This window comes from Equus przewalskii, chromosome 2 (assembly GCF_037783145.1).
Source record: "Equus przewalskii isolate Varuska chromosome 2, EquPr2, whole genome shotgun sequence".
Taxonomy (NCBI): Eukaryota; Metazoa; Chordata; class Mammalia; order Perissodactyla; family Equidae; genus Equus; species Equus przewalskii.
Genome location: NC_091832.1, coordinates 101,341,310 through 101,413,398, shown reverse-complemented (window position 1 = coordinate 101,413,398; position 72,089 = coordinate 101,341,310). Strand labels below are relative to the sequence as shown.

At 37.6% G+C, this 72,089-nt stretch overlaps 1 long non-coding RNA gene across 1 annotated transcript; it reads right to left on the bottom strand.

The window, feature by feature from the left end:
* Positions 1–12,898: 12,898 nt before the first annotated feature.
* LOC139078881 (uncharacterized) lies at positions 12,899–70,640 on the bottom strand. Its single transcript, XR_011532056.1, has 4 exons — positions 70,235–70,640; positions 58,106–58,278; positions 37,447–37,543; positions 12,899–16,107 (listed from the first exon to the last, which is right to left on the bottom strand). It is a non-coding gene; the product is annotated as an uncharacterized lncRNA (long non-coding RNA).
* Between the last annotated feature and the right edge of the window lie 1,449 nt (positions 70,641–72,089).

Below are 72,089 nucleotides of genomic sequence, written 5' to 3'. Positions count from 1 at the left end.
TTGCTAAGAGTTCAACATTTTGGAGCAAGCTTGGTGGCCAAGTTTGGCGACATGACATTAGCATCATAAAATTGTAGAGTACTTGGAAAGCAGTATGTTACACGGCAGATCACTGCATTGGTTTGGCACACTTGAATACTTTTATTAGGAAAGATTTCCATTGCAACAGCAAATAGGATATTAAAGAGATCAGATCCAATTTTTAGGATGTTTATGATTAATATGTTGCATGACATTTCCTGTGACATGGAATTGTGAAGCAAGTCTCTGTGTGCAATGTGTATACATGGATATGTGAGATAAAGCACATAAAGTGTATTTCTGCTAGCCAAGTGCCCATCTGTAGATGTGCAGAACAGCAGGATGGAAGGACAAAGCCAAAAGCTCATTAAGCCTAACAGTGGTGATGATCACATCAATTCCTCTTATTTACTCACTAAAGTTCTTCCAGAAGGATGGATGAAAGAAAAAGAGAGAGAGGGAGGGAGGGGAGTGGGGAAAGGAGGAGGGAGAGGGAGAGGGAAAGGAGGGGAGGAGGCAATGAAATACTGAGGATGCTATGTAATCAATCTATTTTTTTCCGGTCACATTTATATATACATATACACACATAAAATACATGAGCGTGTGTGTATAAAGAGAGAGACAGAGGCTAAGAGAAAATGCACAAAAGAGATCCATCCCAACAACCGTATGTGAAACATGAATATTCATGTACACACGTCTTAGGTCATGGCAAATTAGGGAGAATGAGAGACGTGCAGCATGCATTTGGAGGTCACCACTAAGTATGCTAGGTGATACATCATGTGGAATAAAAATTATTAAATCTAATTCATAACAAGTAAAAGTTCTCATATTGTTTGATTTATCTGATATTAGTCATTATAAGAGAAACTTTGTATATCACAAAGGTTTATCAAGGAGTAAACTAGGTATTTAAAATGTCTATTTGAGGCCTCTATATCTATCATGTTAGCCTTCCTAGTTTTAGAGATTACCACGTGGGTTTATGCTTAAACAGAGGCTTAGCTTCTCAGCACATACACCTTTCCTGCTTTGGTAAAGAAACGGAGCCAGTCAGGCAAATCTGTGATTCTGAATTCACTTCCATGGCAATAGAACACGTTCCCTTCAATACAGGATAGTGAGGTAATACTATGACGAGGCAAAAACAGCATAGCAAGGAAGCAAGTTAAACCTGGATACAAATCTTTCAATAAGACAACTAACATAAAGGAAAAAAAAAGGACTGAAGCAGAAAATTGTTTCTTGTTCTTTTTGTTTTCCTGGAACTATCTTTATGGTACCTTGACAGAAAAAAACTGGTTCCAATTTCTGCTAACTAATGAAATAACCAAGAGTGGCACCAGAAAATATAAATGATCCAAATCATTCTACAAAACACAAAGAAAATGAAAGGTCTTTTATCAGGAAACATAAATATGCTGAATTTTTCACAATCACAATGTACAGTTTCTCTCTTTAAAAAGATAGTCATTCGGTGACAGCCCAGTGGCGCAGCGGTTAAGTTCGCATGTTCCACTTCAGTGGCCCAGGGTTTGCTGTTTCGGATCCCCAGAGCAGACATGGCGCCGCTTGGCAAGTCATGCTATAGCAGGTGTCCCACATATAAAGTAGAGGAAGATGGGCACAGATGTTAGCTCAGGGCCAGTCTTCCTCAGTAAAAAGAGAAGGATTGGCAGCAGATGTTAGCTCAGGGCTAATCTTCCTCAAAAAAAAAAAAATTTTAAATAAATAAATAAATAAAACGATAGTCATTCTATGTAACCACTTGTCACTTTTGAATGTAATGGAAGGTGTTATAGACCAAAGGCGCTCCCCTCTCCAGAAACAACACGGTAATCTGAACAGTATGGCAGGTCACTTGGACATCTGTGAGTCTATGCATCCTTACAGGGGAAAGAATCCATCAGAGCCAGTCAAAATGTTTTGTCTTGTTAACTCAGACTTGAACTGAGTACACTGAATCAATGCATACATTTTACGATATCTTGAATTTTGGAAATTATGCTTTGGTTACTTAAAGAGGCAAATGAATTTTTCCCACTTGGGTAAGGATGTATTTACTTTGCCTGACTTAGATCAGAGCTTATTGGCATCATAATTATAAACATCAGTAAATAGCATTCATACTTATAGTGCATTTTTACTAGAATTTCCTCAAATAATTGTGTTTATGGAATTTGGCAGATTGACATATTTCCCTTTCCAACCCTCTTCTACCTCTAGCACGCTGAAAAGATCTGAAATATAAAAACCTAGTACTTCAAGCACACAGTTCCATTAATTCAGTGTTTGTACTGTATACAAAGCTGGAAAATATTTTTCCTTCATGCAACTAAATATCTGTCATTGAGCACATCAGTCCCAATTTAGGATTAGCATATGGAGGTGACTTTCCTTCATATTTCTTCAGTTCTAGTACAGACTCTGATGGTCAACCTTCTAAACTAAAAAAAATCTACATCTTAGTCAAAAGCAGCCTCAGATGAAGCAGAGCCACACTGCTCAATACAGAACACTCTGAAACTCCCACGGGAGGTCGGGGAGAATATGGAGAGAGGGTAATATTTGCTCTACCACCATCTCTAACTCTCTCAATGACTTTTTTTTTTTAGGTAAATATTACACACAATGAAATGCCCAGATCTCAAGTACACAATTAAATAAATTTTGGAAAATGCATAGACCCACGCAACCAACACCACAATTAAAATATAGAACATGTCCCTCAACCCCAAACAGTTCCCGAGGAACCATTCCAGTCAATCCCTATGCCCCCATAGGCAACCACTGTTCTGATTTCTAACATCATATATTAATCCTGTCCATTCATGAACACTTTCCTATGTCTGGCTTCTTCTGTTCAGAACAATGTTTTTGAGATTCATCCATACAGTTTCATGTAATCATAGTTTGTTCTCTTTTTGTGAAGCTTGGTGGACATTCCACATGTACTTGGTATTCTGCAGTTGTTGAATGGAAAGAAAACACCCAGGGAGAAGTGAAAGAAAGAGAAAGAGAGAGGGAGAGGAGAAGAGGAGGAGAAGGAGAGGAGAAGAAACTGGCAGAAGGAGAGAGAGGAAGAAAGAGAGAGGGAGAAGAGGAAGAGAAGAGGAGAAACTGGCATACTAATATTAAAGTGGTAGACAGGAGGATAAGATTTATAAAGAAAATATGGCAGCATTTGGAAAGGGAGAGAAGAATCTAAAGTAGGAAAGAATTTTAAAGAATGATCAATGTTGTAATATGCTATAAATAGATAAGGAAGGTAAGGACTGAAAAGTATCCATTACATTTGGCAGTTCAGCAGGTACTAGAAACCTTGGTGTGAGTAATTTCAATGGTCAGATGAAGGCGAAAGCGAAACAATCAGTGAGTCATGAAGTAGTAAATGGGACATGATAAAGTTTAGATAACCTTTTTGATAAGCTAGGATATGAAGAAGAGAGAATTGGAGCAATGGGTAAATGGAAAACCAGGGTAGAGAGAGAAGTTTCTAATACGAAACCGTGGGTGTATAGTTGAGGGGTGGAACCCTAAGCTCTAGGGTTGATGGTACAAGATCCCAGAAGAGAGGAATCTCAGCTGGAAAGAGGTAAGGTGTAAGGAATGAAGCTGATATCTGTTGATTGTCTGCTGGATTCCAAGCACTCAGTTATGTATATAAATGTATTATCTTATTTAATCATTCCCATCAAATTGGCATTATCCTCAATTTAATTGGTATTATCCTCAATTTGAACATGAGGATACTTTTTAGACTAGAAATAATTCACACACAGTTGCTCAGCTAGGAAGTTGCAGGGCCTTGTTTCAAATTTTGTCTGCATGGTGCAAAAACATATGGTCCACCCTGCACTGCCCTTTCCTCTAAAACAGGAGAAAAGCATCAAGACAGATGCATGTGGAAGAGTGATTATAGGCAGAAAAGAGGAGGGGTGAACATGGGGATATGAAACTCTGAGAAAATTACTGACAGGGGTTGGAGTGGTGATGGAATGGGACCTTCAGGGTAATAATGAAAGCTAGGATACTGCCTCTAGTTTTCTGAGTTCAGACCAGAATCTTGGCAGTTTGGAATGGAGCTAAGGAGAACAACAGGAAATCTGAAGTGATTCCAAATCTTATCATTTTAAGATATTTTCCCCTTGCATTAAGAAACTAAAACGTAGGGGTGGAAAATGTAGAATATTATATACCAAAAATCTCAATAAAACTCGGAAATAAGTCAGCTATCAGAAAAAAGAAATAATGTTTGAAAGGAGACTGCTGTAGGCAAAGCAAGGGCTAGCGACCCACTCATGAAATATTATTTGAACAACAGTCAATAGGTAAATCGGGGACGTGGCTAGATAATTCAGGGGCATCTGAAAGAGCCCCAGTGCTACCTGAGAGTGAACAGCCCAATGAGGAATAGAGGTTAACGTGTGTGAGACACTCCCAGTGGTTCCCCTCTTTTACCAGCAGAGGAAGGAACTTGGATGTGGCCAGGGGAGCTAAGTAACTGATCTATTAGAGTTTGGCCTCCTGACTTATATTGTTAGGCTGCTACAGACTGAGGGAAATACCTCACAGGGTCATACTACTTCAAGGATGAGGGATCTCATAGTGTACCTGGGGAAGTATAAATAAGTAAGGGATAAAAAGAGGAAGCAGTGCTGACAATTCACAGGAATTAGAAAAGAGAGAATACATACCATAAGGGTGTGAAAGAGCTGAAAAAGTTTACAGGTGTAGTTCTATATCAAGGCTCCCAAACTTTCCTAAAGGCTTTCTGACGTTCTTAACATCCTATCCCTACTCTTTCAGAGTTCCCAGCCTCCCAGGGTCTTCAGATCCTCAATATTAAAAGAGCACCCTAGTTTTCCCTTGTATGCCCAACTTCTTAAAATTACTTAAGACAAAAGTCTAACAGATATGACAGCAGTCAAGAGGAATGAAATGGAAAAGAGGAGTATCCCCAGGAGTAGAGAGCACGGCCTTTGATAGGAGAGAATGGAAGAAAGATATTGGGAGGACTATGAGGAGATGAAAGTGAATGTGTGTCCATATTATACAACAAATTTAAGTTGATGAACATGTGTCCCAGGGCCTACATTAAAAATAGAATAAAGAAGACATCATTACAGCTATATACAAAGGGGTTATAAGAGATGGGATGCCTACACAAACTAAGGGAATAGGAATTAAAGGGACAAGATTAAATATATATACTCAGTAATCTCTGCATCTTGCAGCTTTGTGCGTGAATACAGTTCTACTTTCATCAAATTACAAACTATGGAAAATACTATAATAAGTGCATTAGACTCTAACAAGCTTGGTACTGAAATTGTGGACTCTCTCAGCATGTCAGAGTGGCTATAAAGCAGGAAGTCTTGCTTTAAAAGGGAAGGCTAATAACCAATTTGTGCCGCAAGCAAGACACAGGGAGAAAATGCTCTGTAATCACAATCAATTCAGTGCTCGCCCATAATGACAAATTGGAATAAAGGGGCCAGATCCCACATGGATAAATGCAGATGCCAAAACCCAACAAGCTGCAAAGTCTGAGCTATGTTAATTTGAGCTACGTTAATACAGACAGGCAAGTTACTGGACTAGAATAGTGGCAGCCCTAAGATTTTTATATACAAAGGGCTTAAAAGATTGAATCTGGAATCTTGAAGTAGAGTTTATATAACAAGCACATTGGACTTAGAGGATATGTTTATGTGGCGTGGTTTCTTTGGCTAATTGGAATTGAGTTGAAACCTCTTTCTAATCCACCTTTTTATTTTTTTTGCAAGAAAGATTGGCCCTGAGCTAACACCTGTTTCCAATCTTCCTCTTTTTGCCTGAGGAAGATTGTTGCTGTGCTAGCATCTGTGCCAATCTTCCTCTATTTCACGTGGGATGCTGCCACAGCGTGGCTTGACAAGCAGTGCTAGGTCCGTGCCCAGGATCCGAACCTGTGAGCCCTGGGCTGCTGAAGCAGAGCATGTGAACTTAACCACTATGCCACCAGGCTGGCCCCTCTAAACCACCTTTACATATAACTACAGAACTGGAAATAGTATCAGCAAAATACTATTATTTAGTAAATACAATGAGCGTCAACTTTTAATCATCCACATCCACTTTCCCCACTCAACAAAAGAAAGGTTTCAGGCCTCAAGTTCCAAATACTTACTGGCTTCATCACTTTTCTGAGATAGGATCTAGACTATGCTTACATATTAAGCATTAAATGGTCCATTGCATGATATGCTTGAAACTAACATTAGAGCCCTATGATAATGTCTCAGCAACACTGTCAGAAAGAGCAATTATTTGTAATCCCTATGTTTAACAGAAAAATTTTTTTTTCTGTGATGTTGTCTAAAACCTATTAACTGTCAGTGATACCACTAGGATTTATTCGTCAGTAGCACTGAATTAAGAAACATTTGTAACCACTGTTTAGCTAACATCTTGCTGTAACTCCGTATGATTCAAGGAAGAGTAACAGTAACAGAAACCTGTATAACATGTGAAATTCAAAGGCCCACATCATCAATGGTGGTTGCCAAGGCCCAAGTGAGTTAATGCTCCAGGGAGTAGCATCAAATCACAGATGCTTAGCATCCCTGAAAATTGCTGTGGTAGCCAGCCCACAAGGTAGACCAAATGATCCTCAACTCCTGGTATTCACACTGTGTATGGTCCCCTTCCACACCATGTCATGGCAGGCCTGTAACACCAACAGAATACTAAAGAAGTGCAGGTGCGTTACTTCCAAGGCTAGATCATAAAAGACATTAGAGTTTCTGCCTTGGTCTCTCTTGGATAACTCACTCTGGAAGAAGTCAGCCTCCAAGACCTGGAAATGCTCAAGCAAGCCTGTGGTAAGGCCTCCATAGGAAAGAACTGAGGTCTCCCACCAGCAAACAGTTTAGACTTATAAGCCACGTTAGTGAACCACCTTGAAAGCAGATTCTCCAGCTCCAGTAAAGTCTTTAAATGACAGCAGCCTAGGCTGGCATCTCAAATACTACCTCATGAGAGACACCTGAGTTAGAACTGCCTGGCTAAACGCTCCCAAATTCGTGACCCAGAGAAACTGAGAGAGGGGGAAAAAAACACGTTGTTTTAAGCCATTTGTTTTATGGCAATTTGTTACACAATAATCAATAACTAATACAAGTGGGTTTTATCCTTTCCAACCTGACAATCCTACAGTCTGAGTTAAGTGATCCTCCTCTGTATTTCCCCAGTATCCCATGTTTATATCTGTTGTGTCATTTACCAACTTCTGTTGTAAATGTTTACTTATATGCCCCCTCTCTAAATTGTAGGCACCTTGAAGGTAGGCACTGGATTGCCCCAGAGCAAAGAATTTCAGGTGCACAATAAATGCTTGATGAATGTATTTGTTGCCTACAAGAAGATTACTCTGTTGGATGAAGTATGGAAAAATAATGAACAATACTTGGTACCAAGTCAGGTACTGAATGCCAGGGAAGACATAAATGTTGACAAAGCAGCAAGAACAAGTAAAATTAATACTTGAGGCTGGTCGCAGTTTCAGGAATGGTCTCACTATAGCAATAAGCTTCAAAGAGCAGCTACAGATGCTAATTCAAGGACAAATTCATTTTGAACTCAGTCGGAAAGTGCCTAGCACTTAAAAATGGACTCAAAATAAAGGTTAACTGAATGAACACTTATTGAACAAATGAAATAAGTTGATCTCAAAAGGTTTTTCGGCCCACCTCAGACTGCAGTATTTGTTGAAGCATAGCATGCTAAAATGAAGGACGACATATAGAACATTTACATTTCACATGAAATGCATTTATTAAAAACAACAACAATTGCTCAGAAGGGCAGGTGCCTATTATAGCAGCACTATCATTAAGCATCTGTCTGCTGAACCACCATATCCCCAAAACCAGGCATCGTGCCTGGCGCAGAGTAGGTGCACAAAAAGATTTGTGGAATGACTCAAAGAACATGGAAATGTTTTCAATTTCTTTCACTTGGCTTCTTCCATGTGATTGGAAGGAAATTACATCCAGGCTTCCAGAATACCAGGCTAATTCCATAAGCACTATAGTGTCAGGCTTGGGCCTCAGGATTATCATTTACACATCTCTGATCACAGTCCTATCTGAATGTCCAATCTAATGTCAACCTAATATCATCCTGTCTATGATCACATCTTGCTTTGAGAATCTAAGATACATGACTTACAACAGGGAAAACAGATTTTATACCTCTCAGAAATGACTGTCTTTCCAAAGGGCTACATGAAACCCTCAGGCACCTCTGCATGTGACTCCAGGCATCCAGGCCAGATGTGTCTGGCATTGTGAAGCCGAATGCCTCCTCAGTGCCATCCTCTGGCATTTCTCCCAGAATCAGACATGTCCAAAACAGGATGACCATGAAAGGAGACACTTTAAATGACAGTTTCATTTATTTTACTATCTCTGAATCCCTCACTGGGGATACAAGCTGATAAATCAACACATAAGTGATTCTTTTTTACTTTAATTGCCAGACTCCTAAGAAGACTTGTTCATTTCTCTCTATGGCACCTAGTCTCTCCAGCACTCAAAAAAACCTGTACAAAAATGAATATTTTTCCATCACTCATAGCTGTTGCAATATTGAGAACCATAAATACTAACATGCTCACTTAGTTCCCAAATTCATAATACTATTGTACCAAATTATCATTCTATGTAATGCTCTCAAAACTTCCCCTGTGTATTACATAAAATAAGAATCTAGTCTGATATCCTGTTTTTAAACATGGGGACTTTTGTCTAAAGATTTCAAAGCATGTTACAATGGAGGTTAAGTGATTTCTTGAAGGCTACCCAACAAGTCAGCAGATTAGCTCCAAATTACCTAACTCTAAATTCTACTTTTTTTCAAAGCACAATTCTGGGATTTGTTATAATAGCACTAGAGGAACTGTATGATATACTCATTAGTCAATGATTCATTCTTATCCATTCTTATTAAAAAAATGACCACACACAATCTCACCTCCTCCACCAAAAACAGAAAGTTATTTCTTTTCAGCAAAAAGGCAAAAGAATTAGTCTAAACCCACTAGAGAGCAAGTATCATCTGGCCTCATACAAAAAAGAATGTGTTACATTAGAAAAATAAAGTCTTGAACAAAAAGCCAAATCTAAGTGGACTTGCTTCCTTCTAGGCTGAGAGAGTTCCTATGTTTGAGTCCAGTATACTCATAAGTATGGCTGTTTGGTCCTCTCAGTTGCCTTGATACATAACTAAAGGATTTAATTTGAAATTACTATCAGTAAAACTTGGAGCCATAGACACATGAAATTATGTTTTCTTATTTCTAATTTCTGAGAAGAATTCTCTACTTTACTCATTCCATATAATTTTCCCCAAAATAATAACTTTTAGCATGAATTATACTATTATACTTGGTCTTTTTTTTTTTTTTTTGAGGAAGATTAGCCCTGAGCTAACTACTGCCAATCCTCCTCTGTTTGCTGAGGAAGACTGGCCTTGAGCTAACATCCATGCCCATCTTCCTCTACTTTATACGTGGGACGCCTACCACAGCATGGCTTTTGCCAAGCAGTGCCATGTCCACACCCGGGATCCGAACCGGCAAACCCCAGACCACCAAGAAGCGAAACGTGCACACTTAACCACTGCGCCACCGGGCCAGCCCCTATACTTGGTCTTGGAAAATACAAAGTTGTTACCAATCTGGATGAGTAACTCTTCCAGATTTTAAATGACAATTTTGAAACTTATTCTCTAACAAAGAATATGATAGAGCCAGCTGATTACAAAGATCTGGATTACCTGGTAAAACTGCATTCAAAAGACAGATTGCAACTCTGAACATCTTAGACCAAAAAAAGTCCTTCTGGCCATCCCTGAAATTTGAGCTTTCAAATCAACCTATTCAAAAGGAACCCAGTTCATGTACTTGATCAAAATGTCAAGATAAACTTGCAGCAACAGACAAGAAAGCCCTAGAATAAGATGAATACTCAAAATTTCTAAGCACTACAATTTCTTGAATTTTCCAACAGTCTCAGACTCAGTCAACAACTTTTGTCAATCAATTATAAAAAATAGGGAGCATATATCCAAATATAAATAAAATTTTGTCATCTGGATATTCCCCATTACATGGAAAGAAGATGTACTCTATACACACACCTGAAATATAATTCTTATTGGCAGTAAATACAGCAAAAGTCTTTCTTGGACAGTTTTGAGGGTTTGATACAAATTCCAATGGGAATGTTAAAAATATGTTAGTGCTAATGTTACTTACATCTACAATGTGTCACTTTAAATTAGCAGTAGCTAATGTGTTTTGTTCCCAAAACTTCTCAAGTGTACATTTAAAAAATGGTATAAAAACATAATGGCAAACTGAAATGAAATGACTAACAGAAAATGTGATGATATCTTAAAATTCTTATAAAGCTAAATAAAGCATCCAGGAATTCAAGAGAAATGTATAGTTTTGAACTAGAATGACTCAAGTTATTAAGTCTTTATAGAGTGGTCTATCCAAGCTACAGTGAGTTCATGAAACTTAAGTTTTCCACTGAAGCACTTTTTTCAAAAATAAATTTAAAGGCAACAGCAAAAAATTGTTAGGATAGTTTTCATCTAAAAACAAATGTTCCATTTTTTAATATTTGTATCAATTAGCTTTTACTTTCATACAAAATTACCCCAAAACTTAATGGCTTGAAATAACAAACATCTTTATTTGTTATGATTCTGTGGGTTGGCTGAGCAGATCTTCTGGTCTACACCAGCTTGGCTAGCACTGAATAATCTACAGTGGGTCACTCACACGTCTGAAGGTTGGCAGGCTCGTTGATCTAGGGAGATCAGATCTAGGACAGCTTGTCTCTGCTCCATGTGGTATTTCACCCTCCAGTAGGACATTCTGGGTTTCTTTATTCAGCACTCTCAGGGTTCCAAAGAACAGCAACATAGAGTAAGCTCCAACATGCAAGTGCTCCTGAAACCTCTGCTTGAATCAAATTTCTGAGTGTTCTGTTAACTAACATAAGTTACATTATCAAGCCTACAATCCAGGGTGGAGAGAGTAGACTCCATCTTGTGACTTCTTTTTTTCAACTAACCACAATGTCTTCAACTTCAAGTATCAACAGCCTTATTTAGGATTTAAGATACAGGGAAATTTTTCTTATTCCAATGTTAATGTTGCTTCTCCACTTCTGAACTGATGCTATAACCTTTCTTCTTGTTTCATTTAGTCTTCATTTCTTTTCTTTCCCAACCTTCCACAGAATAGAGATGTACTTTGGGGAGTGAAGAGAGCAGCTCACCAGGTATGGGAAATATCAAGATTAATGCGAAAAAAGACAGGACTGTTATATATCCCTTTATTTATATCTCAAGGCAAAAAAAAAAAAAAATCTAGAAATTTCTAATTTGCTTTATGTCCCATGGATGTGACCTAAGTGTAGGTCTGGTATTCAGAAAAAAATGATACTGGTAGTTGAAATTAACAAAACAGATCAAATCTGAGATCTAGGGTGAGCAATTTATTTTTATCTCAAATAATGAAACATAGGTTTTTTCTTAACTTTACAAAAAATATATGTTATCCATAATATGGGAAGCTAAGGTAATCCAACTTAAAAAAAATACTATTTAGAGGCAATAACTCAAGAGCCAACGTCAAACCTAATCAGCTTGCTCTCTAGCATTATTAAAGTAATGAAAATTTAGTTTTCATAAAGAACATCTAATATGATGGCAACCATTTTGTTTAACACAATCTGATCAAGAACACTTCATCATGGGTAAGTGACAAGAAAGAGTTTCATTACCATCTTAATGGCAATTAAATAACCACTGACATCATTGATAGGAAATGTCTTTCAGCACCATTTCAGATTTCTTAAAATAGCAGGAAACGTGATTTTGTTATTGTAGTGTTAATGCAGTTAGAGTGTATAATAGTCTCATAAAAGTAAAAACAGAGCTTGAGATCCAATGACAATCACCATCACTTTTTTGTTTAAAAATAGTAACTATATGCATTTGATCAAACCCCCAACCAGACTTTTAAGACATCTTTTTCTTATCAGTGAAACCATTTTTACTCCATCATAGAATTGATTATTCCAACCTAATAATAAAGGCAGTCAGCAGTGGGATTTAAAGTAGAACTGTGCATGTGGAAGTAAGAATAATTCATAAGTTTTTCCACTGGTATCTTAAAATATCACACTTCTTATGTTTGCCTTTAAACCCACTCCTAGTCTTTTTCTCTTATTTGATCAATGCATAATAGAATCTTCATGAAATGCTTTTACCTTAAAAACCCAAAATGCAAAATAACATATAATTTTGTGATATTTCATTTAACGCAGTAATTGTTTCCATATTTTTTGGCTCTTTCTGGCTAGTGTCAAACTGTTTTGATTATTAGCTGATGAAAATGAGGAAATTTTTTTCCCCTCTACACTGCTGTTCAGCTTTCACTTAATAGCAGTTATTTCCTCTTATATCACAGCTTGCAAGTACTGCTTAACCATTTAATTCACGTGCCTCAGATTTCTAACTTTACTGCAAAGTAATCCTATGTGGAAGCTTATCTCTACTCCTAGAAAAAATTTTATCCATTGGCAGCTATGGTGTCTTCCAGAATTTAAAGAAAAATGGACCACCATGATTGCAAAAAATATTATGGTGCCCTCATTCTCTTACAAATGTAAAAATCCGTAGACAAAGGAGTGGATGGTACATTGTAATTACTCTTCCTAAAGTACGGCAGAGTATTTGCCAGTCTTAAAATTTTTTCCTCACCCAAAGAATCAAATAAGTTAAATATGACCAGAAATAGTTGAGATCTTTGTTTACTTATTTATTTGTATTTGGTTTTGTCCCAAAAGTTTAGAACAATAAGCACAGAAAATTTTACGACATCTCAGGTAGGCTTCAAATTCCTTAGGAGGTTAATCAGAGTTGAGAATTTTTTTAAACTTCTACAAAAGCCAGATCAAGACTATAACTTACAAAAGCACTCAATGCAAGAAGGAAAACAGCCAAGAAGATACCGCAAATCTCATCTGGATCTAAATTTCACTCTCAAGTGCCTGTGACAGAACCACCTTTTCTGTGTCTATCCCCAGCAATTAACCTTCTATTCCCTTTCTTGCTTCCCTCACCTCAAAAGATAATAGCACTGAAAATCAATTTTAAATGAAAACTCAAAAGAAATTACTACAACCATCCCAGCTTCTTGATTAAGACACCCCATTCACATATACACACACACTTTACTGAAAGTTGGGGCCACTGAGGCTCACTCTTTAAAAGAAAAGGTTCCATTCTTATCAGCCAAACCTGATTACATGAAGGTATGGCTGGCCAATTTATGCCTGCTCTGGCCTTAATCTGGAAGAGACAATATTTAGGCTCTTGGCTGCTTCCAAAGTGATCTCCAAGTTTTTGACAGATCATTATTCCTACTTTTTTCCTCAAAGCAGGTTTAGAATTCTGCACTCAATACTGCCACCACCTGCATTCCAGGGCATCCTTTGACCTGGGAATGTTCCAGAGTCAGAGTAGTTAGCCAATGCCCATGGAAGACAAAAATCTACTGTTCACAAATTTGAACAGCTTGTGAGGAGTACAAATATTAGGGCAAATTCCATGGAGCATCCACCTCAGGGGCACATTCCATCAAGAGAAGCCAAGGAAAAAGGCTGGTAGAGGAAAATTAAAGGCTCTCATCTTATTCTAACACTAAACCCTATCCACTCGCACAGTTTCTTGTGCCAATGTACAATGTCAGTTGGATATAGATTGCACGTTTTAATTCCATTTTGAGCTATGTGCTGAATGAATTCCACTAATATCTTATTGTGGATAAATACGGTAAAATGGAATCATAAAAAGTGTCATCCCTTTTCACCTAACTTATTTCCAGTACAAAGGGGAAAATAAATATCATTATGGGGAAAGAAATGATAAGAAAGAAAAAGCAAACATTTATTTAATATGTAAAGAATAAAGAAGACACTTAAGCATTGAATGACCCCTAAAAAGACTTCTCTGAAAGTACAATCCACAAAGTCTGAGAAAACCAAGCTCAAATAGTTATTTCAGATATGGAACTTTTAAAATAACGTTTAAGTGATGGTATCTTCATTCTTTCTTAATGTTCATGTGTACTCTGAAAGGGAAGTTAAATATTGTGATTTTTCAATGTTGTTTTGATCCAAAGAGTTCAATTTACCGAACTTCCCCTGAAAAGTATCTGTTGTCCGACTTTCCTGAGAATAATTTGGTGTGTGTGAGGAACTGGAAGGGATTATAAGAAAACCACAAGACATAGTTCTCTTCTGGCTATTATTATTATTTGGCAACAGAACTTGAGCCTGAAAGGTTTATTTCCGTAAAGTTCAAAACACATCTTGTGTGCACTATGTAATTATCATATTATATGTTATATGTTTTACCTCCTTGAGGGAAATTTGCTCTTCTAATTTGGTTCCCAGATGGCATAATTCCCTAGGTCTATTGTGTGTGTGTGTGTGTGTGTGTGTGTGTGTGTGTTTACAAATTCATCTTAAAGCATATGTGTGATAGATGTGACAGTCCTCCAGACAAGCCCTCAGCTGGCTCTCAAGCAGGACAAGTCAAAAGTCACACTGGTTGGCCCTCAGCAGTTTTGGTATTCATGTCCAAACTTCTGTCTTCAATATTCACATAATCTTCAGCCAGTTTCTTGCAGCTTGCCTTGTTGGGCCACACGGCAATGCTACCATCTAGTGGAGCTTTTCTATCCTTTGGTGAGCATACTGCAATCTAACCCTATCAAGGAAGTCCCCACTTGTGGCTGGGTAAGTGGCCTTCTCCCAAGAACCTCCTTCCCAAAAACATTCCTTCCTATGGCAACTGCCACCCATTGATCTGTTAAGAAACTCCAACATTAGACTCATTTTTTGGAAAGTCAGCCATTAAAGAATGTATCATTATTTCCCATAGATTGTAATTTAAATATATGTAATACCTAGGAAGGAAAATTGTTCAATACCCACAATTTTCTCAAATTAACAGATTTTTTTAATGTAATCGTCAATTGAGAAGTCATTTAAGTGTAAAAGTATAGTTATACTCAGAATATAATCTGAAGAGTATACACCAAAATATTGACAATGATTACCTCTGAAGGGTACAGATGAAAGTAAAGGGAGCAAGATGTGGTGTTTTTCTTGGTTTTGCAGATTTTCTGCATTGAGCATGTACTTTTGAAATTAGACAAATAAATGTTATTCTTTGTTTATATACTAGCCAGGCAGAATTAATCAGGAACCAAGTTTTCAAGGTGATAAGGAGCAATAGCCTTTTATTACAGACAAGGAACCGAAAGCTTAGAGAATTTAAATGACTTTTCTAAGGTAACTGTGATGGTTAATTTTATGTGTCAACTCGACTGAGCCATGGGATGCCCAGACAGCTAGTTAAACATTATTTCTGAATATGTCTGTCAGGACGTTTCTAGAAAAGAGATTAGCATTTGAACTGGTGGACTGAGTAAAGCAGATGGCCCTCTCCAATGCTGGTGGTCTGATTAGAGCAAAATGCAGAGGAAGGTTGAATTTGCTCTGTGCCTGACTGCTGAGCTAGGACATGGATCTTCTCCTGCCCTCAGTGCTCCTGGTTCTCAAGCTTTCTGACTCGGACTGGAATCTACACCATCAGCTCTCCAGCTCTGAGGCCTTCTACTACACCACTGGCTTCCCTGGATGTCCTGCTTGCAGATGGCAAATCGTGGGACTTCTCATTCACCATAATCATGTAAGCCAATACCTTATAATACATATCTTTCTAGATATATGTATATATATCCTATTAATTCTGTTTCCCAGAATCAGAGAACCCTGACTAATATAGTAACACAAACAGTCATTGGCAGAATCCCAGTTTCTCAGCTTCAGTTGCAGTACTTAAGCCACTATATCATGACGCCTCTCCTCCACCTCTTCTCTGGTTGGACTTCTTATAAAGCCTCTTTCCACAGTGCTCATCTCACACTTATTGTGATTTTTCCTATGAACAAAAATTTAAAGTCAGGTATTTTTGTATGAAAGTGGAACTGATGCGGGGTCAGTGAGCCGAGGAGTGGAAAGAAAGATTTCTTAGGCTCTTAAGATCTGGCAGTAGTGCTCTTTTATTTAGAGAATAGAATAGCATGGGGACAGGACCCATGGGCAGTCAGAGCTTCTGCTGCTGCCGCTTCTGCTGCCCCCGCTGGCATGGGGACAAGACCCATAGGCAGGCAGAGCCGCTGCTGCTGCCCCCGCTGGCATGGGGACAGCACCCATGGTCAGGCAGAGCTGGTGCATGGGGACAGGACCCACGGGCAGTCAGAGCTCCTGCTGCTGCCCCGAGTTGAGGGTTAGGGCTAAATTTAAGGCATAGGTATGTGAGTCATCTCTTTACAAGACAAAGGAAAGAACATGAAAAAAAGTTAAAATGGTATCAGTGCAGGTGGGGTCTGGTCATTGGGTGATCCCATGACTTTTAGACAAGAATCAAATCAGATTAAGTAAAGGTTAGAAAGGTTAGAAGCCACCCTCCTAAATCAGTTACATGAGATTTCCAGACAGCAACCAACTTAAGTTCTTGCCTTCCCCATTAAGAGTTTCCAGGGACAAGGTCATCTCTCTTCTTCTTCCTGGTACAGAGAGGGAGGCACCTTTTACAGATAGAGATTTACCTTACAAATGTAAATGTGTCCCAACAAGGGCAAGTTCCATTCCTCAGAGCCTCCTTCCCTGTCACAGTTTATCAAAAGCAATCAGCCCCAAACAATCCCAATGGCAAAGAGACATATCCTGGGGTGGCCAATTTCAGGTCCCTACAAGGTCATCCCCCCTTCCTTCACAAATGCAAACGTCTCTCAAAAGGGCAAGCAAATTCCAGTCCTCGGAGCTTGCTTCTCATCTGCAATTTTAAAAGTAACCAGCCTAAAATCCTCATCAGAACATTGAGACTACAAGCAATGACATGTCTTCTGTGATGACATTCTACATAAGTGACAAGAATTGAGTACAATCTCATGCATAAATTAGTGTGCGACATCCAATTACCAGTTGATCAAAATACCCCTGACAAACTAATAATACTGGAATATTGACTAATATTTTCAGACTTTTTTATTAAAATAGTCTCAAGATGATATAACATAAGGATAATATATAAGATAAAATGTGAAAGCTCTAACAAAAACCTAAAAATCTTTCTGAAATATCAAAAAAGCAATAATTCTACCCTAACACTGACTTTGTAAAACCCATGAGATGTTCACTTTTGTTTCCCAGAGCCTCCCACCCTTGGCCTACTTGCAAATAAGCAGGATATAACCCAAAAACACTATTGACCAAATAAATATAGCAATTATTTCTATTCATTTTCAATTAAAAAAAATTCCTATCTAACTTTTATCACTACCCCTTGCTATCATTTGTTGAGTACTTACTACATTCTAGGTGCTTTGCAAACATCTCCAATTCTCAGAATAAACCTACAAGATGGGTGGTGTTACCATTTGCTTAACTAATGAAGAAGATGAGGCTCCAAGAGCTACTTGCCCAACTAACTCACACAGAGACACTTCCATTTCTGTCCTCATGAAGATTAAACATTTATGTCTGTAGTTGCATTTAAGTACTTTGTATGATAGGTGCTAACAAGTTATATCTAGGAGCATTTAAGTACTTTGTATGATAGGTGCTAACAAGTTATATCTAGGATCTTGTTTATAATAAGCCAGGTCACCAAACCATTTCAGCAGTTGATCAGTCGCTCACTTTACAAGCATCTTCCTTTGCAGACAAAGTATACAGACATGAAATTAATTAACTGCTCCCTCTTAAAAAGGCTCAGTCTACTCAAGGATGCAGCAGGAGGGCCGTATGAGAGACTCCTCAGAAAGAGAAAACATTTAATCTAGTTCTTTGATAGAATTTCCTGAGTGGGAGGTAAACCGCCCAGTCTCCTAGAACATCAAAACTTCAGCTGAAAATGAGCTAATCTTTCAATCAGCTCATTTGGGCTCTTTGGCAGAGGCAGAGGAAGCTTGGACAGTCACAGTCTGTTGTGAGACCTGGGATTTTCTTCCTCAGTGCTATTATTTTGGCACCTTTCACAAGCAATAAATCCTTTAAAGCCTAACAAGTAATTGTAGAGAGATTGAAACTAAAGCTGCTATAGTTGCAAAGCTTTTAATGTGTCACTGGAGCAAACCATCATGTTCACTGTTCTGAAGAGAAATGTCCTTCGATACTTTGGGGTTATTTTTTACCACCTACTATATATTTGGCACTGTGTTAGAAACTGCAAGGACTATACACACATATACACACACATATGCACACCCAAAACAGTAATTCCTGTCTCAAGAAATTTAATACAACAAGGAAGGGGCAAAATGTTTACAAGTAATAATCACAATTTTTTACTGAAATTTCCCTAGTATCTTTGCAAGAAGAGATTCATAGTTGGGACAGTCCAAACTTATCAAATCCAAATATAAAGTTATAGGATTTTGTATGGGTCAAGGTCCCACCAGAAAACGGAATTCTCCCCAGATGGTTCAAATGAAGAGATTTTAATAAAGGTACCAACACAACAAAGGTGTGGGAAGAATTGAGCTGGCAAACAAGGAATGATGAAGTGTCTAGAGACCCCATCATGAGAAGGCGTTACCATTCCTAGGGCTAAAGGGGTAAGAGGAGAAAATGGTATTAAAGAAGCCCCATAAGAGCTCAATTGCAGGAGAGGCTGCCCAGCAGGCGCTGAATCATGAAGGAGCACATCTACCGCAGGAGAAACAGCTATATGGAAGCAGGGAGGAAGCAAGGAAAAAAGATACCCACATCTTCTTTCCTTCTACCCATTCATGTCCTCCCAGTGTCTCCTCTGGCTGAACCCAAATGGAATTCAGCTGGAAAGGGGGCCCAGGTAATGCTGTTCACAGTCAAGAGTCAACTGTCAGAGAACAAAGGAAGAGGGAGGGAGGACAAATACACAATATTACCGCATACGCCAATGAACTGTTGTTATTATAAATAGTAAATAGTAAATACAAAGGACTTACTATGCCAGACACTGGTCTAAGTGTTTTACATACATTAATTATTTAATCCTCACAATGACCTTATGAGTTAGGAATATTATTATCCCCATTTAAGAGGCACAAGGAAGTTAAGCAACTTGCCCAAGATCACGTAGCTGGGAAGAGGTAAAGCCCAGACTGGAAGCTAGGTGATCCGGCTCCAAAGCTCCAGGCCTTAAACATTATGTTTCACTGACTATCCTAAGCCAAAAACCCTCTCTCCACAACAACACCCTGGAGCAGCATCTCCGGACATGAAATCAACAAGTAAAACCAAATTTGATGCCTCAGTATTTCACCAAATACTTCTTGCTAATGAACACAGAGAGTAAATGTTTGGGATGTACACTCCTCTACCATACAAGGAAAGAAAATTAAGTATCATTTAGATTTTGCCTTTAATTCCCATAGATGCAGGAATTCTTGGAGGAGTAGTGGGAAAATAATCAGAAAACACTCCATTGCAAAGGAGAAAACCAGTGGCGGAAAGGAAAAAGACATGATTTAAAGCCCGAAGAGAGAAGTTATTTTCACAAAGAGCAACTACCGCCATTGCTTTGCCTCTGGTTCAAGCTGAACCTGGAGAAATGTTGATGTTCTTGAACTAGTAAAATTGTAAAGCTCCTCAGAGACGTTTCTTCTTGGAGGCAGAAGAAAACTGATTAGCCATTTAACCTGAGGTAGGTATGCCACTCAAGTTTAAAAGGAAGCAGGCATAAAGAAGGACTTATTCAAACAAGTCTGCCATAATCACCAGATTGTTGTTGCAACTCATCACATCCTTCCTGAAAAATATGGAAGAAATGCTAAGCTTTCCCTGGCCCCTAATAAATCACTCCGGAGCTGCCACTCCCAGGCTAAATCTTCCGGTCCGCTCCCTACCTCTCCCTTTTTTTCTTCATATTTTTCCTCTCTCATATTTCCAGTCTCAGTTCAAGGGGATGAGAAGAGAATATGAGCAAAAGTAGACCATTTTTGGCCCTGTTGTTACCCTAAATAACTAAGAAAATAAGAGTATGACTCTCCTGCTCCTGCTTTTGCTCAAAATTTCTGCATCAGAAACCATAGTGGACAAGTGTCCACCAGAAGGGCATATTATTTTGGCTTGTTACTTCAAGAGAGTAGGTGGCCACTTAAAAAGATGCAAGTTTTAAGATGGATCAGAAGACTCTCTTGTCCAGAGCTTCTCTCCCACTATCCTGTACCAAGGCATACCATTTTCTGAAGATTTATTTCTTGTAACTATCCGTAAAAATATTAGCTTAAATGTATATGTTTAAGACATTTCAAAGGCGATTAGAAGCATTACCCATTTGATCTTCATAACAAACCTATGATTTATCCAACTTGCTTGTCTCTGTTTGTGTCACCACCATTGTTTATGGTGGTGCTTCTTGACGATTTGAAAATTAAATGAGGCAGAGCATAGTCTGAAAAGGGAGAAAAAGAGTAACTTTACAGCAGGGAAACCTGACAAACACTACTTCAGCCAGGTTAAACAGGTTAACATCAAGAGTGATAACACATGTTAATAGTATGTACTCTTGATGTTACGAAAATGGCACTTTATCTCTGTGGTTTTCTTCCCCCAAACTCATAAACCCAGTCCAAATCATGAAAAAAAATATCAGACAAATCCCAAGTGAGAGACATTCTACAAAATCCCTGGTCAGTACTCCTCAAAACTGTCAAGGTAGGGGCAGACCCAGTGGCATAGTGGTTAAATTTGTGGGCTCCACTTCAGCGGCCCAGGGTTCACAGGTTTGGATCCCAGGCATGGACCTAGCACCACTTGTCAAACCACAGTGTGGCAGCATCCCACATACAAAATAGAGGAAGAGTGGCACATATGTTAGCTCAGCAACAATCTTCCTTAAGCAAAAGAGCAGGATTGGCAACAGATGTTAGTTCAGGGCCAGTCTTTCTCACCAAAAAAAAAAAAAAAAAACTCTGTCAAGGTCACCGCAAACAAAGAAAGTCTGAAAAACTATCACAGCCAAGAAGAACTGATACATGACAACGAAAAATAATGTGGTATCCTGGGTGGGATGCCGGAACAGAAGGACATTAGGTGAAAAATAAGAAAATCAGAATAATGTCACTATTGTTAATTTTAATATAGTTAATAATATATCAGTATTGGTTCATTAATTGTGACAAAAAACCATACTAATATATTAATAATAGGGTAAAATGGGTGTGGAGTATATCGGAACTCTCTGTACTATCTTCACAATTTTTCTCTAAATCTAAAACTGTTCTAAAAAATTTAGTTTATTTTAAAAAATGAAATGAGGTAATGTATAGAAAGCTTTTTGTAAACCACAGTATATTATTAGGGTGCTAATGGTGGTAACGATTAGAGCTGTCTTTTAGTGACAATCTGGCAGTAGCTGTAAAGTGGATTAGTGCAGTATTCACAAAGGATTTTCCTTGGCTCAAATTTCTGCTACAATACTCAAGATTTCAGTTCTTTAGAAATCATAAATTTTCAGATACATAACTTTTGAAAGCGGTTCTGCTTATCATCAGATAGACCTCAGAAATTATCCAATAGTTCCTTAATCATTCTGCAAGTCATTTTTTTAGGACCCACCATGTGTCAGGCACTATCCTAGTGGGAACACAAAGGTGAGCCGAGCTCCCAACCCTCAAGGAGTGAAACTGTCAAAGAGAAAAGTAAAAGAAACTAATGTTTATTGAGGGCCTATAGCATAACAAGAATTTTACCTACAGTGCCTCATCTAATACTCACAGAAACCTTCTAAAAAATCTTCATTATTGCCCAAAGGAGAGGCATTTGTTCCCATAGCATCCAGTCCTTATCCCTATTCTGGCGCTTACCGCATAGTGGAGCAATAGCCAACAGACTGTCCACACCCTCAGCTAGAATGTCAACTCCTTGAGGACAAGTACTTGTTCGTTGTTGTGGCTCCAGCCACAACATATTACCTGCCCATAACTGGTGAAGACAATGAATGAGATTTTGTCAAGACTCTTTCAGTTGAAGTGATAAAAATCTAAATCAAAAAGTAATTTATCAGCTCAGGGACCTGAAAAGGCTGAGGGGAACTTCTGGTGCTCTGCCTTCATGTGGACTGTCTTCTGCCTGAACAGTCCTGGTCTCTCCCCAAACCCACTCACTCATCCTGTGAGAGAAGGAGGGACTTAGAAAGTTGGCATATTTAGGAGAGAGTCCTGCTCAGTTCAGCCTCTTCTGCTCCCCAGCTTAGGGCACAGGGATCTGCCTCCCTACGTTTCTGTGGGCAGAGAATTCTGGTCTGTATCTACCATGCGCTAAACTTACTATGTGGGATTTGGTTCTGTAAATCCAATTCAGGAGAGAATACTAAGAAGTCCACTGTGCCTGCACATCTAAATTATGTTTACTAATCCAGCTTTCATTAGTGTTATACAGTTGATATTTTGATCTCCATCTATCTAACACCTGTTGCTATCACTCCATTGGTTCCCAACTTAAAGGGGGGAAAATGGGAAGTTGTTCATTAGCCCCTAAAATCCCACTAGAAAATACAGGAGTACTGGGTCTCAGGTGTAACTGAATTCAGGCACTCAGATCATGGCAGAAGAATTCAGACTCTCCATCTCTCAGTTCTGCTCTTCCCTGCATTGGTTTCACTCTTAGGTGGGCTTTCTTCAGCGGCTTGACACCTGCTGGGTCTAGGATTATAACTCCTCAAGCTTAGCAACGAGGGAAAGTGAGCTGCTTCTTCCCAATTTTTTCAATAAAAATCCTGAGATTTACTCTGCTTCAAATGATTTAGGTCCTGTGTCTATCCCTGAACCAATTACTGTGACCAGGGGGTCAGAAAGCATTGATTAGCCAGGCTTGAGTCACAGGAAGCCAGGGGAGGGGTCAGCACCTTCAAAGCACGTGTACTTAGAGCACAGGAGGTGTGGTGCTGTTACCAGAATAAGGGGGAGAGGCTGAAGCAAAAAGAGCGGAAGTCTACCACAGTTATTACTAACTCCTTTTTACAGAAAGAAAAACAGGGCACACGGCTTGTATGGGGCAAACATATAATTTAAAATTAAAAGTGTCTGCCCCCAAGTCTGTGTGCTTTCCTTTACACGAAGATGCCTCCCTAAGTTTCCATCAACAAATCTCACTACCCTTACAAATGATCTAGCTGAAGAAGTGGTAGAAACTCTTAAAAAGATTCTAGATCATATTGGTGGAAGAGAACTTACTCGATTTCTTATCATTTAACATGCCACTCTGTGTCCTATGGTAAGAATCACTCCTGCTGAATACCTAATGGGGCAACACCTCAATGCTTTTCTGGACCAGCTCTGCTCCAATTTAATGAGTCATCTAAGATAAACTGGGTCATATTTGGAAGACTGATTAATGTGCACCTGTTCTTTGCTTTTTTTCACCTTGATTGTTAATACTTGCTAGGAACTGTATGCAATGAGTCCAAGATAAGAAGTGTACTTTTTTTCTGAAACTCAACTTACTCTCCACTCTGCCTGGTAGCAGAAAACTTAAACTTACCAACTCAGGTTAAACTCAGTTAATTTGGGACTTTCCCAGTCAAATCAGAGTAAACTCAATTTAGGGGTCCCCCTCATTTAGGCTAGTTAGTTTAGTGTCATGGCATCAGGGTAAGGTACCTGCTCCTCAATCTGTGCTGACTTCTGCTGATATGCACCTCATTCATCTGATTCATGGAAGGCATCATATCTCCGTGCTGGCATCTGCTGAGGACATCTACCTATCTGTGCTGCTTTCCAGTGGTGGTCCCTTGTTACAAATGCAAGGCCCTTCACTGCCTTCTTTCAAGGCCACATCCACACCACTCTTGGCTGTACAGAAAAAGATTTGGCTACTCCTCACACCACATATGAGAACAAGGAGATTCTCTATAAGACTCTTCTCCTAGCAACCCTGTGCTGTCTCCAGCTACTCTGCGGATCCATGGATAAGGATTGGGGCAGCCCTGGGCAACCAGGCATGGAGTAGAGCACCTAACCCCTCTCCTCTGAGTTCACCCAGCCCTGGGGCCAAGACTGACACTGGGTCAAGTGTAGGGAAAAGCAGAGGGCCCCTTTCCAGAGACCTCTACCAGTGTCTGATGCCATTCCTTTCCAACTCTTTCTCCATAGCCCAAGGAATCTTTATCAAGTCTATGAAAGGAAAAACACTCTGTTGCATTATGAGTTCTTGCCAATCTTCCAATCTTTTCCTTCAACTACTGTCTCTACCAGGAGTTTTAAACATAGAAGCTAGGATCAACTGTTTGGTTTTTTATTTCAGTTGTTCTGCCAGGCCTCCCTTCTCTTAAATAGTGAGCTCAGGCTGCCTGAAATGGAGATAGAGGCAATTTGAAAAAAAATGACTAAAAATGAAAATGCTCTTGTTAATGTCAAAATTCTCCCCGTGACAAAAGTATAGAATGCAATTAGGAAAATATAATGTTCTCAAGTTAAATAGACTATGAATACTTGCTTTCAGAATGACTTGACAAACTCCTTCACAGCCATTTCACAATAATCTTTGGGCTACCCTAGGAAATGACCAGAGCAACCAACTGAAAAGACCTGTGTGTGGGGGTCCTCCCTGGCTAAGCCCTTCAGTGTATGGGAACTAAGGCAGGAGGAGAGGTCACCCCTCATGCTTAGCAATCAGAGACTTTTACAAGAAACATTATAACTTTATCATTGACTTTATAACTCCAAACCACGCCAAGGATCAAGAGGACACCACGTGGACAGAGGTTTCCAATTTCCCCCTGCCACTATGACATCACTCTCAGACTCCATCTTAAAGAAAAGTATGAAAGGAGATAGAAATCTGAAGGGCCATGAGTTATATCTAAAAAACACTGAGCTATCAAGAGACTACACCAGAGGAGAGTAAAAGTTTATAAATTGCAAAGCATAAAGTTTATTTTTTCTTAACTACCCAGTGAGATTGTCAGCAATAGGAAAACATGCTATATTTTCCTTGCACTTCTGAGAGTAATGAGAGTGACTGCTGCTCTGCTAGCCAATCCTCCAAAATCAATCTTTCCAACAGTAGTATATAGCAAAATGGAATGAAGCAAGACAGTAATAACTGCTCCCAGGTAGCAAATCACAAAATTCCAAATCAACTGTCACAAAAGCTCGTACTCTGTTTACTACTTTGGCTGAGTTGTGGATATTGAGGTGATTAAGAAAAAAATACATGGAAGGAAGCAAGGAGGGGATAGGGGGTAGATGGACAGAGGGAAGGAGGGAGGGAGACAGGAAGGGACAGAGGGAGAGAAAGAAAAGGAAGGAGGAAAGAGAGAAACAAAAATGATGTGTTGTACATAATAACTCTATGGTAAAATCATTTCCTCAAGTTATGAGTGAAATGAAAGCTGATGATAGTGCCAGATTGTTCAAATAAGTAATGCTTCAAAAATTTCCCTTCAGTATATCCCCAGGGAATTTAAAGCAACAAAGAAAAAAAAATTAAAGTTTTCTTATCTTTACATATCCTCCTGGTTTGAGTTTCTTCTCCAGAAGAACTTGAAAACTTTCTATGCAGCAGATGTAAAATTACCTATTTATGAAATCTTATAAAATGTTGCATTTAAAAATAATGAATGGGGGCTGGCCCAGTGGCATAGTGGTTAAGTTCACGCACTCTGCTTCAGCAGCCTGGGGTTCACAGGTTCGGATCCTAGGCGCAGATCTGCACACAGCTCATCAAGCCATGCTGTGGTGGTGTCCCACATACAGAATGTAGGAAGATTGGCACAGATGTTAGCTCAGGGACAATGTTCCTCAACAAAGAAAGAATGAATGAAATAAAGAAAAAGAAGGAAGAAATAGAGGGGAAAGGAGCATAAAGCAACCTAAAGCCCTTGAACATCTACACATTAATGATTTTTCTTAATGTCTCCAAAGCTTCATGTACTTACAGGTAAGTTCTAAAACCCAGATCCATTTACCACCTGACTTCTATGCTACTGCTTATAGCTGGAAAAGATACAATCCTCTCAGCAGAGTTGTAACCCGTTTACCAGACTACACTGCAAATGAGCCTTCTTTCCTCCCAGGTTCCCCAGAAAGGGTGTAATGGCAACTCCAGTCACTATAATTGTTCCACAAATGCCTTCAAGGAGATTTGAGAAGACCCAAAAGCCCACAAAGCTTATTGGCTTATATAAAGAATGCATGAAGGAGTTTTATTTTCAATTCAATTTCTTAATTTTTTTTTATTATTTTCCCCAGCACAGAGTAGTCTTTGTGCCTGTGAATTCCCTAAACGTTTATATCCCAAAGGACACAGAAGTGTGAAAACTGTGACTCATGTTCTTGATAAATTCATATTATAAGACATGGCCTTGAAAATGAAAAGCAAATGAAATCCTTCTTTCCTCTAAATTTTCTTTCATGTCAAAGGTTAGTCTTGCTTATTCAACAACTTAGACCTCAGCACTTGAAAAATAAGGAGTCTATCCAAGTGGTATCAACAGCTAAGATTTTAGAAACATGAACAGAATGTCTTTAGAAAAATAACTCAGGGTTAGCAGTTAGAGAAAAGTTCACAGTTTTACTAGTTCAGAAATAAATTATTGCAAACTGAGTAACTGATACAACATGCTCATTTGTTAACTCCCCCATAACCCACCAAGAAAGTTTAAGAATGAGGATGTTTGACATAAACTGCCTGACTCACTCTTAGAACACACTGAAATCTTGAGTATTCATCCTATAAAATAAAACTGTCAAGAATGTAACAATCAAAAAATAAATTCAACTCTTTTCTAGGAAAAGTATAATAATTAGACCTATACTTTAAGCCAACAACAAATCCCAACCACAGATTACCCACTGAATAGAACATAAATTTTTTTAATAAATTTATTATTTGTTCTTTCTCCCCCACCATTTGCAGTTAATGAGAACAAATCTCTGACAGGCCACCAAAGAATTTAGCTTAAATAGCAGATAACTTGCATATTGATCATACCTCATTCTGTTTTGGAAAAGATTGGGACTTCTTTTTGTGTTTAGCTTGCACATGGAACATTATGAAGTTGTGAATGAAAATAGGAAGGTCACAAAATTTACCTGCCAAAAATGCCTTTAATTAAGCTGTCTGTTAACTTGGACTATCTCATCTACTCTATAAATTCTTGGTCTGTATTAAGGTAAAAATAAGAGCTAACATGTAGTAAGTGCTTACTATGTGCCAGGCACTGTTTAGAGCATTGATAGAAATTAACTCAAATTATATTCATAAGAATTTTTCCATCCTTTGGAAGAAAAACTAAAACCAATCGGGAATATGAAAACAATCTGATTTGTTTGGATGGCTAGATCATTAACTAATTTTTTCTCTCATTTTGATTTCCATTAGTGTTCTTCGTACATTCACAGAGTAAATACAAACGTAAAGTTTTTTTAAACATCTTCCAAACATTATTTGCCAACTGGAACATGGGGACAAGTCTTCACAGGGCTGCTGCATTAGTTTTACATACTGCAAAAATCTCTCCAAAACACCACTTGTATTCATACAATATTTAACTGTTTACTGGATCTAATCCAACTTCTTAGCTGGCCACGTGAGTCACTTTTTTTAAATCTCACCACCTCTCTGTACAACCCTCCATCCCAGTCGGGCCCAGATTCACAACTAAATACTTCCCATTGCCTATCTTAACTCACCTTCCCTTCTCTCCTCCTTACAAATAGACTCATCACTCCTCTCTGCTAACCACGTCTTCCCCATCCTTCACCTTCCAGGTTACATTTCCCTATCTCCTTGTAAGTCTTCCCCAGCCTACACAGATCTAACTGAAATGTACAGGGTACCTACAATGTGCTTGGCACTTTTTGTATGTTATTTAATCCTTTAAACAATTCTAGAGATAGTTAATAATATCTCTATTAGATACACAAGGATTAAAAAGATTGTGATTTATCCAGGGTGGTAGAACTAGGGTTCACACTCGGTTATGCTGATCCACCCTGCACTTAAGAGCTTATACCACACAAATAAGTCCTTAAATTTTTATTTTCTTGTAATGTTCTCTAATTTCTTAATATATATGAAATCCGTGTGATCCCCTAAGTTCCCTGAGGTCCAGGTCTCATGCAGGGCACACCATAAGTGCTTACTTAATACTGCTGACTTGAACTGGCAGAAAAGGAAGACCTCAAAACTGATAAGAAGTTCCCATTAAAAGGTTACTCTTTAAATATTAAATTATCCCAAAATTTCCTAAAAGAACAGTAAACTACCAGAAGCTTCAGACAGCCTGGTAGTAGCTTCAAGAAAGCACCATCATAGAGAAACATTCAATGCGTGTTTGAAGATGATAATGAGAAACTCTAGAGGGAATTGGTCCTCTGACAGAAAGGAGCAGAAGTGTCAGAGAAAGATCACAGTTGTCCTGCAAAATGTTAAGCATCCAAACACTTAACTTCCAAAGAGTGTTCTTAAGAATAAGTAGGAAAGATAAATAGGGTGTTTCCTTCTATCACTTTCATGTTCCAACACATTTCCTTTTCTTTTGACCCCAGAGGTCCACGTCAGCCAAAGCAGTTTAGAAGACAACTAAATTGGGTTGTTTCATCAGCACTAAGTAAATTCTGACATAATTCTTTACCCTCTGTCCAGAGGCCCAGATCCAAATGGAAAGGAGGTAGAGCAATGCCTGGACATGTCTCAACAATCACTCACCCAGCTCCTACTCTGGCACCACCAGGGAAAATCCAGCCAAATACCCTGAGTTGCCATCTTGCATCCCTCCTACACCAGGCCCTCCAACTGTATTACAGAATTTCAAGCCCTGACATGGTGCCCTGAGGATGGAGCTAACACCCAATAAGCTCAGAGCCACAGAGCTATCCGGGTAAAGCAAACCTTTGATAGCAGTGGCTTTCAACCTTAGCCTATGGCTAATGGCCATACCTCTAAAAGCGAACTCCTACCCAACACCTTTTCAAGCAGTCTCCTTGGCAATCCTTAAACAGTAATCATTTCCATCACCATGGCCCTTACTGCTTCTTCATAATTAGTCCTTTGGAAACAGTGAACAAACCAGCAACTAAAAACTCCTAGCTCCTCACTGCAGTCCTGTTCAGCAGCGTGTATGAGTCTCTGTGTGACTTTTATTCTGGGCATGCGGCAGCTGCAGCACAGCTGACCCATCCTTCAACAGCCTCAATTGCCTGGTTTTCAGGGGTCAGAGACAACTCTCCAGCTGCCACGTCTATGCCCAATGACAGGGTAAAGGATCTTTTCCACAGATAAGCAAGGTTAATAAACAGCCCAAATCACTGATTTCTTATTCTTTCTAATCTCCTTCCCTCTCCTGTGCCAATGAACCTCCCTCAGCTATGGACGGCCTTCTGTCACCAACACTATTAAGCCCACTGCCATGTTCCCCCATGATTTATAGACAATACCACTGTAACAAGACTTGGGGCAGTGGAGGAAAGGGGTATGATACCTTATTGAGAAAGTTGGTTCACTAAGCCATTCATCCTTTCAAGAACTGCTTTAAATACTCCTAAGAAAAGTAATAAAGCATTATTACCTCCTCAAGCCTCCAGGCACACTTATATAAAACACTATATCAGCCAAGAATGTATTTTCTTTCGATTTAGTTTTTAAGGAATTGCTAGACTATCTTATGAAACATTTCCAAAATATAAATATATACGTATATTCTTATTATACATAGTGTTGTATATAAACATATAACCACAAGAATTTAGAAATATATATTTATATATAGCTATATATTCATTATATTTTGAATTTCATAAATTATGTATATTTATATATTTATTCATACATAAATATATTTATCCATACATAAATATACAAATACTGTATAATATATATTTTTATGTATGTATATATTTTCATAAAATATGTTAATATAAATATATAGTAACAAATATTTCAAATAACACATTTATATAAAATCTATTCTATATATAAATATGAATGTTTTCTAAAATATAACTATATATACCCTCACCTTGAACAAGACCCTGTGAGAGTCATTCAAATCCACAGTGAAAGACCCTGAATAGCCAAAGGATTCCTGAGAAAAAAGAACAAAGCTAGAGATACCACACTCCCTGATTTCAAAATATACTACAAAGCCATAGTAACCAAAACAGCATGGTACTGGCACAAAAACAGACACACAGATCAATGGAACAGAATCGCGAGCCCAGAAATAAACCCACACATTTATGGACAGCTAATATTCGACAAGGGAGCCAAGAGCATACAATGGAGAAAAGAGAGTCTCTTCAATAAATGGTGTTGGGAAAACTGGACAGCCACATGCAAAAGAATGAAAGTAGACCATTATCTTACACCATGCACAAAAATCAACTCAAAATGGATTAAAGACCTGAATGTAAGACCCAAAACCATGAAACTTCTACAAGAAAACATAGCCAGTATGCTCTTTGACATCATTCTTAGCAGCATATTTTCAAGTACCATGTCTGACCGGGCAAGGGAAACAAAAGAAAAAATGAACAAATGGGACTACATCAAACTAAAAAGCTTCTGCACAGCAAAGGAAACCATCAACAAAACGAAAAGACAACCTAACAATTGGGAGAAGATATTTGCAAACCATATATCAGATAAGGGATTAATACCCAAAATATACAAAGAACTCATACAGCCCAACAACAAAAAAACAAACCAATCAATTAAAAAATGGGCAAAAGATCCGAACAGAGATTCTCCAAAGATATACGGATGTCCAGCAGGCATATGAAAAGATGTTCAACACCATTAGCTATCAGGGAAATGCAAATCAAAACTACAATGAGGTATCATCTCACTCCAGTCAGAATGGCTATAATTAATAAGGCAGGAAACGACAAGTGTTGGAGAGGATGTGGAGAGAAGGGAACCCTTGTTCACTGCTGTTGGGAGTGCAAACTGGTGCAGCCGCTATGGAAAGCAGTATGGAGTATCCTCAGAAAATTAAGAAAAGATCTACCATATGATCCAGCTATTCCACTGTTGGGTATTTATCCAAAGAACTTGAAAACACAAAGGCATAAAGATACATGCACCCCTATGTTCACTGCAGCATTATTCATAATAGCCATGACATGGAAGCAAGCTAGGTGCCCATTAAGGGACGAATGGATAAAGAAGATGTGGTATATATACACAATGGAATACTACTCAGCCATAAGAAATGATAAAATCCAGCCATCTGTGACAACATGGACGGCCCTTGAGGGTATTATGCTGAGTGAAATAAGTCAGAGGGAGAAAGTCAAATACCGTATGATCTCACTCATAAGTAGAAGATAAAAACAATGACAAACAAACACATAGCATTGGAGATTGGACTGGTGGTTACCATAGGGGAAGGAGGAGGGAGGGCAAAAGGGGTGATTAGGCTCACATGTGAGGGGACGGACTACAGTTAGTTTTTGGGTGGTGAACATGATGTAATCTACACAGAATTCAAAATATATTACGATGTACATCTGAAAGATATATATTGTTATAATCCAATGTTCCTGCAATTAAAAAAAAATTTAAAAATTTTTTAAAAATCCACAGTGTAATTTTCTCCACTCCTTATTTTATTTTTTGTTTTTGCTTATGTTATGAACGGGGAAGGGGTGACAAGTACAGAATCACCACATTTAATGAAGCCTGGCTTTGCTATCAGGTCAAACAAAAACATCAACAGTTCTATGACCTTTAAGTTCCTCACTGTTTAAACAGAACTCTCTCATTTTCAAGAAGAAGATAAAGGGATAACCAACAGGAGTTTCACTCCTAAATATTGACTAAAACAACTATTTTTTATGGATTTCATAGGTCAATATAACCAATTCAAAGTCAAGACTAAAACTGGAGAGGAAAAAAATTTTACATAAAGCTAAGACAATGATAATATTTATTCTCAGATACACAGATAACTATCATGAAATAATACAGCATAAATCCTTGGAAAAGGGTTCTTCCTCAGTTTCAAAAATGTATATGTGGGAGGCCAGCCCCGTGGCTTAGTGGTTAACTTTGTCACACTCCGCTTCAGTGGCCTGGGTTTGCAGGTTCAGATCCCAGGTACAGACCTACACCACTCATCAGCCATGCTGTGGCAGCAACCCACGTATAAAGTGATGAAAGACTGGCATAAATGTAAGTTCAGGGCTAATCTTCCTCAGCAAAAAAAAAAAAAAAGGTATATGTGCATATCTAACTCACAAAAATTTCTGAGTACTGAGGAAGACACAAATGTGAAGTTGTTATTCATTTATTTTTTATTTATTTACTTCCACTCAACTAATTTCAAAAAAGGATTTGAGGCAGAATTCCTTTCCAAACTAGTGAAAAGTGATGGCAGCAGTTGAAGAAGTGTTAATATGGCTGCTGCTTTTCCTGCCCTTCCCTAGGCCAGGCACTTTCACACCAGGTCAGCGCTGTCCTCCTACATACCCTTGATTCAAAGAAAGAAATAAACATTGTACTACTTGGCAGTATGTCTGACTTTTTAAAAGCCATTCCATCAAACATTAAAAGTAAATAATTGTACAGTTTATGTATACAACTTGCATTGTTTATGGCAATTATGAACGAAAAAAGGCGGAAAAAGAGGAAATATTTTCTTCTGGCATCTCAAAGCAGCTTCTGACATAACAAGTTATTGCATTTTAAGAATATAAACTGCCTCAGTAAATTCTGGTCCCCCTAGGAACTGCCAGAATTTCATTCTGCAAACACTAAAAAAGAAGAACAATAATACTTCCGCCAAATACAAAGATGGTATCTATTAATTAAAGAGTTAAGAAAATGATAGAGTTCTGAATAGATTTCCTTTTCATTCTAAATATGTTGTAAAATGTCTTAGCAGCTCAGATGCATGCATTTAGCACCTTACACCTTGAAAGCAATTTATGAATGTCACTACAAAAGTTTACTATCAATGCTATAGCACTTTTCCCAAACATATTGTATTAGGGAATTGTTTCATCAGATACCTGTTAATATCTTGTCAGATGCTAACATTCCCAGAGCAGAGCTTAGAAATCAGTTATACAAGATTTAATAATTTATTATCCAACAGTATTGATAATAGAAGTAAATACATGTGCTCAAGAAGGGAACAAAGGTATTTATAGACAGATTAGGAAATGCTCCTCAAATACCATCCTCAATAGTCCTGACTCCTACTTTCCCCGACCTCCCATCCAGTCTTAGTCAGTTTCTCTACCTTTTTGATAATTCCTTTCTCTCTTCCTAATTTTCATTTTCCAAAAAAGTTCACAACTATCTTAATCAATCTTACTTAGATTTTTATTTACAGATAAAGGAAAAGCCAAATATAACTAACTAAAACTTCATTGAGCCTGTGTAAATAATAATGTAAATAAATATATTATTAAAGTAACAAAAAATATATGAATTAAAACAAGATGTTCCCCCTTTTCAAGAACACTACAGTTTTAACTAAAGTAAATATGATAGAGAAAAGCTAGAGTATGAATAGAATAATTCTGAAAGGGTACACAAAAACTGATAAGTATTATTGTCTCTAGGGAAGAAGACTAGAGGACATTTTACTGTATATTCTTTTGTAGTGCTTGAATTTTTCATCATATGTATGTATTTCTTTTTCAAAAAATAAAAATACATATTAAACTTGTTTAAACAATAAAGATATTTAGACTCCATACAGCAAACATAAGATGGTGGGGTTTGCCATCTACCTCATACATGGGAATCTCATATTTAGTTAAAAGTTAAAGACTAAATATGAAAATTATTTGTGTAAATCTTACAACTGATAAGAAATATTAGGGTTTCTAGAGAAAAAAACAATTCAATAGCTATCCAAAACAAAAAATAAAGCTGATGTTGGTGGGTTATACTTGGTTTAAACACCTGACTCTTTATTCAACATCGGTAAATCTTCAGTAATGTGTGGATTCAAATAAGTACCTAAGAAATTAAAATTACTGAATCCAACACAATACCATTCAAAATCGCAACAAAAAGAATAAAATACCTCACAGTGAATTTAACTAAGGAAGTGAAAGACCTATACAACGAAAATTACAAGGCTTTTCTGAAAGAAATGGATGACGACATAAAGAGATGGAAAGACGTTCCATGTACATGGATTGGAAGAATAAACATAGTTAAAATGTCCACTCTACCTAAAGCAATCTACAGATTCAACGCAATACCAATGAGAATCCCAATGACATTCTTTACAGAATTAGAACAAAGAATCCTAAAATTCATATGGGGTAACAAAAGACCCCGACTTGCTAAAGCAATCCTGAGAAAAAAGAACAAAACGGGAGGCATCACAATCCCTGACTTCAAAACATACTACAAAGCTACAGTAATCAAAACAGCATGGAACTCATACAAAAACAGGTGCACAGATCAATGGAACAGAACTGAAAGCTCAGAAATAAAACCACACATCTATGGATAGTTAATCTTTGACGAAGAAGCTGAGGGCATACAATGGAGAAAAGAACGTCTTTTCAACAAATGGTGCTGGGAAAACTGGAAAGCCACATGTAAAAGAATGAAAATTGACCATTTTTTCTCACCATTCACCAAAATAAACTCAAAATGGATCAAAGACCTAAAGCTAAGACCTAAAACCATAAGGCTTCTAGAAGAAAATGTAGGCAGTACACTCTTTGACATCAGTATTAAAAGGATCTTTTCGGACACCATGTCTTCTCAGACAAGGGAAACAACAGAAAGAATAAACCAAGGGGACTTCATCAGACTAAAGAGCTTCTTCAAGGCACAGGAAAACAGGATTGAAACAAAAAACAACCCCCTAACTGGGAAAAAATACTTGCAAGTCATACATCCAACAAAGGCTTAATATCCATAATATATAAAGAACTCACACAACTCAACAACAAAAAATCAAACAACCCAATCAAAAAATGGGCAGGAGACATTCACAGCAACGTGGATGGACCTCGAGGGTATTATGTTAAGCGAAATAAGCCAGTCAGAGAAAGACGAACTCTATATGACTCCACTCATAGGTGGAAGTTAGTATATTGATAAGGAGATCTGATCGGTGGTTACCAGGGAAAAGGGGGGGGCGGGGGGAGGGCACAAAGGGGGAAGTGGTGTACCCACAACATGACTAACAAAAATGTACAACTGAAATCTCACAAGGTTGTAATCTATCATAACATTAATAAAAAAAAAAAAAAAATGGGCAGGAGACATGAACAGACATTTCTCCAAAGAAGATATACGATGGCCAATAGGCACATGAAAAGATGCTCATCATCACTGATCATCAGGGAAATGCAAATCAAAACTACACTAAAATATCACCTTACACCCATTAGAATGACAAAAATAACTAAAACAAATAGCAACAAATGTTGGAGAGGTCGTGAAGAAAAAGGAACCCTCATACACTTCTGGTGAGAACACAACCTGGTGCAGCCACTATGGAAAACAGTGTGGAGATTCCTCAAAAAATTAAAAATAGAACTACCATATGATCCAGCTATCCCACTACTGGGTATCTATCCAAACAGCTTGAAGTCACCAATTCCAAAACTCCCACGCACCCCAGTGTTCATCGCAGCATTATTTACAATAGCCAACATGTGGAAGCAACCTAAGTGCCCATCAACAGATGATTGGATAAAGAAGATGTAATATATATATACAATGGAATACTACTCAGCCGTAAAAAAGAACAAAATAGTCCCATTTGCAACAACATGGATGGACCTTGAGGGATTATGTTAAGTGAAATAAGCCAGATAGATAAGGACAATCTCTGTATGACTCCACTCATATGAAGAATTTAAAAATGCAGACAAGGAGAACAGATTAGTGGCTACCGGGGGAAAGATGGGGTGGGCACAAAGAGTGAAGGGGTGCACTTACAACACGACTGACAAACAATAATGTACAACTGAAATTTCACAAGATTGTAACCTATCACTAACTCAATAAAAATTAAATTAAAAAAAATTACTGAATCCACAGTCAGTGTCTGATAAAAAACGCATTTCAAAATATAAGAGACTTGCAAGGAGGAACATTAAGCTTTCCAGGCACTGACACCGTGACACAAACAAAAGACTCTCAGGGAAAGAGAACGATTCAGACTTAAAATAAAACTTTAGGGGAATATGGTTATATAAGTATTGAAAAATAATCCATAAGAAGAAAAAACATATATTAACAATCATTACAATTTTATTTTAAACTGGGAAGAAATGGAAATAACCTAAACGTACATTAAGAAAGGAAGTGTACAAAGTTATAGCATATGCCCTCAATCAGTATCATTAATTTCCACCATAAAACTGTGGAACTACATGGAAATTATTATCTAATGAAACTATAATATAAAATTGCATATATTCCATCATCAAAAATATGTTTCTGTGCCACATCTGTGGTAATTGACTGCTGCAGCTCCAAAAGCATGGAGAGAAAAAAGCTAAACGCCAAGAGTCCTAATGTTCAATCAAACACACAAACATCTCTGCCAGGCCATCAGAGGTCCTGTCACCTCTTTGAGGCTTAGCATGAGAATGAACACATATATCTGCCACATGAAAAGTACTTCCAAAATATTGTCCCCTTCCCCAACCTTGAGGAAATTCCCAAAATAATGCATATCCTTCCAGGATTAGACCCCTTCTACCTATCTCAATTTAAGCATGGCTTCTACCTCCTCCCCTTTTGGAAGCATAATTCCAAGCTTCATCCTCTTCACTGGACCTAAAACCCTGAAACACAAAAGATTTTGATCTCCTCTCTGCCAGCTGACAAGGGATAACATTGGGAAGGAGACAGAGAGGTTAGGAAGTGGAACCAGATTAGTTGAGGTAAATATAATTCATTTATTTATTTATCCAACAAAAATACACAACATTCATGGAATGTACCAGACGGAGGTGGAGAACATAGTAGTAAATAAAATAAACATAGGTCGCATTCTCATCTGGGGTAATTAATGATGAGTTCTATTTTGGACACACTGAATTTGAGTTATTGCCCAGATAATCTAATGGATAAAAGCTTGTAGATAGAAACATAGTTTTCGAAAAAGTGGAGGCAAGACTCTCCACAAGGTTAGTTTGGGATGCTAAGCTGACAGAAATGGAACAGACAGGATTTAAAAGGGTTGAGTAATTGAAAGTTTAACTAAGAATACAATGTAGGCTTGGTGGAATGGGCAATAAGAAAAACATCAATCTCATGAACCTGAGAGACTCAGAGGTGGAAGTTTACTTGCCATGAATGATGAAGTCTAGAGAACAGTCACACTAGATCCGAGGTAAGGTGGAATGGAGAAGGAGTCAGAGGCCTCAAGGAGAGCCAGGCCCAGTAAGCTGGAGGAGTGAAAGAAGATCATTTTCATTAGCTGAAGATTTTTCAACATATGAGCAATTTAAATCAACATAAGAGAGCTTGGAATAAATTTTAATAATATCTCCAAAGATAATTATTCTGAAGGAGAAGGAAAGCTTAAAGGAGGTTGACATGCCTTAAAAGAACTGAGGGGGTAAAATTCTCATTAATACAAACAATAAAATGACCTGGAGATAAGCTGAAAGAGAAGAAAAATTAAAAGTTGTAAAAGCTAAGTATATGACTCACAAAATATATTTTAGGGGAAAAAAAGTCAAGAAAATGAAAAAAGAAGATACAGCTTCAAAGAGCACCGAAAAACTTAGAAAGAAAAAAAATAGAGGTAAAGAAGACAAAAAAGAGCTAATAACCATATCCAACTTGGCTCAAATAATAATGTCAAGAATTTTAATTAAAATAATAAATACCACCAAAATATGAATATTTTGTAGCCACCAGTGACCTGATTTTCCCTTTTCTCATTCAGGCTGCAACCATAAACAATAAGCTACACATGTGGAGACCATGAAATAATCAAATTAAAAGTACCCTTTTGGGAGGTAACATTGGGTAATACTGCCTTATCCACAAAATAAGCAGCAATAAATGAGAATGAGCCACTCAAAAGAATAAAGAACTCCAAATTCTCTACATCAATAGAGAAAATATTTGGTTAATGTTACTGTGGTATTTAGAACAGCATAATTGGTCAAAGGGTACTTTTCAGCAAACCTGATGTTGTTAATTGCATTTCAACATTTCTTCTCTGACATCAGTTTTTAAAATGAGGAAATTCCAAAGTCAGTCAGAGAGAATTAGTAATTATGTAATTTATTAACTTGGTGGGGGGGTGGATAGTTTAATGTTTCATTTCAAAAACTTACCTTTTTTTTTTAAGAGCTACAATGGATTGAATCTCAGGAAGTTTTCCATATTTTTATGAGGACAAAATGCTATTAAGACCTACAAACAAAACGTATTTTTATTAAAAATGACTAATGCCTAGTGAAAAGTTCAAAGGCTGGAAAAGAAGCACTAAAAAGAGTTTTAAAAGCAACAGTTCAGCTCACTCAGTTACTGGAAAAGTCATTTTCATAGTTAACCTTCAGGGCTATGCAGCAGCTGGAAAAGCAGCTTATTTTATTATATAGTTAATAAACGTCATGTACTCTTCTTGAAAGAATCAAAATATGTTATCCTTAAAGACTGCAAATGGGGGAGGGGTTCAAGATGGTGACATAGGAAGACCCTGAACTCACTTCCTCCCACAGATACAACAAATTTACAGCTACATAAAGAATAGTTTTCCTCTGAAAAAAACCTGAGAACTAGATGCACAGCACCTCCACAACAAAAATTAAGAGATGGGCAGGAGAGGCAGAGACACGGTCTCACCCCGGACTCCACCCCAGGCACGGTGACCCACAGTGAGGAAGGGATCCCAAAAATACAGAATTTTCTCTCAAGGAGTGAAAGCACTGTATCCCCCATCAGCACCCCTCGACCCTTGGGTCCAACACTGGAGAGCCAAGCCCCCAAAACATCTGGTTTTGAAAATCAAGTCCAAGGGAACCACAGAACTGTGGGAACGGAGAACCTGCACTTAAAGGGCTCCCATGCAGACCCACTCACCCTGAACAGTTTGAAAAGTACCCAGACCATAAGTGAGGGAGACCAACTTACTAATCCTAAAGTGGCTGCTGGACAGGCAGGAACTTACACTGACTGTCTCCAGAGCTGGATGTGCTGGTGGGTGCCATTTTTGCAATCTCATTCTGACTAGCTGGTGAGAGAGCATTTTTGGTGTCCTCCCTCTGGTCTGCTAGCACTGGTAGGCATCCTCTACACCCTGCCCACCTAGCACAGCAGCCCACTGCAACCAGACTAGGGGGATGCCCTGAACCCAGCACATCCCATGCAGCAGCTGTACCACAACGTAGCCAGGAGAACACACCATGGCCCTGTCCACCCAGCTGCAGCCAAGGCCTGCCACAACTGGCAGGTGCACATAGCCCACATAACGGAAGCCCCTTGAGCACCTGGCTCTGGAGGCCAGGAGAGATTGCACTTCTAGCCCCACAGATCATCTCCTCCACAAAACCACTCCTTCAAGACTGGCAGAGGTAGCTATTTTGCCTAACATAAAGAGACAAACACAGAGAGTCAGGCAAAAAGAGGATACAAAGGATTATGTTCCAAACCAAAGAACAAGACAAATCCCCAGAAAAAGACCCCAATAAAGTGGAAATAAGGAACCTATCTGATAAAGAGTTCAAAGTAATAGTCATAAGGATTCTCACTGAACTCAGGAGAAGAACAGATGAACACAGTGAGAACTTCAACAAAGATAGAAAATACAAGAAAGTACCAAACAGAAGTTATAACTGAAATGAAAAATACACCAGAAGGGTTCAAAAGCAGAATGGATGAAGTAGAAGCACAAATCCACAAGCTGGAAGACAAAGCAATGGCTCTCACCCAGGCAGAGCAGCAAAATAAAAAATAAAAACATTTTTTTAAGTGAGGATACCTTAAGGGACCTCTGGGACAACATCAAGTAGGATGACATTCACAGTATAGGGGTTCCAGAAGGAGAAGAGAAAGAGAAAGGGCCCGAAAAATTATTTGAAGAAATAATGGCTAAAAATTTCCCTAATCTGGGAAGGAAACAGATATCCAGGCCCAGGAAGCCCAGAGAGTTCCAAAAAAGATGAACTCAAAGAGAACCACACCAAGAGACATCATAATTAAAATGGTAAAAGTTAAGGATAAAAAGAGAATCTTAAAAGCAGCAAGAGAAAAAAAATCTTATTATATACATGGGAAATTCCATAAGGCTCTTAGCAGATTTTTCAGCAAAAATTTAGCAGACTAGAAGGGAGTGGCATGACATACTGAAAGCACTGAAATAAAAGAAATCCAGTCAAGAATTCTCTACCCAGCAAGGTTATCATTCAGAATTGAAGGAAAGATTAAGAGTTTTCCAAATAAGCAAAAGCTAAAGGAGTTCATCATCACTAAACTGGCCTTACAAGAAATGTTGATGGGACTTTAAGCTGAAAATAAAAGACACTAGTTAATAACAAGAAAACATATGAAAATAATAATCTCATTGGAAAAGGTAAATATATAATAAACGTAGTGAATCAATTATTTATAAACCAAGTATGAAAGTCAAAAGACAAAGTAAAATTAACTAAAATTACAATTTTTAGTTAAACTTTGCATAAAATGTAAAGGTGAAAAATGTCATCAAAAATAAAAGATGTTGGGGGGAGTAAAAACGTAAAGCTTTGGAATGTGTTCAAATTTAAGATGCTATCAACTTAAAAGAGACTGTTATACGTGAATTCATGGTAATCACAAAGAAAAACCTCATAGTAAATATACAAAAGAAAATGACAAAAGAATCTAAAGACAACATTAAAGGAAGTCATCAAACCACAAGAGAAAGAGAAGAAGAAAAGAACAGAGAGGAACTACATAAACAGCAAGAAAACAATTAACAAATGGCAATAAGTACATAGACCTAAAGGGAGAAATTGAAAGCAATACCATAATAGTAGAGAACTTTAACACTCTACTTACATCAATGGATAAATTGTCTAGATGGAAAATCAATAAGGAAATAGCCTTAAATGACAAATTAGACTAGATATATATAATAGATATATAAAGAACATTCCATTCAAAAGCAGCAGAATACACATCCTTCTCAAGTGCACATGGAACATTCTCCAGGACAGATTACATGTTGGGCCACAAAACAAGCCATAAATTCAAGAAGACTGCAGTCATATCTAGCATCTTCTCTGACCACGGTGGTATGAAACTAGAAACTAATTACAATAAGAAAACTGGAAAAACCACAAAAACATAGAGATTAAATAATATGCTACTGAAAAACCAATGGGTCATCAAAGAAATCAAAGGAAAATTCAAAAAATATCTACAGATGAATGAAATCAGAAATACGACATACTGAAATCTTGGGATGCAGCAAAATGGTTCTAGGAGAGACATTTGTAGCAATACAGGTCTACCTCAAGAAAAAAGAAAAATCTCAAATAAACAATCAAACTTTATACCTAAAGGAATTAGAAAAAGAAAACACGAATTCCAAAGTTAGTAGAAGAAAGGAAATAATAAAGATCAGAGTGGAAATAAATGAAATAGTGACTAAAAAGACAATAGAAAAGATCAATGAACTAAAAGCAGGTTCTTTGAAAAGATAAACAAAATTGACAAACCTTTAGCTAGAATAACCAAGAAAAAAAGAGAGAGAGCTCAAATAAATAAAATCAGAAATGCAAAAGGAGAAATTACAACTGACACCAAAGAAATACAAAGGATCATAGGAGACTACTATGAACAATTATATGCCAACTAATTGGACAACCTAGAAAAAATGGATAAATTCCCAGAAACATACAATCTTCCAAGACTGAATCATGAAGAAACAGAAAACCTGAAAAGATCGATTACTAGTAAGGAGATTGAATCAGTAATCAAAAACCTCCCAAAAAACAAAAGTCCAGGACCAGACGGCTTCACTGGTGAGTTATTCCAAATATTCAAAAGAGATTTAATACTTACCCTTCTCAAACTCTTCCAAAAAACAGAAGGGAATGCTTCCAAACACATTTTATGAGGTCAGCATTACCCGATACCAAAACCAGACAGGGACACCCCAAAAAAAGAAAATTACAGGCCAATATCACTGATGAACATAGACGCAAAAATCCTCAACAAAATATTAGCAAACCAAATTCAACAAGATGTTAAAAGGGTCATTCACCACAATCAAGTGGGATTTATTCCAAGGATGGAAGGAAGGTTCAACATCTGCAAATCGATCAACGTGATACACCACACTAACAAAATGAAGGATAAATATCACATGATCATCTCAAGAGATGTAGAAAAAACATTCAATAAAATTCAACATTCATTTATGATAAAAACTTTCAACAAAGTGAGTATAGAGGGAATGGACTTCAACATAATAAAAGCCATATATGACAAACCCACAGCTAACACCGTAATCAATGGGGAAAAGCTGAAAACTTTTCCTCTAAGATCAGTAACAACACAAGGATGCCCACTCTCACCACGTTTATTTAACATAGTATTGGAATTCCTAGCCACAGCAATTAGGTAAGAAAAAGAAATGAAAGGCATCCAAGTCAGAAAATAAGAAGCAAAACTGTCACTATTTGCAGATGACGTGATAGTATATATAGAAAGCCCCAAAGACTCCACCAAAAACTGTCAGAATAAATGAATTCAATAAAATTGCAGGATACAAAATCAATATATAAAAATCTGTGGCATTTCTATACACTAACAACAAACTATAAGAAAGAGAAACCAAGAAAACAATTCCATTTACAATTGCATCAAAAAGAATAAAATATCTAGGAATAAATTTAAGCAAAGAGGTGAAAGACCTTTACACTGAAAACTATAAGAGATGGATGAAAAAAACTGAAGACACAAATAATTGAAAGATATTCCATGCTCATGGATTGGAAGAATTAATATTGTTAAAATGCCCATACTACCCAAAGAAATCTACAGATTCAATGCAATCCCTACAACATTACAATGGTATTTTTTCATAGAAGTAGAAAAAACAAACCTAAAGTTTGTATGGAACCACAAAAGACCCTGAATAGCCAAAGTAATCCTAAGAAAGAAGAACAAAGCTGGAGGCATCACACTTCTTGATTTCAAACTATACTACCAAGTTATTGTAATCAAAACAGTATGGTACTGGCACAAAAACAGTCACACAGATCAATCAAACAGCATTGAGAGCCCAGAAATAAATGCATACATATATGGACAACTGGTTTATGATGAAAGAGCCAAGAACATACAATGGAGAAAGGACACTCTTCAATAAATGGTGCCAGGAAAACTGGTCAGCCATATGCAAAAGAATGAAACTAGACCACTATTTTACCTCATACTTAACAATTACCTTAAAATGGATTAAAGACTTAAATGGAAGACCTGAAACCATAAATTTCCTAGAAGAAAACATAAGCAGTAAGCTCCTTGACATCATTCTTAGTGATATTTTTGTGGCTCTGACTCCAAAGGCAAGGGAAACAAAAGCAAAAATAAACAAATGGGACTATATCAAACTAAAAAGCTTTTGAACAGGGGTTGGCCCCATGGCATAGTGGTTAAGTTCGTGCACTCTGCTTCAGGGGCCCAGGGTTCACATGTTCGGATCCTGGGCACAGACCTACACACCGCTCATCAAGCCATGCTGTGCTGGCATCCCACATAAAATAGAGGAAGATTGCCACAGATGTTAGCTCAGCAACAATCTTCCTCAAGCAAAAAGAGGAGGACTGGCAACAGATGTTAGCTCAGGGCCAATCCTCCTCACAAAAATAAACAAACAAATAAATAAATAAAAAGCTTCTGCAAAGCAAAGGAAGCCATCAACAAAACAAAAAGGCAACCTACTACATAGGAGAAGGAAGATATTTCCAAATCATACATCTAATAAAGGGTTAATATCCAAAATATATAAAGAAATCATACAATTCAACAACAGAAAAAAATTGCTATTAAAATACGGGCAGAGGATCTGAACAAACATGTTTCCAAAGAAGACATAGAGATGGCCAACAGGCACATGAAAATATATTCAGCATTACTAATTACTAGGGAAATGGAAATAAAAACCACAAAGAGATATTGCCTTACATCTGTTAGAATGGTTATTATCAAAAAGACAAGATAAAACAAATGTTGAAGAAGATGTGGAGAAAAGGTAACCCTCATACACTGTTGGTGAGATTGTAAATTGGGTCAGGCACTATGGAAAACAGTATGGAGATTTCTCAAAAAATTAAGAATAGAACTACCACATGATCCAAGTATTCCACTACTGGGTATTTATTCGAAGAATCTGAAAACGCCAATTCAAAAAGATATATGCACCCCTATGTTCCTTGTAGCATTACTTACAATAGCCAAGATATGGAAGCAACCTAAATGTTCAATCATAGATAGATAAAGAAGACTGGTATATGCATACAATGGATTACTACTTAGCCATAAAAAAGATGAAATCTTGCCATCCATGCCAACAACATGTATGGACCTTGAGAATATTATGCTAAGTAAAATAAGTCAGAAGGAGAAAGACAAATACTATGTGATTTCACTCAGATGTGGAATCTAAAAAAAAAAAATGAACAAACAAAAGCCAAATCCTGCATACAGAGAACAAAGAACAGATTGGTGGTTACCAGAGGGGAAGTGGGTCGGGGGTGGGCAAAAGGAGTGAAGGGGATCAGTTGCAGGGTAATGGATGGTAACTAGATTTTTGGGGGTGATCGCTTTGTAGTGTAGACAGATGTCAAATAATAACAAAAAAAATGGAAAATAAAGACTGCAAGTGTCTCTATAAGAGCAGACAAAATATACAGCAGATTTAACACACAGTGCATATCATATTAAGACATACCTCTCAACCAGATGCAATGTATGATTGTTGACAGACTCCTGGACCCAAAAATATAAATAAATCAAAGGCTATAAAAGACATTTTTGTTATAATTGAAGAAATTTGAATATAGAGTCTATACTAAATTAATATTATTGACTTGAAGTTAAATTTCTTGAGGTTAATAGTATTTTAGATTTAGGCACGAGAATATCCTTCTTCCTTAAAGATTCATGCTGAAGTATTTGGGGGTGAAATGTCTGCAACTTACTTTCATATGTATTTACTAAGTGTGTGTGTGTGTACATAGAAAGATAAAGCAAACGTCTCAAGAAATGAAAAATTGGTAAATCTAGATGTAGTATATATGGGCATTCTCTATACTATTATTTCAATTTTTCTGTAGGTTTTTAATTTCTATAAATAGAAAGCTGGAGAGGGGTACAAGATATCTCAGTCTCAATCTAACATTGTTTAAAAAGTAGAATTTCTATAAAGAGACAAAGCAAAACTAAATAGGAAAATATCACCAAAAAATAAATTATTTAGCATCTTAAATACATATAGTATACTGTACTAGCTGTTCTAACAAAAAACTAACGTAGTCTCTCTGGCTTTTAAAAACATATAATCTAAAAGCATCACTGTTGATAAACAAAGAACATTGAAATTGAAAAAATAATACCCATATAAATCTAAACAATAAAGTAAGCATATTCCTAATCATTGCCACTTCTCTAACAACACAAGGAAAAGCTCCCAGATTTGGCAAAGCTCATATCAACCTTTAAGACTCTATAAACATTCTACCACCTCATTGGGCCTCACAGGATATAGAAAATTCAACCAGAGTCACTCTTTCAAGAAATGAGAATGGCCTATTAAGGAGGGACTTGTTTTTGTGAGGGAAAGAAGTTCATTTCTGTTTATAAAATTAGCTTAGACACTGTAACAGAGTATTTTGTGTTAAACTACAAATTTGCCCTCTTCCTAACCCCTGCCTTCCTTCATGAGTCAGTTCAAACATTCTTTCTTAGAAGCATTTTACGATTGCCCTAAGCTGAGTGAGACATCTCTCTTTGTTCTCTTATTTATCCCATGGCATTATTGTCAATGATTTTTCCTGTCCACACTGACCGTGCATTTGCTAGATGCTTGAGATACAAGAATGAATAAGATACTTGCCATATCATACCTCAACAAGCTCCTAGCCTGGTAGTGGAGACACTTATGCAAACAAATAATTATGTAAACCTATTTCTGTTTACATATGACGTGCTCTTATATATAGAAAATCCTAAAGAATCCACTAAAAGACCTATTAGAACTAATGAACAAGTTCAGCTATGTTGCAGGGTACGAGACAAATATTAAAAAATCAATTATATTTCTACACACAGCAACGAATAATGTAAAAACAAAGTTAAGAAAATTCAATTTACATAACATCAAAATGAATACTTAGAATACTTAGGAACAAATTTAACAAAAAAAGAACACAATTTATACTCTAAAAACTAAAAACGTTAAAAGAAATTTAAGAAGATGTAAATAAACAGAAAGATCTAAATAAACATTCATTATTTAGAAGACAACATTGTTAAGATGGCAAGACTTACAGATTCAACACAATTCTCATCAAAATCCCAACTGGCTTTTTCACAGAAATTGACAAGTTGATCCTAAAGTTCATATGGAATTTCAAGGGACCCAGAATGTCCAAAGCAATCTTGAGAAAGAAGACCAAAGTAGGAAGACTCTCAATTTCAAAACTTACTATAAAGCTACAGTAATCAAGACAGTGTGGTACTAGCATAAGGATATAGACATATACATCAATGGAATAGAATTGAGAGTCCAGAAATAAACTCTCATGTTTACAATCAATAGGATTTTTATAAGTGTGCCAAGACAATTCTATAAAAAATAGTCTTTTCAACAAATGACGACAGAACAACTGGATATACACACTCAAAAAATGAAGCCGAACACCTTCTTCACATAATACACAAAAATTAACTCAAAATGGATCATAGACCTAAACGTAAGAGGTAAAACTACAAAACTCTTAGAAGAAAATATAAGAGTAAATTTTCAGGACCTTGAATTTGGCAATGGTTTCTTAGATATGACACCAAAAGCATAAGCAACAAAAGAAAAAATAGGTAAGTTAGACTTTATCAAAATCAGTAACTTTTGTGCTACAAAAGACACCATTCAGAAAGTAAAAAACTCTTACACTCAAAAATAAAACGACAACTCAACTTATGCACAAAGGATCTGAATAAGCATCTCTCCAAAGAAGATGTAGAAATTTCCTCCAAAGAACATTTCTCCATCATTAGCCGTGATTAGCCATCACAGAAATGTAAATCAAAACTACAGTTTTTTGAGTGGTTCTGAGATACCACTTCATAGCCACTAGATGACTAAAATCAAAAAGACAGACAATAACAAATGTTGGTAAAGATATTATACTGCCACTCCCATCTGCAAGTCAACTGATTGTTAAAGCTCTGTACTTAATTAAAATTATAAAATAGATATGAGTCAGGCATTTTTCAGGAAATATATTCTGAAATTTATTGTCGTGTCATACCTATAACAAACTCAGTAGAGAGAAATAATATTTATGGAGGATTATCTGAAGAAAACCCCATGCATCCATTATTCTTGCCTATGCTTAGACCCTACTCAAGACCAAAGAATCAGAATTTTGAGGGGTGGGCCCAGGCATCTGTGGTTTTCAAAAGCATACAAAGTGATTCTAATTTGTAGTCAGGGTTTAGAAATACTCTACTCTAAAAGTTACCCTTGGATTAAACCAGACCATCATAAAACTGAGTATCCAAATGCATTATGTTAGATTCTACCATATACACACCATAGAATTTATTTTCTTGAATAGTGATTTGAATTAATGTCAGGCCACATTGTTGGATTTTATTTAAATCCCTGTGAAGTTTCTTACTGTATTTATCGTAAATAAGATACTGAAGACATTTGTTTTTACCATATCTCACAGGGTCCTCCCTATGAAGTCTCACGGGAGATATTTTACTCTGATCTCACCAGCAAAATAAAAAATCTCTCCTGAACTATTTTTATGTCATGAATACTGTGAGTCATGTAACCGATCCTGTTTTCTACTTTGGGTTGGCTATTATACAGCTTGGAGCAAAATTTGTTTCCACCCCTAATAAAAGTACATGACTTTCCAGCATAAGCTTCATGTACTAACCTTACCCTTCCCCTCATCTTACTTATTCATCACCACAGCAATGACCCTGAATCTATTCCTGTACCCCTGGGTGCTATAAAATATCAGTTTCTATGTTTGCCATGATATAATAAACATTGGGAAGCACTGTTTTAGGGTGTCAGCAATGCATAATAGTTTGTGGTAAAGTAAGAGAAAATATTTCTCCTAAGTTTATTAGGAAAAGGGATCTAAATCCTGTAGCTATTAATAATCTTTTTATACCTGTGTCATTCCTCTACACTCACATTCTCCATTATACGAAGATATGAAATATTGGGCCAGAACAAAAATCCAAGTGGAAAATATCATTCAAAAATTAGGATTTCCAGGGGCTGGCCCCGTGGCCGAGTGGTTAAGTTCGCGCGCTCCACTGCAGGCGGCCCAGTGTTTCGTCAGTTCGAATCCTGGGCGCGGACATGGCACTGCTCATCAGACCACGCTGAGGCAGCGTCCCACATGCCACAACTAGAAGAACCCACAACGAAGAATACACAACTATGTACCGGGGGGCTTTGGGGAGAAAAAGGAAAAAATAAAATCTTTAAAAAAAAAAAAATTAGGATTTCCAGGGGCTGGCCCCGTGGCCAAGTGGTTAAGTTCGCGCACTCCGCTGCAGGTGGCCCAGTGTTTCGTTGGTTCGAATCCTGGGCGTGGACATGGCACCGTTCATCAAACCACGCTGAGGCAGAGTCCCACATACCACAACTAGAAGGACCCACAACGAACAACATACAACTATGTACTGGGGGGCTTTGGGGAGAAAAAGGAAAAAATAAAATCTTTAAAAAAAAAAATCAGGATTTCCATTTTACTCAAGTCATCAAAGAGATGTTTACCAGAGGCTTCTTGGTGTCTCTGTAAATAAATTTCTGTTAATCCTTTTGAATCAGCTCACCAGGCATGCGTAGGACCCTGTTGGACTTGAGGTGAGACCTGTGCTACCCTGGCTTCCATGTATTATACACTCTGGCGCTAAAAATAAATTCTCATTTAATCCTTACAATAACCCTATTCAAAAGGCATTATCACCCCATTTCACAAATGAGAAAACTGAGTTTCAAAGAAGCAAAGACCTATCTGACACCCAAATTTGAAAACAATTTGATGGGCTCTGTCTGACTTCAGATCACATACTCTTTGAATTTGTAATGCTTTGAGGTCTTTCAATCATTATGACTTTAACCCCGTTATACTATCATTGCCACTCTAGCATGTCCAACACACAATTCCCTATTTTATGCACCAACAATAAGCACATACTGTCACTTGGTTCATTTTTAAGATTTTCAGTACAGTGAATATGTACAAGTTAAGAGTTCATTAAGACTCTAGATTCCCAAAAACAAACCACCAGTACAAAATCAAAATGTCAAATTCTGGACCATCAGGTAAACTCTTTCAAAAAGGACCCTATTCCCTTTGTATGTTGCAACACAGGAGCTACTTTTATTTATCCATTTGTTTAATTTTCCAAAATTAACCATGTACATACTCTGCAGCAGACACTCTCAGTGGCAACAGAATAGAAAGCTGATTAAGATGACCCTGCCCCCATACACTTCACAACCCAGTGAATATGTTAGATAGTATTTGTGTCCATGAGGAAAGGAGAAAGGACCCCACTGGTCTCTCTCTCACTCACTGTTTTTGACAGTAGTTTGCTTCTTTTGGGCTCTGTGATGGTTAATTTTATGTGTCAACTTGACCAAGCCATGAGGTGCCCAGATGTTTGGTCAAACATTATTCTCAGTGTGTGTGTGAGGTTGTTTCTAGATGAAATTAATATTTAAATCAGTAGACTGAGTAAAGCAGATTCCCTCCCTAAGGTGGATGGGCCTCATTTAATCCAGTGAAGGCCTAAACAGAACAAAAAGGTTGCGTAAAATAGAATTTCCTCCCACCTGACTACTTGAGCTGGAACACTGGTTTGTTTCCTGCCTTCAGACTCAAACTGAAATATCAGCTCTTCCTGGGTCTTGAGCCTGCTGGCTTTCAGACTAGAACACATTGGCTCGCCTCATTCTCAGGCCTTCGGATTTGGACAAGAAGTACACAGTACTCTCCTAGGTTTCCAGCTTGCCAAGCCACCAATTACAGATCTTAGAACTTGTCAGCCTCCATGGTCACATGAGCCAATTCCTTGTAATAAATCTCTCTTTCTCTCTCTCTCCATACATATATATACATATACACACATACACTTCATATATATACACACACACACACACACATATATATTTATAAAATATCCTGTTGGTTCTGTTTCTCTGGAGAACCCTAGGATAATCTCTCACAGGATGAGCAACTAATCTATGAAAGATTTGATAGTTCATTTTAACAGTGTTCAGGTTCTTGGAGAAGGGTAGGTGCCATTATTATTGTTCAAACCTTAAGAGTCCCCAGATAAACACATTGCTGTTATAGAAAGGTAGTGAAGACTTCTAGTCTACCACAACTAAGATTTATGTACAATAATCTCCCAGTATTAACATGAACAAGAAGACCCCGTCCTGTATAAGGGGCGTAGATTAGTATTCAGTTTTTATCTAATAATAAAGAAGTAGATTCATTCTGAAATCATGTTTAAAATGTAAAATCAATGTTATACCACCAAACTAGGATATCTTCTTTGTTGTGTTAGTGGAGCATACTTGAGAAACAACCTGGAGGTGAAAATGACAGACTAAAATAACACTTGAAGCCAATCTGAAAAGAATACATACTGTATGATTCCAACTATACGATACTCTGGAAAAAGCAAAACTATGGAGACAGTAAAAAGATCAGCAGTTACCAAGGGATCGGGGGAGGGAGGAAGGGATGAATAGGTGGAGCACAGGGGATTTTTAGGGGCAGTGAAAATACTCTGTAGGATACTGTAATGGTAGATCCATGTCATTATACATTTGTCAAAACCCATACAATATACAAGACAAACAGTGAACCCTAAGGGGCCAGCCCCGTGGCGTAGTGGTTAAATTCAGCATGCTCTGCTTCGGTGGCCTGGGTTCGTGGGTTCGGATCCTGGGCACAGCCTACACCACTTGTCAGCCATTACTGTGGCGGCAACCTACATATAAAGTACAGAAAGACTGGCACAGATGTTAGCTCAGGGCTAATCTTCCTCAAGCTAAAAATGAGGAAGATTGGCAACAGATGTTAGCTCACAGCAAATCTTCTTCAGCAAGAAAAGAAAAAACAGTGAACCCTAATGTAAACTATGGAACTTTAGTTAATAACAACATTTCACCAATTGTTACAAAGATAGCACACTAGTGAAAGATGTTAATAATAGGGGACATTGGGTGGGGATGGGGAAAGTCAAGGGGAATATGGGAAGTCTGTACTTCCTGTTCAACTTTTCTGTAAATCTAAAACTGCTCTAAATAAAGTCTATTAATTTTAAAAATAAAAATAAATAACAGTAGGATAGGCTTTTGGTAGGACAGGACTTTTTATTAAGTGGCAGAATATTTTGAACTTGGTAGCATATAGCAGCATATATTGGGGTACTGGATTGGGTTTCTTTGGTTTTATCAGTGATATAGTTGGCTTTTAACTATTATGACTGTTGTGACAGAAGGAGGTCACTTGAGGCCTCAGGTGCCGCCACATGGATTCCCACTGCAGCCCATGGTGCCTTGTCTATACTGAGTGGCTGTTCATTAAGCTGGTACTATATGGATGAGTGACTTTTGTCACAGGCCTCAGACCAACAGTGGGGACTCAGAGAACAAGGTATTGCGGCTTGATCTTGAACTTCACAGGTATAGCTTGAATATGTTGGAGTCAGATAAAAACTTCTCAGAAATAAGGAGGTAGAACAAAATTTGTTGCTTTCAATTGCAAGAGTCCCATTTCAGAACACTAGTGAGGTTAGCTTTACATCATTAAAAAATGGTTATAAAAAAAACTATCCAGACCAGATACCCAACCAACACCAACATGGGCCTGACCAGTAGACCCTCCCTAAAAGGCAGGTTCCACAACCCTAAACAATTCCACAGCACAAGACAGTGGCCCAAGACTGCAAATGCCCCCTTTCAGGCACCTTGGAAGCTCCGTCACTAGACAGAGCCTACAGAAGATGCGCCACAGGATGCCAGAACTTGGGGCTCAAAGAGGATATGGAAAGCAACAGGTTTTGATAGTGTATTAACAGGCTTTCAGTGAGGTGAAAAAAAAAATACTTCAGGTGGGCCTTGGTGATTAGGGCTGCCAGCACTGCAATTTTTAAACTCAGCAAGAACACACAAAAGTCTCTACAGCCACTTTCTGAGGGTGAGAAAGTATGCAAACCCCATTCAGGTCTAGGGGTGATAGCCTCCCGATTACCAGGCCCAGGAATGTACCCTATTCCCTGTGACTTCTCACTGCCCAAGAAGCTTATTAAACTTCCCTCAAACGATCTCAAGTAGAAGCGCATCACCTATTTCCCACAGGGCCCCTGGATGACAAAGATAGCACTGAGTTTCTGGCATGGACCTTAAGAAACACTAAGTTTTAGGGAACATAATTTTGCCTGGAATAGCTGTTTTCCAGACTTAGGATCTACCTGAATGAGAAACCAGTGCTGTGATAATGTTAGATGGCCTATTGGCCCTTTGGAATTTTTTTTAAATAAGGTTTATCAGAGATTTGATTCAGAATCAATAAAACCTCCAAGAACTTGAAGAAACTTAACCAATTCCAGTGAGAAATAATATAGGCTACCACTGCAGAAAGAAAAACAACTTTTTCCTACCTTTTTAACCATTTTATTTTATTTCTTATTGAGGTAATATTGGTTTATAACATTATATAAATTTCAGGTGTACATCATATTTTGATTTCTCTGTAGACTACATCATGTTCACCACCCAAAGACTAATTACCATCTGTCACCATCCACAGACATTTTTTCAAAGAAGATATACCGATGACCAACAGGAACATGAAAAGATATTCAACATCACTAGTTATCAGGAAAACGCAAATCAAAACTACAATGAGATATCACCTCAAGCTTGTAAGATGGCTTTAATTAAAAATACAAGAAACAACAAGTGTTGGAGAGGATGTGGAGAAAAGGGAACCCTCATACACTGCTGGTGGAAATGCAAACTGGTGCAGCCACTATGGAAAACAGTATGGAGATTCCTCAAAAACAACTTTGCTGAGACATCAAGAACCCTCTAGCTGAGACCAACCATAAGAATTTGAGGTTAATATAAAATTTCAATTTCTTTGAATTTTAATTCACAAGTCCAAAAGAATTTGATACCTGACCTTAATTCCTCTGGACTCTTAACTTGAAAGGGGGTGGATCTTTGAACACCCATTTTTTTCCCAATAAATTTATAATGGGAGTATGTTCATCTTCAAATTTAGGGCATCTTTTCTGACATTTTGTTTTAGGAACATCTTAATGTAGTTTCATTTTATTTAATAATCTGATTTCATTTTATAATTTCTAAGCTATGCTGAACAATATGCAGATCATAGTCTTTTATGGGAACTAGCCGAGGGTGTGAAATCTCAGTCTTGTGTACAGAGGAGCTTTGGAGTCCATTTATTTAATGTGCTGTTCTAACCCATTTCAGAGCCTGCTAGGAGCAAAATCTATGTTGCCATCAAAATAGCTCAAAGAGGATCCACCCAGTAGTGGTGAATCGCAGTGAGGGAGTGGTCTCAGGAGGGTAAAGCGGGGATGCTCTTGACAGAGTGCTGATCTCTTCCTCACCCCACGGAGTAGACATAACCCAGCAGGTACGGTTCAGGGTGTCTCTAGGGGGCTTTATTGGGGCAATTTTTCATTATAAGGGACTGTTCTGTGCATTGCAGGATATTTAGTATCCTTGACCCCCACCCACTAAACATCATCAGTACTCTGCAATCACTATTACAAGAAAAACTTCTCTAGGGGAAGATAACAATCCTGGCTTAAATCCACTGAGTTAAAAGAACAAAAATCTCAAAGAATACTTCTTTCCTGCTCTTGATGTTTCCTTCTAATGTGAAAGGAGACCCACTAAAGTAACATTCTTGGGCTCTTGCCAAAACTTTACTCCCTCCTCCCCAAGAGAGGCACACAGACTTACTGATTGAAAATTTTAAGAAAAATAAAATGGCATGTTCAACTCATTTCCTCTTCCCTTCCTCCTGGAAACAAGTTGACTGCAGAAAGCAAACATTCAGCGCTACCTCCCCGAGCTCTTGCCGGGCAGCACCTGCCTAGTCCCGTGCTGCATGAGACTGGGTGAGGAAGGCTGCCTAGCTCTGGAATCTGTTTTGAGGAAATTCATTGCTTCTACAGCTAAAGCACAATCTCCAACATCAACTTTATGAAACATAAAGGTGGCATTTTGATCTCCCATCTTCCCTTTTTCATTTATCAGATCATTCAAAACATTAAAAGAGGGACCCAAACAACTACCAAGCTTCTACCTGTCTAGTCATCTAGCTTTCTTTACCCATCACACACATCCTTCTTTAACAAAACTTCTCACCATCTAAATCAAGCCCATGTCTTTTGAAAAGCCTAGTCTTCTCACCCTCTCCCACTCATATGCAAAGTCTATGTGGCTAAGAAGATCTGGACACTTAGAAATAGTTTGGTATTAAAAGCTTTGGGAAGCACAATAACAGCAAGTGCCATCTAGGAAAACCTTAATTCACAACCATTTTTCCTCAAATATTTACTTATTTTTTCTCTGTCCCTAAAATTCCTGAATCAGATTAATCTTCTTCTAAAGAATCTTAAATAAAATAGTTTTTATGACTAACATTAACCTTTAGCAACCCAAGAGATTAAAAATTCATTGTTAAAGAGAAGTTTATTCTCTCTCATTCTTTTATTAGCAGTACTTTCATTGCCAGAAACATTTTCCACAAAGATATCCCAATTCAAGTCTTTTGAGCTCCTCAATTGTTCAACTATTTGAGGTTTTACAGGAAAATAACAGACATAATTTTTTCAGCCACGTTTTCCTCTTAATCGCTAAACATGTATACTTTAAGAGAACTTTAATCCAGCTTCTTCTGGTTTGTTTCCATTTAAACCACTAAAATGTTATTTTTTAAAAGTCATTTGTTGTCCAAAAGACTTTTTAAATTAGCTTCTTTGCTTAAAAATCCAAATTGGCCATAAGAACATGAGCTCTGATGCCAAAAGGTTCAGGTTTGGAACAAAAGTGTGAGCCCCAAGTTGGAAATCAGTTTTAAATACCGGCTATGACATAAAGGGACCATGTGGACTCCTTTCCCCACTCACTGAGCCTTCTGCGGAAGCAAACATTACAGCTAAGGTTACCAAAAGGTCTTCAAAATAAATCCTGTTCAGTAATCAGTCAGAGCTTCTGAAAACTCTAATTTATGGCCTTAAGTGTCTTATGCTAATCTCACGTGATTTCTCCTCTACATTGTTTAAGGTGAGAAATGCTTTCAACTGAAGTTTAATTCATAAAATAATGAAATGTGTTAGCTCCTTTTTTTTAATATTTACTGTTTATTTTCCTTCAAAACTAGTAAAACCCCTTCAACTAGAGGAGAATGTGTCCCCCTTGAGTAACACCATCGTTTGAGGTCATTTTACCTCCTGTTATCCACTAGAAAAAACTCTATCCTCCTTGAAAGTACCATTACCAATGGGTGGTAGATTTTTGTATAACTCTGTTGCAGTATCATAAACAAGGAGAAAGCACATACTTCCAAATATAAAACAAGGTACCAAACTGCCATGTAACACTGAAGGAGGTGACAGAATCCTGGAAAAAGCTTTCTGCTTTGCTTATTGGTTAGAAGAAAAACTCAAGTTTAACTTCCTTTCTGCACCAGTTTTCTGGTTTTCCTAATAATAAAAGTGGTTTTTACTAACTTACTTATCACTGACTTTTTAGTGTTAGAAAGATATATAACTCACTTTTGCCTACCTTCTCCTTCAAAACAATCAATCTGGAAATATATTTCTACTGTGAAGATTAGAAAAATGAAAGCAATAATTTTCAAAGATATCAAAGGTATTTTCTTGTTTGTGTCTTAACATACAGACAATTGGAAGAGACAGTTCAAAGAAATAAAAGATGGAGAAAGAAGTCCACAAGTTTAGACTAAAGACACAGCTTGACTAAGGGATATACTGCTAGTTTTCACAAGGCTGTTCTTTGGTGAAATAGGTAATAAGCATTCAAGAATATATCTAGTTTTCCACACTGATTAACACTTAACAAATCTAGGCCCAGCTTCCAAATTTAAAATACGATGTCAAAATGTCTTTGAGTATGCTTCAATGACTTTTATGCACACCTATCTATCTACTTCCTGAAGGACTAATACTCCAAAGTCATCAAACAATTCTCTATTGCTTTGCAGTACCTTATCAGTCCACTGAATCAATACATTAAACTGCCAACCTATAAACCATTATTCATCAAATAATAATTTATATATCAATTATTCACTGAAGGTTTATTTACGATGATATCTTAATGAACTATGGTCAGTAGTGGCACCAAATATAAAAGATGTATAAACTTGCCTAATTGAAAATTCTACAGTAGGTTTACTTTGAAATTTTCATAATTTATTAAGTTTTTAAGCAGCACAAAGGTACCCTTATCTATTGCTGCAACTTATGCTTTTAAATTGATCTTTTGTCGCTTCTCTTTAATTCTCCATCCAATACTCTATAATCCTAAACATAAACAACACAAGATATAGGAAGAAAATCATTGATTAATAATAGCAAAATGTAGTCACTTTCAGGGTTCTTAAGTAATCCTTAAGCTATTTGCATAGCCCAATGCTGACATCTGAAGAAAGTTAATACGTTGTTCAATTAAGAAACTGTAAGCTTATTCTTCTTTTACATAAGCCACTTTTAAAGGTAGGCAGACTGCATTAATGAGTTTACTTGGTGAATCTGCTATAAGGCAGATGATTTGACAATTCCAAACAAGGGTCATTATATATCCTGAAAAAATAAATCACATAAAAAAGACTTAAATTACTTTAGACATCACTCATATAATGGATAATAAATTTTTTAGGTTTATTTTTTAATATTATGACCCATATTTTGAAAAGTATCATTTTAATCTGAGAAGTCCTAGAATTTTTTAAACATTGGTATTTTAGAGAGGGTAAACATAATTATACATTCATAACCCACTCTCACAAACTGAGTACAAGGAAACAAACTCACTAGTAAAGAGCCAGACAGATCATAGGAAGTGCCATGGCTCAGCTATTCTATTCATTATAAAGCATAAATAGTATTACCTACCTGCCTCACTTAAATTAATAACACTTTCCTGATAGTAAATTCAATGATTTTTTAGGAATTTTCTCTTCCTTTTAGACTTCATCTATTGGCATCATGAAAGGACTTGGAAAATAAAGATTATTTTCCCATTTGCATTTTTGTTCTTTTCTTATCAACACTTTTGTTTCCTCACAACTGAAATGCACGGAATTCTTGCATTGCTTGTAGATTATTCAATAAATCCCACTCAACATTTGGCATGGTTCACCCCAACCTATCTTTAAGAAGGCAGCAATTACTTTCCTCAGAGGTGTTGCATCATTCTGACAATCACTGCACTGGTGTAATTTCCTTTGCCAACATGAAAAAACAGGGAACATTCTGCACTGCCTCATGAGCAGCAATCCAGCAAGACCATGAGCTGAGCTCTCTCATGGCAGAATAACCACGGTGAAAAAATAAAAAGTCCATGTAATAATTTTTAGGTTTTACAGATTCTCTATGAATTTTAATATTAAGAATCTCATTTAGAAGAAAATAAAAATTAATCCAAAGGAACAACTGATTACCTTTTCCTATTAGGTTCTTCATTTCACAACAGGCTACTCCAGAAAGTCCTCTTGATTGATTCTCCAAATCAGGATCAAAGTGACATCCACTAACAGGTCCAAACAAAACTCCTATTTCCAAGAAGCCACGTTACAAAAACATACGAGAGAATTCACTTTTTTGCTGGATGTAACTGCAACAACAAGAAAGGCTGGTTAGGGCAACACTATACTTGGCTCAATCATGCAATGGTCTCGGCTTGGGATAAAATTGAATTTATAATGTACGACAGAAGCAAAGTTGTAATGTACAATTATATAATTTACTTGAACAGTTGCTTTCCATATGGGAAGTAACAGATTGCCCAGTTGCATTTTGGCTAAAACTAAACCTACCATTATTCAGGGTAAAACAATTTTGTTGAAATCTGGAAATCCTACAGAAAGCATCTCTAAGTCTCTCTGACAACTTCTGACATTGTTTCTTTTTTTCCTAGGAATAGTATACAGCTGTATCCTCCTTTCTAAATGCTCCTGACCCACATTTAGCACACAGTATTTTCTGGGAAACAGAACCATAACTATGCCCTACAGATTCAGCCAGATTTCCATGATGAAATAAAAAAAGTAAAATTCAGTGATGAAGAAGGGATAGAAAAGCAAATCTTTCTCTGCATATTCCTTTCTAAACATTTAATATTACAAGGAAAGCATACATCGAAGGAAATAGGTCTTTTTCTCTCTCATTTTATATCTCAGTTGAATATCAAAATAGAACTCCTACATATTTAATAATATTCCCTCCCAGTTAAGTTATACTCCAGGAGAAGTACTTTATGGGCTGTAGAACATTCTTATTCATGACCTTAACATTTTAGAATAGGTTGATGGATAAGCAATGTATTTTCTATATTGATACATAAATGATCTGGATCCCAGGATATATCTTCAAAGTTTGAAAATTTACATTGTCCAGTAAAAATCTGTCATTGTCACTCTTTGAAAGGGTCTTGAAATTGCACCTATCTATGGCCAAATATCATTTTTGAAATCTGTCCCCGTGTGCATGGATTTATGAGTCCCACGGTTGGACAAAGGGAAATTATCCAAAGCAAAGATGTCCAAATAGGCAATTATCCAACAGACTGAAGCCAACACAATCCTCTAGAGGTAACGGCACAGGTTCAACTGCAGCTGTGTGGGAAGTATAGACACCAATCAGCTCTCTGAAGAGTTTGGGTGTCTCCAGGAAGAACAAACTGGAAAGATTGTTTTTGTGTCCTAGTCTATTGGTTTATACTTAAAAAAAAAAAAAGTGGGGTGGAGGCGTAAAGCTTTTGCATATCTGTAATATTTCTGCCTCTAAATAATTATGTTACACTGTAGTATTTCTACTTCTAAATAATTATATCACATTATATTATGTAATATTACAATTATGTTATAATATCATTAACATTTTTGTAGCTCTGGAGTATTCAAACAGCAAACCAAATATTAGAAACATAAGACTGGAAAGACAATGCAACAATTCAGACATTTCCATGTAGTGCCTGCAAAGAATAATAATAGATTTTCATGTGTAAACTAGCTGCACATATGCAATCTCATTTGATCCTCTGGATAACCCAAGGTGTACATAGGGAAGGTTATTATGATCCTTTTACAGATGAGGAAATGAAAGCTCAGAAAGGTTGGGACATATTCAAAGGCACCCAATTAGTAAGTGAGGAGTAAGGATTCAAATCAGGTGTTCTCATTTGAGAACCAGCACTCTGTCCACATATGCCTTTTAGGGCAAACTCTATATGCGAGAATGGAAGGTAGTCACCAACCATGCATTATTAAGAACACAAAAAAAGGTCTGCCTCCCCAGCTCCCTCAAAATTCCTGCCATATCCACTATCACCATTTCTACCCTACTGATACATAAGCACTGTTCTCTACCAAGTCTTATTTCTTGATGAAAGAATTCCTGGGAGTTTTTAACATTTTAAGTTAATACTCTTTATTATGAATTACGTATTTTTATCAGATCTCTTTTTTATTCCACAGAATAAGAGAGACAGAATTGGCAATGTCTGCAAGACAAACAAAGCAAAGAGAATGGGTGGTGAAAAACAGAGAAGTCAAAGAAGCTAAAATTGAAAATATTTACCAAGGTTGGCCCATTTTAAAATTATACATTGAGAAGTACCTAAACATATTCCCCTTTCCCCAATTGCTGTGAAATCCAAGCATGATTTAGAAGAAAGTTCTTATATAATGAAGAGAAATCAGCTATTTATGCCCATGCTGCCATACGTTGAGTCTGTCACTTAACCAGAGCAAATGTATTATGTTCGTTTAACACTTGTTTATTGAATTCCACTGTGAGTCAGATACTGGGATAAATTCTGGGATTAAAAGTACAAATAAGAAATTCAAGGAACTTGTAGTAAAGCAAGGAAGACAAATAACATCTGACACTACATCCTTGGTAGAAACTTAATTTGTTAAAAGACAAAAAACTAATTAATCGGACACTGTCAATAATCTCTCCTTGACACTCTCTCTTCCATTTGCTTATATGACACAAAGGTGGGTACTTTACCCTGTTACCCATCTGTCAGCTTTCCCTCAGATGCCTTTGGGGTTCCTTGTTGTTCTACTCATCTCATAAATGCCAGTGTTCCTCAGTAATCTGTCTAGTTGCTCTGTTCTCCCTGGGCTCTCTCATATTCATAGGCTGATGACTCCCAATCAATGTTGTCAGCTCATTTCCAACTCCAGAGACCAGTCTAGTATATTCAGCTGCTTACCAGATATCTCCATGTGGATGTTTTCCATATCTCATTCCTGAAATGGTTCCACCTTCTGGATTCCCTTCCCCAGTGACTGGTAACATCAGCCAATTTGGACCTCAAGCCCATATATTAGCTTTTTTTTTGTCCCAAAATTTCATTAATTCTATACATTTAACCCATTAAAAGTCACTCTATTCCTTCACTTATTCATTCAGTCATATGTTAAGTGTCTACTTAGTAGCGTGTAGTGTGCCAGACACTAAAGTGCCATGCTGACCTAGTCACTGCCCTTACAATCTAATCCATGATAGAGACAAACAAACACTAAATACAATACATTGTTATAAATGCCATGATGACATAAATACAGGGTGTCCTAGTACCTACCCAGACTTGAGGTGGGGGTGGGAAACAAAAGGAAGGCTTCCTAAAGGAAGTGATATCTAAGGTGAAATCTAGAAAATGGCTAAGAGTTAAACAAGCAGGAGTGGAAAGAAAAGAGCATGTGCAAAATCATGAAAGCAAGAGAATATGACACTGAAAAATGAATGGAAAGAACTTTAGTATGTCTAGTGCTTAGAATAAAAAAGGCTAAACGGTGAGTGTAAAGAAGTAGATAGAGCCTTATAAGCCATGCTTAAAAGTTTAGGCTATAAGAGCAACTAGAAGTCACCAAGGGATTTTAAACAGATGAATAATATAATAATATGTGCATCTGAATAGACTGAAAGAGGGAAAGATTAAGGCATGGAGATGAAATAGAAGGCTCCTGCATTAATCAAGACGACAGCTAGATGTCAAGTTAAACTAGGAAAATAGCAATCAGGATAGAGAAAAGTTGGCAGATCAGAGAAAAATTTAGAAGGTGGAACAAATGGGATCCAGTTATCTTTAGATATGGAACAAAAGGGAGAAGGACAAGTCAAAGATGATCTTTGTTTCTCCTTTGAATAACTGGATGATGTCATTTAATGAGATTAGAAACAATAAGGATAAGCAAGCATGTGGGAAGAAATGATAAGATGTGTTGTTTTGAAATATTTATGATAGCCAAGTGAAAACATCTAATAGGCAATTGGATATACTGGTTTAGAGTTCAAAGCTGATTTTTGAGAAGGAATCAACTTGGGAATCATAGCTTCCCATGGCTGGTATTTTAAATTATGGGAATAGACAATCTAGTAAAAGAACTACAAATGAAAAAAGAAGGCTATAGGAGAGACTCCTCAGGGAAAGAGTCCTGCAGAGATGAATAAGAAAGAACACCCAAAAAGGTTAAAGGAAATCTTTTACCTAGGATATCATGGAGCTCAAAGGAAGAAAGTGTGTCAACATCAGAAGTGTAAAATACTAGAAAGAGGTCAAATAACAAGAATTGAGGCATGTCTCTTGGCTTTAGCAAGGTCACTAGTAACTTTGGAGAGAGGAGTTTCAGCTAAGCCAAGGAACTAGTCAAGCAGTGGAGGGAGATGCTAGATCACAGCGAGTTAAGGAAGAATAGGAGGTGAGAGTGGAGGCAACAAGTATAAGCAACTCTTTCAAGATATTTGGCTGCAAGTGAGTGAAAAGAGATCAAGAGAATCCAGAAAGGGATTAGAGATCTAAGTATGGTTTGTTCACAAAATAGGACAAACTTATGCCATATTTAAATTCTACTAGAATCTATCAGAAGAAGAAAGGGAATAATTCATTGAACAAGGTCCCTGAGAAGATGGCAGGGGATGAGATGCAGAGCTCAGGTATAGAGACCATACTTAAACAAAAGAAAAGGTACTTTCTGAATTACAACAAGAGGGAATGAATAAAAGATAGGTATAGTGTAGATTTCCTTTGTGGTATACTACATGTTTATCTGTTAAGAAAGGAGTGGTTGGGGAAGGGCATAAGTGGCTGAAGTTCAAGGAGAATGGAAAGATTTTTAAAGAATTTCTTTACAGAACTAAAGAAATAGCATAAAAATATTGCCAAGCCATGTAAAAATGTAAGGAAGTCTAGGAAACTGCTTAAGAGTGATTGAAATGATGAACCATAGAAATTAAACTGGATAACACAGAAAGTAAAGAAAGTGACCAACAGACAGAAGGCAGATGAGTCAAGGACCAGAGGCCCAGATGAGAAAAAAAACTACTGAAATAGGACTAATACAAGGATAGGAAGTAATGATGGATAGGAAATTGCAGAATGGTTTAAATTTCCATTTATAAGGAAGAAGTGTTAGGTTATGACACAGTCCACAGTGTGGTCAGGGAAAAGAGCAAAGAAGTAAAATGGAAGTGAAGTTGTCTGGAGCCAAGTAACTGAGAGGAAGAGTGTTGAATTGTCTATAGACATGAACACTGTAGTCCCCTAAGATGATGTCACACCTGAAAGAAGAAAAGACACAATGAGCCAGCAATGTGAGTTTGAGGCCTCAAATGCCATACTCAAGCAAGAATTATATCCAATGGTTTTTTTTCTATGCAAATATATATTTTTCAAATGTTTACCAAAAAATGGGAGTGTGTTTAATACACACAGTTTAAAACCCTTCCCAGGGCATATCTTACAGGACAGTAGTGTTCCATTCATACAAGAGGGAGGAATTGGTATCGATATTTAAAAATTTTGAAATTTCTCCATGTTTGAAATTTCTCTACTGCAACGCAGAAAGGAGTGACTTTACATTATTAAATATTAGCTCAGTAAAAAAATTTATTAATTTATAATGAATATGCATTCCTAAAATAACATCAAAAGTAGACACTGGTTGCTTAAATAACCATCATTTTAATTGCTGGAATGTTCAGAGACATAATAAAACAAACCAAGCTCTATCTTTCGGTGTTTTTGTTTTCCTTTGTTTTTGCTGGGGAAGATTTGGCCTGAGCTAACATCTGTTGCCAATCTTCCTCTCTTTTTTTTTTTCGCCTCAAAGCCCCAGTACATAGTTGTATATTCTAGTTCTAAGTCCTAGGTGAGCCACCACCACAGCATGGCTACTGACAGACGAGTGGTGTGGTTCCACACCCAGGAACTGAAACTAGGCTGCCAAAGCAGAGCGTGCCAAACTTTAACCACTAGGCCATCAGGGCTGGCTCTGTTTTGCTTTGTTTTTCCAGCAGTTTTTATGTGTTAGGTTGCCCCTAAAACAAAATAATTATATCCATTTTTGGATTTTTAAGACCCGCAATGTAGAATCCTGATATTTCCACCCATACATTTGAACTATAAAAAGAAAAAGACATGGGGGGAAAAGCATTCTTACCTGGAGATCATGAATTAAATAATATGTATGAGTAGGGTGTGGTTAGGGGCTGGTCCCATGGCCGAGGGGTTAAGTTTGTGTCTTTCACTTTGACAGCCCAGGGTTTCGCCAGGTCAGATCCTGGGCGTGGACATGGCACTGCTCATTAATCCATGCTGAGGTGGTGTCCCACATAGCACAGCCAGAAAGACCTACAACTAGAATATACAACTATGTACTGGGGGCTTTGGGGAGAAGAAGAAGAAAAAAAAAAAGATTGGCAACAGATGTTGGCTCAGGTGCCAATTTTGGGGGAAAAAAAAAGATATTCAGCCAATCCAAGAACTTTGGGAAAAAAAAGAGGGGGGTATCTGGTTAGTGATAAGTAGGAACCAAGTATAAAAATGAAGGTTCCATTTTCTAAAATTCTTTTTGGCAGGGGAGGGATTAACTACCCAAATACCATTACCTAGTCAACTAAGATTAATTCTAGGCCAGTCATGAACTTCTTACATATCCTTAATCTTGAAATTATGAAGAATAAAGTAATCCATAGTTACAAAATAATCTGTGGCCCTGAGCAACTTACTGCAAATTCTGCAGTTTATCTTGGCTATATATAAGGGGTATTCAGTCATCATTCTCAGTATGCCATTTACTGTCCTAGCTACAACAATTAAGTAAAGATGGTTTCCTGCCTCAAGAAATTCAGACTCTCGAGGAGCAAATGAATATGTAAACAATTAAGTGAATAAACTTTTATAGTTAGAATAATAGAAGTACATAAAAAATCAAGTATACCCACAGACCCAGAAACAGTTTCTTAAAGAAAATGAGTCTTAAATGGAGAATAAGGATTCAATAAGAGGGCCAGGGAAAAATGTCATTCCAAGCAGAGTAAAGAGACTAAATAAAGCAAAGAATCATGATATCACATGATAATTTACAGGATTTGCATGTAATTTCATATGACTCAAGCATAAAATACAAGGAAGATTATGGTAGGAAGTGATACACTGAAAAGTTTGTATCATGTCATGTAGTTAATGAAAAGCCATTGAATGATTTTTAATTGACAAGTAACATGATCAGATCTTACAAAGATTTACCTGCTAGCAGTACTTAGGATGAAATGGAGAAATATGAACGTAGATAAGGGAAATCAATTAAAGTAGACCAGGCCAAGTGATGATTGGCTGAACTACACTTGGAGCCATGAGAATGGAGAAGAGGGAAATTTGTATCAGTAGTGTTAACAAAGGAGAATCAGTTGGTCTTTTTTACTACACGTGACCTTAGTTCAGACCTGGCTCTCCCACCTACTAACTGTGTGAGCTTAAATAATTTACAGAATTCTCAATTCAAATTTCTCCTCGACTTAAAAATAATAAGAGCTCCTAACTCAGAGAGTTATTGTGAAAATTCAATGAGTTAATGACATGTTAAATGCCTATCATAGTATAAGATCAATTATTTTTATCATCATCATCATCAAAGGAATGAGGGGATAATTAGTTCCCAGGTTTCTACATTTGAATCTGTAGATGAGTATTTACTTACGGAGAGGAAAAATAAATGACAAGTTTTGGACATGTTAAGTGGCTAGCACATAGTAGGCCCTCAATAAAAATGTACTGAGTGAATGAATAAATTAATCCTTGAAATGTCCATGGCAGAACTGGAAAATTTCTGCCTACATGTATCAGAAATTTTGGAGGCAGTCCTCGATTATAAAAATAGATCTGGGAGTCAGGAGAGTACAGGTATTCTTTGAAATCACGTATGATTGACTTCAATCAAGTGACGCACGTACTATGAAGGACAGATGAGGAGTAAAGGAAGAATAGGAAATAGCAACATTTTTAAGATCAGGCAGAAAAGTAGACAAAAAAAGCACTCTGAGAAGATAATTATTTCCCATTGCCATACTTACTGTTTCGCAAAGGAAACTTATTTGTAACATGACATTTATCTCAAATCAGAAGACCTCTGTGAACATTTTCATACCCTTCATATAACAGTATATGTCAAGATTGTAAGGGGAAAAAAAGACAACCTATAAGATATAGGGGAAGTCTCTCTTTTCCATTCCCTTTACTGGAATTTTCATGAAAATATTTCTTAGTGAAGAAGCTCCGAGAAGATATATGTCAGATACTTAAATATAATTGACATGTGTGATAGGTGAGGCAGGAAGGAGGCTAATACTTCTCCTAAGATTAAAAATTAGAAAGTGAAAGTACGATTTTAAAAAAAACAAAATATATTAGGTCTTTGCCCACAGTTCCTTAAACAGAGTTCCTAAAATGTTTGTAATTTCCTTTTGTTCTACTATTTTTATAGACTGTTTGGTCTACTAATCATTTTGTTCCACTACTTTGTTTTGTTGTTGTTATTGTTCTAGTATTTGGCCTTTATCCCTGATTCCTGACCCGTAGCTCCTATGTCCCTTGGAATTTCCTGGTAATAGGAGCATCTTTTGTTTCAGTGAGGCCTTGGTGGGCCCCTAGATAGCTTCAGGATAGGTGCTGGTCACCAGAAAGACCAAGACATGATTCAAGGGTTGGAATTTTCAGGCCCACTCCTTGACCTCAGGGGAAGGGAGAGGGACTAGAGATTGAGTTAATCACCAATGGTCGTTACTCTAATTAATCAATTAAATCTCCATAAAAACCCCTAATTATGGGGTTCAGAGACTTTCCGGGTTAGCAAACACGTCAAGGTGCTGGGAGGGTGATATGCCCACAGAGAGCATGGAAGCTCCGTGTTCCCCTCTCTCCCCCGTATCTTACCCCCATGCATCTTTTCCATTTGGCTGTTCCTGAATTGTATCCTTTAAATTAAACCAGGAATAGTAAGTAAAGTGTTTCCTGAGTTCTATGAGCCATTCTAACAAATTATCTCATCAGAGGAGGGAGTCGTGGGAACCTCCCATACATAGGTGGCTGGTAAGAAGTAGAGGTAGCAACCCGGGACTTTCAACTGGCATCTGAAGTGCGGACAGTTTATGGAACTGAGCCTCAATCTGTGCGGTCTGTGCTAATTCTGGGTAGTTAATGTCAGAAATGAATTGAATTGTAGGACACTCGGTGTCAGAGAATTGAAGAATTCGTTGTTGGATGGAGGAAAAAGTTACTCAAAAGTGCTATGCGTAGAAACAGTTTAGAAGAGAAATTAGCTAATGCAAATGCTGAGGACCAAACAGAAGTTTCAAGGGCTTCAAGGTATTTTCTATTTGCATGGCTAATCTATTAATCCTTAATAGCTGTATGCTCTTCAAATGCTATATTCCACAAATATGATTCCTTTCACTCAATTTTGTTTTCAATCTTAACAGTACAAATAATAAAGAGAAAACGCCATATATTGACTAGCCCTTGGTCTGTCAAACAGACTTTCAGCCTGCTAATAGGGTAAATGCCATCCACAAAGTGAGAGAGTGAGCCCAAAAACTAATTAAATACTAAAAATTTCCATCATTTTTCCTCAGGCAAACTTACACAAGACTGAATAGGCTTCATTATTATTTCCTTTTCTTCACAATTAGCATCAAACTTATGTTGAAGGTAGTCTCTGCCTATCAACAAGATTAATATGGAAAAACTGCACTAGCTGAAGCCTGGCTCCAAACAGCAGAGTTTTTAAGACCAGTTCTTTTTACTGAGGAGCTGACAGAAAATCTCTAAAGATACTACACAATGTTCTTATGGAGCAAAGGATAAGAGATTGTGTAACCCAGATCCAAACACCTCTCTTCAAACGCATGTACAGGAATCCAACGGTAAAGAAGAAAAGGGATCGTGTTGGCCTCAGAGTAAGCATGACTATTGACCTTAACTTCCCCTTCTGACATTATTATGATATAATTCTTGTGGAGTTTTTTCTACATATAGTACTTTATATTTACAATACATTGCAGAATTTTTTCCCATTTAATCCTATGATCAATACTATTTATAGAACAGCCCCTTTTTTTTCCATTTCTTCTCATAACTCAGCAAGTATCATAAAGTGGAGGTCAGATCTTTGTATAGGAGAGCCCCCAGACCAAAGCTACTTTTATTCCATGTTTGACAGATATGGCAGTATACCTACTCTTTAAGCAATCATGTTTAGTACTGAATTCAGGTAAAATAACGTGCTTTTTCTCTACTATATATAAAACTTAAATTGGTATAGCCAGAGGCTGTTTATCCTAATAGTCTTCGCAGCCTAAGTTGAATTAAGTCTCTTCCAGTTCTTTTTATGCAGTGCTCTCAGTCTGGGTACCACGGCTCTAAATTCCTAATTGCTATAAAATAATTTTCTTCCCTTGAGCGAAGCCTGGTAATACGGCTCTAACAGATGACCTCCAGAATATAATTTGTAATATGTAAGGCCTGGTCTGAGAATAATTTTACATATTTTAATTGAACCTAATAGAAATCACAAAAGCATCTCTAGTTTTGCCAGGATAGTTAAAAAAAAAAAAAAGGCAATAATAATATGAATAAACTTTTAAAAAGCTTCTAAAATAAATCTTTCCTTCTAGTTATTTTAAAGTTACCCTTCCATCTTCATATATCCCCAGCAAATAATCATTGTTCAAGAATTCAAACCCAAAATTATTTCCCTTTAATTGGAGAGAAATTAACAAATTTGGATTCTGCTGGCTTTGTTATGAGAGAGTGTACTTTGAGATGGGGGAAGAAGAAGGCTCTGATTCTGTTTATGGCACCTGCTTCCTTCTTCAAAAAGTCATTTCAAAATCTTCTTATAAACTCTTTAGTTATTGGGCTGGCCTAGTGGTGCAGCGGGTAAGTGCGCACCTTCCGCTTCAGTGGCCCAGGGTTCGCCTGTTCGGATCCGGGTGTGGACATGGCACTGCTTGGCAAAGCCATGCTGTGGTAGGCGTCCCACATATAAAGTAGAGGAAGATGGGCATGGATGTTAGCTCAGGGCCAGTCTTCCTCAGCAGAAAGAGGAGAATTGGCAGCAGTTAGCTCAGGGCTAATCTTCTTCAAAAATAAATAAATAAACTCTTTAGTTATTTAAACAATCAAATCAAACCTAAAACCTGGTATATTTAAGTTTTAAAATATAAAAATAATTTGAGTTCTTCTTAAATAATTACCACTAAAACTGGCTAGTCATTCATTCATTCTAGACCCATTTTCTCAAGTAGATTAAGGCCAAGGCACAAAATAAAGTTACCTTGATAAAAACCACCCCAAGATTAGAAAATATCAACTAAAGATATATATTCCAGCCATAGCTAAAGAGAGTAAAATTGCAAGTGTCTTAAGATAAAGAGAGAAAACTAAAATAAACCCAAATTTTCCAAAAATATAGTAATAATAAGCTTTTCACTTATAAAAGGGAACTGTCTTCTGTATATAGGCAGCAAAAGAGCAATTCTCAGAGGAGCATGTTCCTACAGTTGTGGGCATTTTCCATAGTCAAGATGTTTTAATCCCAACCAAGCCACCCTCCCTCTCCTTTCTATCAAGAACATTTAAAACGACTTGGCTGGAAGATTGGAGAATACAGCTTGTGGTGGTTCTGGACATTTTTTCTGGTGAGAGTGCTCACACTAGTTAGCTCTTGAAAATATTCTCAACATATGGAACTACAGGCCAGTCTGCCCATTGTGTCCTAATTCCGTCTCAATTTATGGATAAGGCACTGATTCGTAAATGGAGCAGAATATGTACAAGGCGACAGAGTCTCTCAGTGCTTCATGGTGGCTGCATTCTTTAAAAACCTTCCCAAAATATAGGCATGACTTAAAAAGAGGAAGCCTGATGCACCCAGGAGAAATATAAAGGAGACAGTTGCGGCAGTAAAGGAGCCAGGAGAAACATTCGAAGAAAAAGGAAGAGAAAGGTGAAGAGTGCAGTGAAATTATAGCCATTGAATATTTAAAGAATTGGGGAAACGCTAAAAATAAGCATGAAGTATACAAATCAGGACAGGAAATTGTATATACCTCATGACTCCAATTTTGTGGTCCAATTGTGTACTTTCTTTACAAACATATACCAAATACTGAGGAGTGTTCCCCCAGATTAAGCTGTTTTTCTTTACTTTTTCATTCTACTTTGTTATATTTTTAACACAAATTGTGCCTTGTGAGGCTGAAAAAGTACACACTACACTCACCTGCTTAGTGAAAATGTGGCTCCTTCCTTTTCCATATAATTGGCGTAATGTGGCGCTGAAGCCCCCACTCTCAGGGGAGTTCGGAAGTACAGCTGTCGATTAAGGTGACTCCTTTCCTTCCGGTTCTAAGACACAATCCCGGAGTAGGATGGAACTTCCGGGAAATCGCGCCCTCTTTGGGGTCACGGCGGGTTGTTGAAGGCTTCTCGCCCCTCGCTCTCCAAGATGGCACCTGCGGAGCTCAGCAGGCACGCACGCCCTGTCCAGCCTCACGGCGACACCTGGCCCACTCCCTCCCGGCCTTGGCCTCTGTCCTCGGGAACCCACTGAGGACGTGCTGGGCACCCACGGGCTCCTCCAGGTGCAATGGACGACTGCCAGGGTGTCTCCTACCCCGTCAGGACTTGCGCTCCCAGGCGCCCCTGCGCTCCCAGGCGCCCCTGCGCGCTGTCGGCCGCAGCCCCGCCTTCCTCTCGTGTCTCTTCCTTGCTGCCTCTCTTGAGGTGATGTCCAGCAGTGTCGTGGTGCCTGAGCCAGGGCACGCACGGCCTGCGTGGCTGTCACTCTCTTTGAGGCACAGAGGTGCTTCTTGCTTCCCTTCCCCACTATCAGGTTTCCTGGGAGTGAAGCCCAAGCTTCCTGTGCCTTTTTTATTTTTTTTTCTTTTTTGAGGAGGATTAGCCCTGAGCTAACTGCTGCCAGTCCTCCTCTTTCTGCTGAGGAAGCCTGGCCCTGAGCTAACATACCTGCTCATCTTCCTCTACTTTACACGTGGACACCTACCACAGCATGGCTTGCCAAGCAGTGCCATGTCCTCACCCCGGATCCGAACAGGCAAACCCCAGGCCACTGAAGCGGAACATGGGCACCTAACCCGCTGTGCCACTGGAATGGCGCCTTCCTGTGCTTTTTATCACCCACTCCCACAGTGGTGTAACCCTACACGCATGTCTGGCCATTCGCTTCCTCAGCCCCTGTCCACCTTTGTGTTTACTTGGCCTGACTTAAAACTTCTCTTAGTCCATCTTTCTCTTCCCAAGGCAGCAATTCTCCCCTTCTCAAGAACCATAATGGTGGAATGACTGCAGAGGCACGTTAATTTCAGGGGGTTTGAATAACAACAGTTTAATGTATACAACATACGCCGTCACATATTTTCAACTTCTATAATCCCTTCCCCCAAATATTATTTTTAAAGTGTAATAAAAGGAGTCCTAGGGTCATTCTGAAAGTCACAGACAGCCAGGTAATTCTCAATTATTGCCCACAAGATAACCTTTCTGGAAATATGTTCCATTTTGAATTCCCAAATAACACGTTGCCAATCCTGCTTAAGCCAAGAGAGCATGATGAACCCTGGGAGCACCCTGTAATGTAGTATATGATGTGCTTAGCCTGCCATATATATTGGTATTCAATAATGTTAGCTATGATTACCATGCTGCAGAAAGGGGGCAGAAATAGATTTGATAGGAGTGCCACAGTAGCAAAAGAACTGATGTTTAAAGTACTTTGAAGGGAGCCCGGTATCCACATGGGCCCATAAAAAGCTAAACTGGCCACTAATTTCACAGCCAATTTCAAATGCTACCCTAGTCTAGCAAACAAAAAGCACACAACACACACTTTTGATCTCCTTGTCCGTAAAGGAAACGATGACACTGATACTGGGGGGAGGACTTGCCACCACTATTTTAAATGTTCCGCCTTACAGTGAAAGGAATGAACCATACACGGAAACATGATTTGAACCCAAGTTATAGTAAGATGCTACATTACAAGGTTTGGCTATTTTTAGAAAATGTCACTCTAGAAATGAAAAAATAAATATATACACAACTGAAGGTACAGAGTT